This window comes from Micrasema longulum, unplaced genomic scaffold, assembly GCF_059751315.1.
Source record: "Micrasema longulum isolate JH-2025_06_02 unplaced genomic scaffold, ASM5975131v1 h1tg001627l, whole genome shotgun sequence".
Lineage (NCBI taxonomy): Eukaryota > Metazoa > Arthropoda > Insecta > Trichoptera > Brachycentridae > Micrasema > Micrasema longulum.
The window spans coordinates 199,204-271,292 of NW_028278808.1; the positions used below are offsets into that span (position 1 = coordinate 199,204).

The 72,089-nt window shown below is 31.4% G+C and overlaps 4 protein-coding genes across 7 annotated transcripts in view; 2 read left to right on the forward strand and 2 right to left on the reverse strand.

Moving 5' to 3' along the window:
• Window positions 1–16,147, reverse strand: part of LOC148274536 (zinc metalloproteinase nas-4-like) — a 29,071-nt gene extending 12,924 nt beyond the window's left edge. Inside the window, exons 1-4 of one of the 4 annotated variants that reach the window (XM_088236958.1) lie at window positions 16,056–16,147; window positions 15,928–15,984; window positions 14,829–14,991; window positions 418–591 (exon numbers count right to left, since the gene is read on the reverse strand). In XM_088236958.1, the coding sequence (XP_088093084.1) occupies window positions 418–591; window positions 14,829–14,925 (271 nt within the window). In that variant the 5' untranslated portion in view covers window positions 14,926–14,991; window positions 15,928–15,984; window positions 16,056–16,147. Of the gene's footprint in view, window positions 1–417; window positions 592–14,828; window positions 15,494–15,927 lie in introns of all 4 variants that reach the window. The other 3 variants (XM_088236957.1, XM_088236959.1, XM_088236956.1) reach the window with 3 other exon arrangements.
• Window positions 16,148–21,044: 4,897 nt separating this feature from the next.
• LOC148274537 (hatching enzyme 1.2-like) lies at window positions 21,045–34,770 on the forward strand. Its single transcript, XM_088236953.1, has 7 exons — window positions 21,045–21,122; window positions 23,159–23,299; window positions 25,561–25,755; window positions 27,004–27,110; window positions 30,405–30,594; window positions 31,758–31,894; window positions 33,645–34,770. Exons 2-7 carry the CDS (start codon window positions 23,167–23,169, stop codon window positions 33,735–33,737), a joined length of 855 nt encoding a protein of 284 aa, XP_088093079.1. The 5' UTR covers window positions 21,045–21,122; window positions 23,159–23,166; the 3' UTR covers window positions 33,738–34,770.
• Window positions 34,771–42,929: 8,159 nt separating this feature from the next.
• On the forward strand, window positions 42,930–52,410 carry LOC148274538 (hatching enzyme 1.2-like). The gene is made up of 7 exons (XM_088236952.1): window positions 42,930–42,967; window positions 44,450–44,589; window positions 46,373–46,567; window positions 48,509–48,615; window positions 50,479–50,668; window positions 50,940–51,076; window positions 51,395–52,410. Exons 1-7 carry the CDS (start codon window positions 42,930–42,932, stop codon window positions 51,485–51,487), a joined length of 900 nt encoding a protein of 299 aa, XP_088093078.1. The 3' UTR covers window positions 51,488–52,410.
• Window positions 52,411–63,593: 11,183 nt separating this feature from the next.
• Window positions 63,594–72,089, reverse strand: part of LOC148274539 (zinc metalloproteinase nas-13-like) — an 11,138-nt gene continuing 2,642 nt past the window's right edge. Inside the window, exons 2-6 of the mRNA XM_088236965.1 lie at window positions 71,761–71,955; window positions 69,815–69,924; window positions 68,851–69,040; window positions 67,230–67,366; window positions 63,594–64,663 (exon numbers count right to left, since the gene is read on the reverse strand). Coding sequence (XP_088093091.1) covers window positions 64,571–64,663; window positions 67,230–67,366; window positions 68,851–69,040; window positions 69,815–69,924; window positions 71,761–71,955 — 725 coding nt within the window. The 3' untranslated portion in view covers window positions 63,594–64,570. The remainder of the gene's footprint in view (window positions 64,664–67,229; window positions 67,367–68,850; window positions 69,041–69,814; window positions 69,925–71,760; window positions 71,956–72,089) is intronic.

A 72,089-nucleotide genomic window follows, 5' to 3' on the forward strand; every position in this document is an offset into this window, starting at 1 on the left:
AAAAATGACTTATCGAATTGTTTTAAATAAATTTGAGAAGTTTCAATCGATTTAACTGAGTATTTTCATAATTATGACACTTTTAAGAAACCCTTCACAAAGCATGAAATTTCACAAAAATGGGCCGGGCACTGGGTAAATTAGTTTTAATCACAGTATTTTACTGGTGCTCAAAGTGTTTATGATAAAGTAAGGGAAAACACAACAGCCTGAAAAGATTTGTGCTAATTAAAAAAAAAAGAAAATACCAAAATGCCGAACCAAGGAACCAATAGTCCAGTCAAAGGACAACTAGAAGAGTATGGTCAGAGTAAGAGCTGGTGATTAAGATCGCAGCTCTTATGAGAAAGAGATAATTGGGATAATAATTTTAAAAAATCTAATTAATAACAAAAAAATGAAGAAGAATCAACTCACGTGTATATTTTCCATTACCAGACGAAACTAGGAACGTTTTAAGCTCTGCGGTATCAACGCCCGTTAGAGGATTTTCAGTAGTTGCTTTGAACCAATTCAGTATTCCTGACTGAACATAGGAAACTCCGAAAAGCAATGCGAGGAAGTATTTTAGGAAGATCATCGTGCATAATTCTGAAATGCAAAAAGAAATTTGTTAATATTTTGGAATTTTTTTTAATGTGCAGATAAATACAAAGTAATAGAATAAAAAACATGAGTTATTGAATAGATGAACGATTGAAATAATGTATTTAAATGTGTAATTTAAATAATAAATAAACAATGTATTCGTTTATTATAATAGGTAATAGTCCTTCCTTACTCTTATGTCGGAGTTATCATTAAATGTCCATGGCTACAGCACCCGTCACACGTAGAGCTCTCTATTTTATATGCCAGCAGTTCGTACGAACTATGCACAGAACTCTCCACTTTAGCTCGTAAATATATTTTTAATTTCCCCTTATTGATCCGTTTGATTGTAATAAATTTAAATTTAAAATGCGTGTTTTAAAACACACTTTTTTGTCTTATACTTAGTTTCTATAATTGTATTTTATTTTATTTTTAATTCTTAACTTTTTATATATTTTTATATTTTTGACACTTGTGCAATAATATTTACACAAATTTCTACCCTCATTTCAATATAACACCCACTCAGCTACCTTCTCACACACTTACACTCACACAAACACACTAGCATGTATTGTACGAGTATTTGATGTATTTTTGTGGATATCTGTCATTGTTTTTTTTATCTATATATTTTAGTTGTTATGTTTTTTTTTTCATGTGTTACTGTTGATATCCCCAACAAATAAAATAAAAAAAATAAAAATCTTGTATAATAACAGTACTTAATATGGGTGCGAATCTTGAGACTTTACCAAAACTCAAAACACCAAATTTTTGAGTTTTGAGACTGAGAGAGGGGAATATTAGGCACAAAGTGGTTTGATTTTATGACTAATATTGAAGTCCAAGAACGGACGCAGCAGTTTTTTAAAACAAGCTTAGTTGCACGTGGGGTTCGTCACAATTTTTTTTGAAGTTTATTGATTAATGAACTTTGAACTTATAAATCAATCAGTTTTTGCTACTGTTTGTGTAATTGAAATTTCGGTCATGAGGATTTAGACAAGTAAAAAAAGTTTTTTAGTATGAACAAAATCGATAGGAAGCACGTCGGTCATGAAAATGGTTTTCGGCTATGTGGAGGGAGTGACACCACTGTAACATTTCGTTGTTTCTGAACTTGTACCCAAAGCGAAATACTTATCACCTTCACATTCATGTAACAGTGATTAAGATGATAAGTCTACAAAAATTTGGATAAACTGAAAATATTGTACATTTTTTTGTAAAACTGTATGTCTTTCTTACCTTTACACGGCACAGATTGTTGTGAATAATATCAAATATTTATTCCAATTTATACAAAATTTACGAGCAAAAATTTCCACCGCAAAATTAATCTTTACCAAAGCCTAAAGCAGGCGCAAGCAACATTTTCCTTGTCTGGGGCCGGATTGCCATTCTTACCCAAGGCTTATATGCTCTTGTATATGACCACATTTCTGATTATCGTAGGCAACTGAAACGGCTCAAAATTAGACAGCGGAGAGACCATCACTTCCTCTCAATTCTGTTCAATGTACTTCATAGTCCTAACGCTCCTATATACCTGTGTGAAAAATTTCAACGCTTATCAGTTCATGGTTTACCTCTTCGTTCTCATTCTCAAGGCACTCTCTAAATACCCATACACAATTCCTCTTTCTTCTCTAACTCGTATAGTGTCCATGCGGCTCGACTGTGGAATCATCTCCCATCCACCATCAAAGACGTTACTACATTATCTCTGTTTAAATCACGTCTGAAGAAACATCTCCTTTCTCTTCCTTAATCTCTCCTCCTTTCCTTTTTTCTCTTTCCGCTTTTTTCCTTTTCCCCATTGAGTAATAGTTTTGATTTAAGGTAATTTATAAACAAATACGTTTATTTCTATTTTTATATATTTTTAACTTATAAATCTTTTTTTTTTCTATTGAATATGTTCTGTAACTTGAATTATAAAAATAAAACTTTTATTTTATGGGTTGGTTGGAAGAAATTGCCATTTGGCAATAAGCCCGCCAACGTACAAATAACATTATGTACAAAAAGTTAAATAAATAAATAAATAAATTATATACCGTATTGCCATCAGAACTGGAAGAAATAGATTAAGGGTGACAGACACATTGACTTTATACAGTATACTGAAGTGCACTGACGGTGGATAAATAAAATTAGTAATTTGAAATTCCAATTAACACAAACTATTTATAAACAAATAGCTTAAATCCATAATTCAAATGGGTAGTAGGTTCGTAGAAGTAAGCTCCTGACAAACATAACTTCCAGAGGGGGTGTACCTAAAATACACAAAAAAGCCATGTTGCATATAACACTAGCACCCCAACTAACAAGTCTTACTCCCATGCACGCGCGTAAATTATGTCGACTTTTCATGGGTCCATAGTCAAGTTTTTTTGGATTTGGTTGTGGCTTGAGTTTTAAAATTATGTAAAAAAATATACGATCGAAATTCCTCACTTTTGCGGGCCGAATCCACACGTATCGCGAACCGAAGGTTGCGCACATGCGTTAAACAGTTATTGTAAAAACTTGTTTACTGTATTTAACCCTATATACAAGTTATGTTACTGATTTGAAAATATGAAAATTAGAAAGTCGGACAGTAAAGGTCGAACCGTACTACAGGGTCGCTGCACTTTGTTATTTAAAAAAAATATTATATATATTTATTTATAATCCCTTAATTTAATTAATTAAACCAACTATTTTTCCTTGTTTTGTCCCTATTTCAGTTTCAGTGCTGCAGAGCAGCGTTTATTTAATAATTAAAACATACATAAAAGAATTTGTTACCACTAAGTCTAAAGGCTTTTCGGTAGGACACATTTTTTTTTTATGACAGGTGTATATTACATTTATTTTATTCATATTTTACAAATTTATTTTTAAAAAGGCACTATATAGTATAAGAAGATATTTCGACACATATTTGTTTAATGAATTATTATTTAAAATATCTTATACCCAAGCTTAGTAATACATCATATTCAATTTTAATATAAAAATTCCAGCTGAACACAGATTTTTATATGAAAGCTAAAATATGTTCAACCCAATATAACAGAATTTTTATAGGATAATAAATAAATAAATGGCTTGCTATCTATTTTGTCTCTTCCTACTTCATAATCTACTTCGTTCTGAATTGAATTAAAAATGTTTTATTATCATTATTTTTTTATATTTTTCTTATAAGGTCTTAAAAAAGTACAAACATGGTACAAGAATATCTTATATTAACGTATATCTAATTATCATTATAATAAATACTATTTATTTTGTGTCAATAGGTTATTAGGCTTTGTTACTATTTTAAATAAAAAACAGTTTCAACTTATTAAAGCAATATTATATTTTAAAAATACAGGTGTACTGTTTTTTGTTTGCACGTCATAACATAAAAAAAATTAAAATATGATAAGTATGACAAATATTGATAAGAAATCGATTTGACTTATTTAGCTTTTCTGTATAAATTAACAAAACGGCACGTGAATTATTATCGAAATCATATCTTATTTACACCTAATTTATTTATTTTTATTTTTAAATCACATAATACAAAGTGTTTTACAAGTATAATACGTTGAATTATATTCCCCGGAGTTACAAAACTCAATTCGGAACATAAATAATATTAACATTAAAAAATTACACATATTGAGAACAACAAAGAAACAAAGCAAGTTTAGCACCTTTATAACTAAATACAGCACAACAATAAATCCGCCAAAAACCTTTTATTTATTTATTTATATATACGCCCAACGGGAATTTTTATGGACACATTTATGCACAGAAAATTTTTATAAAAAAATTAGAAAGACTCAATGGTTTATAGTCGACTTTGTGAGAGTGGGAGCGGGAGAGAGGTGTTTATAATTTAATTTGATTCAGTTATCGTTTGAAAGAAGACAATTTGTTATCAAAGAAATCAAGACTGGTATGTTTGTTGGCAGACCTAAGAATTCTGGGCATAGGGGAATGAAAACCATAGTTAGTTCTATGGTTATCGGTATGAAAGAGTATGTTTTGTATGAGGTTTCTAGTTGGGATATTTAATTTTATTGAATTCAGTAGTTCAGGCGCATCAAAGAGTGAGTTGGGAATTTTAAATAGGACTATTAGATCGGATTTATTTCGACGGTCTTGAAAAGAAGATATATTCAAGGTAGTTTCGAACTTATTATACGTATATAGGTGTCTGGATAAGCCCAACCTCCAGCCTATCTTTCTCAAAAATCGATGTTGAACTGATTCAATATTCTTGATGTGAACATCATAATATGGAGACCAGACAACAGAGGAATACTCTAGGTGCGGGCGAACTAGAGAACAGAAAAGAGTTTTCAGCGTGTTTTCTTACTCAAGCAGAATAAATATATAAAAAAACGCTTTTCAGAATAAAAAAAGTGGTGAATCTACTAAGGGAGATAAGGTTATTAACATCACATGCCATTCAGATGATGGAATTAATTACTCATAGCGCATTACGACGTTCCACCAAACCCTAAAGTAATAACCGAATAGGGTCGCCCATACGGAGATAAAGCATTATAGGATTAATTACTACGAAGTTAGCCACAGGTTACAGCAATACAACGGGCCGTAGGTACTAAGGCTGAGAATTGCGAGCGCTAACTGAAACCGCCCATTACACGTTTGTCGTTAAACTAAAAACCAAACAAAAATTTAGAACGAATTATTACTCTGAGCACCAAATGATGTATATTTTTATTTCATTTAAATTATTTATTGACAATTTTTGATGGAATTCCATTGTAATGATGTTATAACTTATAATTACATATAAGTTATTAATTTAAAAAAAAATTCTTGGTACACTTCCACTTATTTATTTTGACCAATTAGCGCTTTCACCCTCTAATGGCCATCTTCAGACTGGTGAATATTATACAGTGTATGGATAATTTATATAAAACTAAATATTATCTTTATTGTAGGTACATTTAAAAATGAGTTGAAAAAAATACAATATGCAATATTGCAATGGAACAGATTAAGACAAATGATCGAAACACGTGTTGGCGGTGTACTTTAAGAGGATATATTATGAAATGTATTTAGTGTTTTATTACAATGTACAGGGTCTAACTAAGGGGGCTAATAAGGGTGAGTTTTTAAATTCTATCTGCTGATTTATTGAAATTCCACCGCTATTATTTTTTATTCTATTTATTTCTAAAATTTCTAATCTATCTAACTTTTGACCTTTATGTTCTACATGTAAAATTTTTATGTTTTTTTGTGGAAGTGTACCAAGTATTTTTTAAATTAATAACTTATATGTAAATATAAGTTATTAATACCATCCATATTCATATATACGATATCCACACTGTAGTAAAAAGTAGTTATCACGCGCCATTGTTCTTGAACTTTGCAACAATGGTGATTGGACTCATAAAGGTAATAAACCAAAATCAGTGATCGAACATCCCATTTCCAAGACAAACAAAAACTTTTTTTTTCCGAGTACCTTAGCCTTGTACATGACACGTAAGGCTACTAAATACAGGGGTCCAAATATATTTTTTTTTAAATATATATATAAGTTATTACATCAGTATATTTTTATGTTTATTTATTGTCATATTATTTACATGAAATAATACCATTATTCAACAATTATTAATATTGTTTTTTTGCAACAGAGAGGAAGATTTTTTTTGAAAATGTGTATGAAAGTCTAGACATTTACAGGATTTACGACCTGTTATTGGCTGGTTTAAGTGGCCATTTTACACACTGTGTAATATTCACTATTCTGCCTCTGTCCATATTTCCGCAACTTATACATCTATTGGCTTTTGTGAAATGAACAGCTGAAACGTTTAATAATGTAGGAGAGATCCCGAGACTTGCACCTGGAACGTTGAAATCACCTAACCTTAATTTAACAGATTTAAAATCACTGAATTTAGTTTACAAATATAGAACTGGATGCGGAAGAGAAGGGGGCACGGTAGCGATGATCGTATTGATAATATTTCTTAGGCCAGTTGGTTTAATGAAAAAAATATTTGGAAAAAGTCCAAATGTCTGAAGTCACGGCACCGCCGATACTCGAAAATGAACGCAGCCCGTTACTCAAACGTCTTCAAATCCAGGGCCAAAAAAAAAGTGACAAAAATTATTAAAAAAAAAAAAAAAATATGCAAAACAAAAGATAATAATAATGATAAAAATTTAAAATTTATAAAAAAAAATGAAAAATGAAAAAAATGATAAAATTAAAAAAAAAAAAAAAAGATAAAATAAAACGAAATAAAATAAAATAATTATTAATTATTTATGTAAAATAAAGTAAAATGAACATTTAAATTAACCGTAATGTAAAAATATTTATACCGCGACATTTTACAGAAAAACATTTAAAGGGCTCCCGACCTGTTATAAGCTGGTAAATATAAATAGTAACTACTGAATAATTTAAATACGTTAAATTCTATTTTATTCAACCGATTCAGATGCTGGATAGATCCACCTTAACCAGAAAAAAGTATTTGAATGATGAAATAACATGTTCTTACCTTTTACTCAGAAGAGACAATAATATTATATTATTGCGTGTAGGTACATAGGTTCAACCTATTTTTCAATAATTATTTTCCTTATTCTGATGATTAAATCATAATTTTTAAAAGTAATTATCATTATTTTTTATTTTAGGTTTTTTTTCAATATTGTTATTTATTAATATGTAGTTTATGTTTTTCCTGTTTTTAACATTTGTACTTATTTATTACTTTTTACAATGTACCTTTATATTATATGCATGTGTGGTTTATTTATTTTTTAGTATTACATGATCATCAATATTTTGAATGTTTGTGAACAGTTTTTAAATGCTTGTGACAGGTACCGATTTTATCCCTATAGATATAACTATGATTTTAAAATCATTGAAATTTAAAATTATTAATTTATTGAAACAGTACATGTCATATGAAACAAAAGAGTATTTATTCATGATGCCTTGGAAAAATATTTTTTAAATAGTAAATTCTCAGTTTGTGGGACCATTTTTAACGAGCTTTAAGTAACTCACGATTAGAAAATGGGAATCAAGTTGGGACAGAGTGGGGCTTGAACCACAATCCCACGAGATCACAACCCGATTCAAACCCAATAAAATTGCCAACGGCCAAGGATCTAATGCTGCGGTTTATCAAAAGAGAGGTTAGGTGAATCAGGGTAAGTGTGGCATATGAATTTAAGAGATGAATTAAAAATATTATTAAAAATGATTTTGAAAATTTTTGACAAAAATAATAATCTATCGACTCCAATTGAACGTAGTTATGTAAAAAGCAGCCAGCCATAGAATAGTGAAACTGACATAACGGCACTTTTGTGAAAAGAGTGAGTTAACAAATCTACACAACAAATGGAATGTTTTTGACTTCAACAAATGATAAACAATGAATACTACTTTTCTATATCACTTTTCTTTTATATCACAAACAAGAATTAAATTATGTATTTGACCAGTTTTCATGATTTTTAAAGCACCATAAGATTTTTCTAGTGCTTTTCTAGTGATTTTTAATTCAGCCTTATTTCAAAACAAAAAATAAAATTTTTCAAGATTGCTTCATTTAGAATATAAATTAATTCTTATGATTATTGGAGTCAGTGATAAAAAATATTTTTTTCTATAAGTTACACTAAAGCTAGGGTTTCCTAGGACAGCGGTGCCCGTATCTTAACGGCCGTATTGAACGGTGATGCGGGGGACAGCCGTCGTAACAGTAACTAGAGAGTGGTTTCCTAGGAAAACGGTTTTGATAACATTTATTAACGCAGTTTTCCTAGGAAACTACTCTCTAGTCACTGTTACGACGGCTGTCCCCCGCATCACCGTTCACTTTGTTATTTTAACTTTGTTAAATAGCTAATCTAATTCATGTTTTACATTTTGTAAAATGTTTCCCTCGGCACGCGACACCCCATTGAAGGAACATTTTTCTGTATAAAAAAAAGAATACAAACAATGTAAAAGTATAAATATAAATTAATGTGGAAGTGAACTCCCATATTCCCTTCTCAAAAATGTTTTTTCTCTCTTTTGCAACAAATTTAAATATGAACAACTCCTTAGGGAAAAAAATCCGCTAGTCTGCAAGCATTTGGACATACTCAAAACTTTGTCAAACATTATTTTTTGAGCTGCAGGTCAGCTCGCTGCTCAAGAACTTGAGGTAGAGTTTTGTCCCGGCTCAAAGATAAGCTAATATATTATTTCACGTGAATGTCGCGGGCTCAGCCGCGTAACGGTTATGGTAGTGAGCCTACAATACGGATCACACCGTTCGGCTCAAATAAATGTATGGTTCACCAAATCACCGCGAACGCGCTGAGTCAGCTGACCTGTCGCTCAATCTCAAATAACTATCGACGTGCTTATGAGCGATCACAATGAACATATTAATGAACATGCTTAAGTTATTGCAGTCATAGGTCAACGCGTGTGTAATCTCTAAGTCAACGTTCGCGTCGGTTTGTTTTTTGTTTTCCTCGTAAATTAACGAAGTTCCCTGGCTAAAAATCGGCGTTTACTATAAAAAATAATAAAATATAATGCATTTGCAAAATAACAAGGAGTATCTCATACTAAAACCCGGTCACGCTGACATTTTTCATCTCTGCTATATGAAACATAGAAGATTCCTTATAGACAGTACACCCGCTTAATTATACGATGTCAGTAATTATGTATGTACTCGTATGTTCATTATTATATTTTGTACCTTTTTAATTATTTTTTAATTAATTTTTTAATATAAATTTATCTTGTTTCTTTTTTATTTGCAATTTCTAAGTGCCTAACATTTCTTAATTATTAAATTGCTTTTATTTTGTCACCGATAATATATTTAATTAATAACTTGAAAAAAATTTCGTTTGTATTTATTTTTATTTTCTTTTGACAATATATGTATAAACTGTTGTTTTTTTTCCCAAATTAAAAAATAAATAAAAAGCGAAAATAAAATGATATTACTATGGCGACTGCTTCTCTGCCTGGGTTTTCTGACTTGGCTTGCCAACCGCCGCGCCGGCTAAATGCAATAAATTGCATAGTAAATAATAAATAAAAAAAGGAAAATAGCAATTTTCAAATATTTCCATATTAACACTTGAAAAATTCAAATATGTTAATGACCTTCGCGATATCATTTATGAAGATGTTAAAGAGGAGTGGACCGAGGTTTGACCCTTGTATTACTTCAGAATAAACTAAGTCATCGGCAAATGAAAGAAATTGGGAGAAGATGATGATTTTCGCGATATCATTTATAAAGATGGTAAAGAGTAGTGGACCGAGGTTTGATCCTTGTATTACTCCAGAATAAACTTAGTTCTAATTGAAATATTCCGTATGCAGTAAACTGTTTTCTAATCTCTTAAGTAATTTATGAAAAACATCAAGATACGCTACGTGTGATCAAATGCCCTATGCACCATGGGATGCAAATGGAAGTAATTGAATTATTTTATTAATTAAATCAATAAAATATAACAAATAGTAATTTTCTGAGCCATTTTATTAATTGAATTTGTAAAATAATCGATGTCATTTTTAATATGCCCTCATAAATTTTATTGTCATGAAATACGTCATTCATGTGTTTTATAACATGTATCAATAATTTTAAAAATACTAACGTAACACAATTTTTCTTCAGTTATCGTAAATCATGAGTTAAATATAAATAAAACTTTAAAAAAATTACTTACCTATTAACCCAATGGGATCTTCATATTATTTTCTGTTTTTTTTTTAAATTAAATTTTTATTCAATGATGTTGTTAAGTAATTTAAATTTTTGAAGAAATGTTAGTCTAATAATGAAAGCACCAATGTATTAAAATACTGAACGTACAAATTAATGTTCTGAATGATTAGAAATCACACAGAGAAAATATATTATTTTGGCTATTGTTGAACATTTGACGTTTTGATTTGTATCCGTCTGCCTCTGAGGTTCAAATTTGTTTGCCGAACTCTGCTCTTCTGTTTTCTTTTCGTCGCATTGTTAGAAGTTTTCTTTTTGTTACTTTTTTAAATATTATTAATTTTAAGCAAGCAGCTCAAATCTATTATAACGAAAATTAGTTGTTGGCGTGCTTTAACTTTTTCGAAACAAATCTAGTCCATTTTTGAACCTATTGAGACTATTTATTGAGATCAGCTCTTGTGGCAGCTTATTTCAACCTAGGACAACTTTTATGAAATGGATCTAGGATAAATGATTGTATTTTCAAAATCGTATGCGTATATGTTCATGTGTATATGTATGTGTATATATATATGCATGTTCATGTGTGTATATGTTTATATGTATGTGTATGTATGTGTAAATATTTATATGCATGTTCATGTGTGTATATGTATGTGTGTATATGTATGTGTATGTATGTATGCATATGTATGTGTGTATGTGTACGTATGTATGTATATATATGTATATGTGTTTGTTTGTATATGTATGTATGTTGTAAGTGTACATTTTTATTTCTTTTTTCATTATTTTATATTTACTTACTATTTCTTCTTCTTCTCTTCCTTCCCTATTTTCCCATCCCACTTCCTTTCGCCCCTAGCGAACTGTACGTTTTGTTTTTTTTAAACATATTTTATTTTTGTTCTTATATGAAATCCATAATTGAACATAGTTATGCAAAAAGCAGCCATCGATAGAAACGTGAAACCAAGATAATAAAACCCTAGTGAAAAGAGTGAATTTTTCAAAACTACTCACTAGTTGGAATGTTTTTGTCTTTGACAAATGATAAACAATGAATACATTAGTTTTTTTTAAAATTACAAACAAGAATTATATTACGTAATCGTCTAGTTTTAATGATTTTCAAATTACCGTGAGGTTTTTCTAGTGCTGTGGGTGTTTTTCGCAAATTAAGAAATTCCGTTTTTGTGACACCATTTTAAGGTGGTAATTTATACAGTTTTTTGTATGAAAGCGGTCTGGCTGTTTTTAACAGAACTGACCTTACTGCACTCGATAACATCATAGTATCATTTTTTTTCAAATTGTAGACTGGCTGCTTTCTGCATAACTACGTTCAATTGGTCTTGTTATTTGTTGTTATTCTTTATGTATTGTTTATTATTGATATTGTGAAGAAATATTTTCATACATAAATTTAAAAAAGAATTTAAAAAAAAATACGTCGTATGTTTGGCCTTGACAGTTGTGACGTCAAGATTTGTGACAATGTTCTTAAAAAATTAGAATAGTCAGGAACAAATTGACGTATTTGGGGCGTGGTCAATGATATAGCAAAAATAAAATAATTAGCAAAAAATATTATTTTTACTGGACAGTATTTCATGGACCTTTATTACTTTAAAACTGTAAAAAAAGATATTTTTCTCTTCCAAACGCACCAGAGGGTAATGTTTGGGGTCGTATTTCTCGGAATCTATGAAAGATAGATTAAAACATTTATAATATTGTATTTTTAGTAAAATAATTATCGACAATGATAACATTCACTTAACCGTAGATTTTTCCGAATAAATTGGTATTTACGTAATTTTCTATAAAAAAATATAAGGCTTAGATATTTTTTTTCAATACTCTATGTTATTTTTAGTTGTTTTTGCTTTTGATTCTTCAAAGAATTCAATTACAAATTAACGTGATTTTCTTAATTTTCAGGATTTTCTTAGATTTCTCAAAAAGCGTAAGAGCTTTTACTTATTATTTAATGTGAGCAAGGTTATGTATACAATCGCTTACCGACTTTTAATGTCTACCGGTTTCAAAACGTACCCTACTCTTCGTCAGGACACTTACCATTTCAACATGCAAATACTGAGACGCAAAAAGTCGGTGAGTAGTTAAATACCAATATTTACTAACACGAAATAAAATTATCATGTTGCAGCAGAGATGAAGAACATTTTAGAGAAGGGAATAAAGAAGTCTAGACATCTACAGGGCTTCATATCTTTAACTTAACAAACATCAACAGATGGAAGAAATTAAGAAATATAGATGTTCAAACATAGGCAGAATGGTGAATGTTACACAGTGTGTAAAGTGGCAACCTAAACCAGCCAACGACAGGTCATAAACTCTGTATAATCCTAGACTTCTATATTCCCTTCTATAAAATGTTCTTCATCTCTGTTGTAATATGTTAATATTAACAGCTCCCTAGGGGATTGAATCCAGTTTTTGTCTACAAAAGTTTGGATAAACTAAAAAAATAAATAAAACAACTTTGTTTTTAACCACTAATTTTTTATTAATTTTTTTTCCAACGACCGGTTTTAAAGCAAACAAGCTTCTTCGTAAATGTTTACGTAACAAATGAATTAATTCCTTTTTACTATTATCATGTTCACTAAATTCTACACGTGGACCCAATAAATCAAGTCGTTTTTTCCTTACACGGGTGGTAATTTGAAATCACTTTTTTCGAAATAAGACAGGAGAGGACTAAAAGAAATATAGTTTTTTTTGGTTATCAATTATTGTTTTCTTATTATGAATCGCTTTTTTAATTTCTAAGATTTCTAAGTTGTCTAATTTTAATATTTTATCTTCAATATGAAGTACTTTTAATCCAGTGTCTTTATTAAAGTTATGATTATATTCTGAATTCGCAAATCATCCGATAGAAATTGCCCAAATTTAGAGTTAGGGGTAAACCTTATGACCCATCCTCTAGTTTGACTTCTGGTTGTGTTCCTTTTGGGATTTGATAGAATTATTTGCTTTCACAAACATTTATATTCTAGATATATACTTATAATGATATTTTTTTAATTTAGTAGGTGTCTTCATTTTCACGAGATATTCCTGCGTATCTGCATGTCCGACTTTATTGAGATTCTCGGGGCACCATAAAGTCGCGTAGACATTAAAGTGAAAGGAGTCTAAAAAGTTGCGTTTTGGATCACATTGAAAGTAAAAATTATTTAACAAAATATTCCATACTACTCTTGGCCCTCAACCGAGGTTTGAAGTTTATCACTGTATGAACGTTTTGTTAATTACCTATATTGATAAAATTATTTTTTGTTAGTAAAAATATAACTTAATTACATTACAAATTCGAACACGTTTTAAAACTACCGAAATGCAAAAGTTTTACACTCCGCGGAACTGATTCCGTTGAGCGCCTGGCTTATATTGACGAAAAAAATAGATCATTAAAGCAATGCTACCCATTTATTTCAAAATAAAGTACAACGTACCGCGTAGATGCTTATTTAATAAGGTTTAATTCAAATTATAAAATTTAATTGAACTGTTTTTCTTACTTAAATACGAAATGACAGCCGGTTTAGCGCAAAAAATGACTTTTTCGAAAACTTCAAGCTCTGGTTGAGGGCCAAAAGCAATATCGAATATTTTTAAAATATTTTAAAGCATTTTGAGTAATCTAAAAGGCAACTTTTTAGACACCTTTCATTTCAAAATTCGGAAAAAAAAATATTGGCCAATCTTAATGTATATTAACTGCCTACTTCATACAAAATACATTCTCCTTTTTGATACGTATCGGATATTTTGATGTTTAGTTAAAATTACAATATTTTAAAACCCTAAAATAAGGATTTCAAAGCAGACAACCATTTTTTCAAATGAATTTTATTTGAAACATAACAACAAATGAAGAACTTTTTAGAGCAAGGAATATATTCACATCCAAAGGGCTTATGACCTGTCATTGGCTGGTTTAAGTGGCCACTTTACACGCTGTGTTATATTCACAATTCTGTTTATATTAGAACATCAGTATTCTTTCGATTCTTCCATCTGTCGGCGTTTGTGAAGAGCTGAAACTTTTATCGTTGCGGGTGAGATTCATATGATTTAATTATTTCACCTACATACGCCTGAAAATATTTTTCAATTTTTATACTTCTTCTTGGACCAGGTGGATTTATCAACAGTCTTTTGAGTTTGTCTAAATTTTTGTAGATAAATGCTTAAACCAGCCAATGACAAGTCATAAGCCCTTTGGATGCCTAGATTTCTATATTCCCTTCTGTAAAATGTTCTTCACCTCTGTTGTAATATGTTAATATAGCTACGTTAAAGAAGACCGCCCCTGATTTTCAGCCCAAAACGGATAGTAAAAAGCACGACCCTTCAAATCTGGAACGATCGTTATTTGAGTAAGACTACCCGAAGTATAACTAAAATGTTTTTACCTACCATTTTCCATGCCTATGATTTCAGGAGAATGCAGAATGCTAGCTACGAGCTCACTCAGATGCTTACGGGTCATGGTGGGTTCATGAGCTACCTGCATCGCTTCAAACTCTCCGAGATTGACAGCTGCCCATGCGACGGTGAAACTTTTCAAGATGTCCCTCACCTGTTGATAAATTGTCCCCTTTTCAGCTTTCAAAGACAACAGCTAGGGGCGCAATGCAGAAGCCTGGGTGAAGATCTATGCATCACCCCATCGGTGATAGGTAATAAAGAACTCATACGAGAGGTAGTATCATACATGATCAATATAGTGCAGGCAATTGGTAAAATAATCCAAAGAAGGGAACAAAATGCCAAACACTTCTTTAGTAGAACGGAAGGCCTGTTGACTACTGCCAACAGGCAGGCTTCTTCTGAAGAGTTTTAAGTAGTTTCTTCTCCACACGAGCAATTGCTGAGAAGTTTCTGATTGGCCCACATAAGTATATCCCTCTGATCCCAACCGTTTAGTGAAATTTAAAGAAATTTGATTGCAGAAAAAGCCACTTTTTTGAATTTAAACCTTGTACATTGTAAGCAAAGTAAAAAATAAAGCAACTCCTATATTTGAAATTAAAAAAAAATATATATAAACAGCTCCCTGGAGGATGTAATCCAGTCCTTTCCTACAAAAAATTGGACAAATTAAAAATATTGTTGAATTTTATTTAATAACTTGAGTTTTTCTACTGACGTTTCTCGATGGAACTGAATTTTAATTATAATTTACTTATTTATTTATATATACGCTCAATGGGCATTTTAATGGATACATTTATACATGGAAATTTATTATAAAAAAATAGAAAGACTCAATGGTTTATTGTAGACTTTGTGGGAGTGGAAGCGGGAGAGAGGTGTTTATAATTGAATTTGATTCAGTGATCGATTGAAAGAAGACAATTTGTTATCAAAGAAATCAAGACTGGTATGTTTGTTGGCAGACCTAAAAGTTTTGGGCATAGAGGAATGAAAACCATAGTTAGTTCTATGGATATCGGTATGAAAGAGTAAGTTTTGTCTGTGGTTTCTAGTTGGGTATAATAATTAAAATACGTACATAGTATAGAGCCCAGTCTGACGATGTTAGTCACGACGAAACCCGGTCACTGAAAAACTATATAAATTTAAGTAGAAGAAAACTATAAATGTATTTTAATTATTAAGAATTTTATTTAATTTAATTACAACTGAAAATGTTTGGTTAGCTTATTATCTATCAGGCTTTGTACACTGATAAGCTCTTTACTCTTACTATTGCACGTATGCCAGTACCGTATTGTTTAAAGAACACTATTTACACTTTGTCAGAAGTATGCAGATGCACGTATCAAATAAATACTTATTGAAGTAACACTTTACACACGTGACCCATCATCCGAATGAATAGAGTCCGGTTGAAATTCGTCTATCGAATAGTTTTTATTTTATATTTTATTTTCATTTATTAAGGAAAGACAACAATGGCTATATAAGAGTATAAATGATAGTACAGGTAAACGTCGTTTTGTGGCGGTTCGATTAAGGCCGATTTAGAATTACGCCGGTTGGTGCCGGCGTGGGATTCCCCGGTTCGGCCGACACCAGACAACAGTAGGCGCCGCGATTCTAATAGCAGACACACTTTTACTCGTTGTTTTATTCTATTACCGTGTACGGGAGCAGCCTATTGCGTATGTAAAATTGTTTTCGAGTAAGTTTTCGTTTTGTTTTTAAGAAAAATAAAAAGGTACAATGTTATATATTTTTAATTATTATAAAAATTAAAAGAATATTCAAATGTTTGTAGTTTATCTTATGATTCTGCAAAAAAGGAAGCAACAATCAAAGCAAATAAAATTGGATGCTTTTTTCAAAAAAGTGTGACAATTAAATTTAGTACCGATGAACTGGTGAGTTAGTATTTATTATAAGAAAATCATTATTTATATCAAGAGATTATTTTTACGCCGATGTCTCTCGGAACGGAACCCCAGCGTAAAACGACGTTTACCTGTACATACATCCGGTAAAAGTTTTTTATTTTACAAATAAAATGAGAAGACATGTTATATGGTAAAGATAAAAAAAAAAGTAATATATAAGACAAGAGAAAAAAAGAGCACTTAAGGTTAAGGGAGTGTATCTGGGAAGCATGTTTTCAAGAGATGGAAGAGTAGAAAAAGATGCTGAAAGGAGAGTGAATGCGGGCAACAAAATGAACGGCGCACTTAGTACAAAAAATGTTAGTCAAAGCTAAACAGGCAGTGCACAACGGAGTTTTAATCCCAACACTTACGTATGGAAGTGAAACATGGAACTGGCAGAGGAAGGATGAAAGCCGAGTAAACGCGATTGACATGGGATCATTTAAACGAATGTGTGGAAAATCAATATTTGACCGGGTTACAAATGATGAAATCAGGCGAGAGTGTAAATCTGAGCCAAGTATGATTGATAAGATTAAGAAAAGGTCTCTGAAATGGTTTGGTCATGTAGATCAAATGGTAAAACGAGTATATATGGCGAAAATGAACGGCAACGTGAGACGAGGACAACGAAGGAAGACGTGGCATGATCAGATAAATCAAAATCTTAAATCTGGTCATGTCAAAAGCGAAGGGAAGAGAACCGAAGGGAATGTATGACAAGATGTATGAATGTGAAAGAAGCTAGGAATGTATGCCAGGATAGACGTGTGTGGCGGTCCATTCTCTTTGCCTACCCCTACGGGGAAATGGTGTGATGGTAGAAGTAGTAGTAGTAGAAAGGAGAAAGAAAGAGAGTGAAGGAGTGGAGGAGAGGGATTTTCATAATATAGTTTACCCATTTAAAATTTTGATCATAATAAAATAAACATATTTAAAGGAACATAATATTACACACTGACAAGTGTTTCATTTTCAAGCGTTTCAAAGAGAAATTGAGAATTTAAAAAAAATCAATTGAGAAGACATAATATATGTTTTTTCTACAAATTACCAAAATAAATTTTAATTGGTTTATACCACATGTTATATTGTGTAGGGAAAACGTGTCCTAAATTGACATTTAATACATAAAAATGTCCATTTTTTAATAATTTGACTAGTTTTGAAAAGTGTCATTATTTTTCTATCTACCACAATTCAATAAATTGTGTTATTATTCAGCATGTTATTTCCATACCAATTTTAGCAAAACCCTACCAAAGGATCATTTTGCCCTACCACGTGTGCAAAATGATCCCTTGAGGATTATTTGACAGGATTATTCAGGACAAGACATACAATAAAACAACGAAAATATTAATTAACTGACATATAAATAACGAACGAGATATGTATAATTTTATAATATATTTTTTGTGCAGTATAAAGAATGTGTCTTATTACTCGTACAACTTTACATGATGTTTAAAGATGACTTACCTTAGATCAGACAGGTGAAAATTTTTTTTTTTTACTCACTCTCGTTCTTACTGCACGCGTCTCTTCGCCATTACTGTCAAATGTTTAAAACGTTGTAATGTATATGTTTATAGAATTAAACAATAGATAGCAAAAAAATATAAGTGCTGGATATTCATCAACAGTATATATTGTGGTCAGTAGCGGTCACGCATCTCAACAGGGAAAAATATGCAATGGTTGGCTATGCTCATAATACTACACTCCAATAAGAATCTGATTTACAGAGAGGAGTTAATAATTTTTTGGCTCAAAGGCAGCAACACTATATAGGCCCGAGGATATATAACCTTATCCCAGATTCATGGAAATGTGGTGGGATTGCCAGGCTGAGGAAGGTGTTGACTGCAATTTTAATCTGATTGGTCGGAGGAAGTCAGAGAAATTGTTGTCCGATGGAGAAAAACGTAAGCTGATTTCAAGTTTTACTGGTGATGATTTAGGATTTCGAGATTTAGGTATTATTTAGGTGTTCATGGTTTATTTATTATTTAGTTTTAAATCTGTAAGTGGGGCTTACATAATAATAAAATTGTTATTGATAAAAAAATAAAATATTACAAGATACATTATTTATTTACTGCCTTAGAACTGGGAAGCTATCCCTAGTTAGGTAGTTTAGATGAACCGCCAGCAAAAAAAAAAAGTAAATATACTAACATATTACAACAGAGATGAAGAACATTTAAGAGAAGGTGATATAGAAGTCTAGGCATCTACAGGGATTATGACCTGTCAATGGCTGGTTTATGTGGCCACTTTACACACTGTGTAACATTCACCATTCTGCTCATATTTAAACATCAATATTCCTTCAATTCTTTCATCTGTTGATATTTGTAAAGTTAAAGAGCTGAAACCTTAAATTATGCGGGTGAGATTTATTTTATTGAATTATTTCACCTACATACTAGGCAACGCCTGAAAATGTTATTTTTTCAATTTCTATTTATATTCTTCATAGACCAGGTAGATTAATAAACAATATTTTGAGTTTGTCCAAATTTTTGTAGGCCAGGACTGGATTCAACTCCCAGGGGAGCTGTTTATATTAACATATATAACAGCTTCCCAGTTGAATCCAGTCAATAACAGTTGAATCAGTTCAACAGCTCCCCAGTTGAATCCAGTCTATAACAGTTGAATCCAGTATATAACAGTTGAATCCAGTCCTTGCCTACAAACATTTGGACAAACTCAAAATATTGTTGATGTATTTATACTTTTCGTTCTATCTCGATCGTTTTACCTCGAGGGATAATTTTGTACACTTTTCCCCAAACATTACAAATTATATTTATTTCAAGGCATAAATAAAACAAAGAATAATCAAAACATAATTTTTATGATAAAACGGTAAAATAAAAATACTTATAGTAATTAGAGTAATTAGAGTAAAAGGAAGCTACCCTCTCTGAATTTTCTTTCAGTACCACGAAATACGTCGATATCTGAAGAGATACGTTTGAGTAAAGACACTGCTTTTCCTACTGGCATTACCATCGGCAGACTGATTCTGCAAACAGGAAGATAAAACAGCCGCCGATGTCTAAGTAAGTCATTATGAACATTCAGAAAAAACAATACTCTCATAGCACTCGTTGGCGATGTGCTCAAATATTATAATTTTGTGGGTCATTTCAACGAGTTACAAGTAATTTACTATTAGAAAATGACCATTCAGTTGCGGTGAAGTGGTTTTCGAACCCGGGCCCTCTGATCTGTGAGCCCGCAACATTACCCACGGGACCTCGGTCCGGCCTATTATTTATGCACCTTCTTTTCTTTGCAGTCTCAATCCTGGGGATTGGTTTGCAGCGAAGTCCCGCATCTCGTCCTCCATTGGTCTTTATTTTCTGCAGCCCTCGTTAGCTCGACATAAAAGGCCCAGTTAAAATCTTCGCACACTTGCTCCAAATATTCCCGTCGGGGGCGCCCTCTATAATTTGTCCCCTGAGCCATTCCCTCTATGATGTCGTGCAGGACACCCCAATGGCGCATAATGTGGCCGATCCATCGGGCTCGCCTCTCTGAGATGATTTTGATTAGGTGCGTGCCTTCTTCGATTCTGTTGAGAACCTCGTCATTAGTGATGTGGTCTCTCCAGCAAATTCCCAATATTTTTCTGTAGCACCACATCTCGAAGGCCTCTAGTCTATTTTATCTCTTTCGGTAAGGCACCATGTCTCACAACCGTACATCAATATGCTCCATACATATGTCTTGGCACCTTATAATAGTACAAAAACGAACACACTATCACAGTACGAGTATGCTTGTCCCTTAACGAGTTTTTCCAAAAAACCCAAGGAATATTATTTAAAACTATGTATAATATGTTCTAAATAACAACAACAAACCATCACGCCGATTCCCCGTTAAGGTAGAGAGGATAGAACGCCACATCACTCTATATTTGCATATATATCTCGCTTCCTTTACATTCATACATCTTCTCATGCACGCGCGCTGATTATTCCGACTTTTGACAACGTAATATAAATATGTTTGTAAATTATATTAATACATTAATTGTATTATTTTATTGTTGCATATTTGAAATAAAATAAATGCCCTATTTGCGTTTAATTAATAATTACGGCAGTGACAGTAGTGATTGTTGTTTAATTTAATTTTAAATCTGCTATTGTTATTAGTTAAAATAATTAATTAATTAAAATAAGTTAATATTTTGTGAAATTATTTTCAGAAAAAATTAGTCATGAACACGTTAAAACTTTGAAACCATTTTTTAAAGATTAATTTTTGTATATAAATATGATAGAATGGCTTTAAGCGAATCATAGCCATTTCTTCAGATAAAAAGGTAAGTTAATTCTTATATTGCAACATTTTTAAATAGGTAAATTATGGTCAATTTGTTCAAATATATATTTTTATTTTGAATCTTGAAATAGGGCAAACATAATGTATTCTTGTGTGCTTAATAATAAAAATGTACATTTATTTCATATTTACTTAAATCGTTTAACATATATTTTTTTACCTTCTGTTAGAATTTTGATTTTTTTTCTTCTTTATAAATGTTTTTTCCCATATCATATTTTTTTTTTACTGCCATTCATAAAATCAAATTTCGTGACTTCCCCGTTTTTCTACAAGGTGAGAATCTTTTCTCTGGTATTGTGATTATGTTCATGTTTGCTTTGAAAAAAATTGTTTCCAAAATTCTGTGTTTTTTTTGAAAATTAATATAATTTTACCCAAATATCATCGTATTGTAAAATATTATTTGCTTATATGTGGTACTTTAAATTTATTTTACGTCAAATTCATTTTTGTGTTGATTTTAGATTTTTTTTAAATTAAAGTTTCGTTTTATCGTTGGGAATTTATAATTTTTTTCTTCTTTAAAGTTAAAATTTTCTTCGTTTGCTTATCATAATATGCTGCTACAGTAGTTAATGTGTGATTCAATAATTGTTTTATAAATAGTTTTGCATCAATTCTTATCAATAAATCTTCTGATTATTTCCAGAATCGTAATTTAGCAATCTTTTTCAATACCATCTTAGTATTTCGATGAAATATAAGTTTGGAATCCATCATTACACCCAAATATTTCATTTCATTATATTTCATTAGTTTTGTTCATTATCTACTACAATTGACGGCGTTTCTTCTATTTTTTTTTCCTGTAAAAATATGTTTTGTTTTCTTATATTTAACTTTAATTAATATTTTTTTAACCATTCCCTTTCCGCACCTAATAGTGCATATGACACTGCATTTGGTGTATCTTGATCATTTTTTGTTACAAAAAGATAAGATAATCAGTCTTAAGCTTCAGGTACCAGTCCAGGGACTATGTCAGCTTCGTAGTGTAATAGTCAGCGCATTTACCTACCTAGGAAGAGGTCTCGGGTTTGATTTCCGACATGGTTGGTATGAAATATTTATTTAAAGGGGTGTTTTCACACCAGAATATTTCATAGTCCCTGGACTGGGTACTTGAATTATTTTTTAGCCATAGGGATACAATACAGTGATGCTTTAGATTTATTTTATACCACGCCGCTGATGATCAAGTCCTGTGTTTTAAAAAAGGGTTAACAATTAAAAATTCAAATAATGATTGGTTCTTTACTTTGTTTTAGCTCTTGACTCTTGTGGGTAAAATTGTACTTTAATTTTATTATTGTTTAGTATTAATATTCATATAAACCATGAAGTAAACTTTTTAACTTTCCCTTTAAAGCACTTTCTATTACTTTTTTTTCTCTTTTTTTTCTTTTCTTCCTCTTTTTAAAAACTGCTATTATCTTAACACAGATTATGATTACGTTACAGATGTAATATTTCTTTATTTACATAAAAATACTGTTTACCATTGTATACTTTTCTCGATGTTTTTGTTATTTTTTAATAATATGCTATTTTTTTCACTAGTATTATTGTAATTATGAAAAAAGTTCATGGAACCGTAAATAAATAAATAAAAAAATATATTTAAAAAATTCGGAAGAGTTACAATACATGATATTTCAATAAAACAGAGTTGGTTAAAGTTATTGAAAACATGTGTACTCTTTCGATGTATTTTTAAAATGTACCTACACTTAAGATAATGGGACCACAGAGCTCTTGGCCTCTTAGAGTTAGGAATACGTTATTATTGTTTGTAAAATATATGTATTCGTATGAAGAATAAAAAAAAATAATTATGCATTTAGTTTTATATTAATGATTTAACACTGTGTAATTTTTACCAGCCTAAAGATGCCTATTAGAGGGTGAAAGCGCTAATTGGTCAAACAAATAAGTAAAATTGTACCAAGTATTTTTAATTTATGGTTTATATTTAAATATGAGTTTACATCAATTTTTCTGTTTTTTTTTCAGAATCTAAGATGTTGTTTGTTAATATTTTTGTCTTCTTGATGATTGGGGTGTTCTGTGTATATCCGGAAGAACTGAACATTGCAGGAGATCCAGATAGTTATGAAAGTTTTTTGATTAATTCCGTAAATGGAAAAGCCACACGTAAGTCAACTCTATCTATTTTTAATTTATTAACATTTTTTTTGGAAATACAAATTTTCAAACCAAATATTTGGGACACTATTTTTTTTTTTCATAATGATATAAATGAATATTATATTTGTATAGAATCACTACAAAAATATATTCTGCTACCGGTTTCAAAATATGACTGTTCATTTGCAACCCTTATTAATAAATGTTTAATATCAGGAATACATGCACAATAGATTGGGCCGATGATGTGTGGAGTTTTTTTTATTTTTTTATACATCAAATTGAAAGAGGTGAAAAAGTTGCATTTTGGGTCATATTGAACGGAAAAATTATTTAAAAAAATATTCCATAATAATTTTGGACCTCAACCGAGGTTTGAAGTTTATCACTGTCTCAACATTTTGTTAATTATCTGTATTGATAAAACTATTTTTTGTTAGTAAAGATTAACCACATTACAAATTCGAACACGGTTTAAATCTACCGAAATGCAAAAAATATGCACTCCGCGGAACTGATTTCGTTGAGCGCCTGGCTAATATTGACGAAAACAATGGCTCGTGAATACAATGCTACCCATTTATATCAAAACAAAGTACATTGTACCGTTAGATGCTTATTTAATAAGATTTGATGCACATTATGAAATTAAATTGGATTGATTTGATTACATAAATGAGAAATGACAGCCGGTTTAGCGCAAAAAATCGACTTTTTTGAAAACTTCAAGTTTTCGTTGAGGGTCAAAAGTAATATCGAATATTTTTTGCATTCCAAGTAATCCAAAAGGCAACATTTTTGACCCCTTTCATTTTAAAATTCGGAGAAAAAAAATACTGGTCCACCCTAATGCACAATAAATACAATAAAACTAGGCAGATTGAATTTGTGTTTTGATTTTAAAAAGTAAATATTTAGTTTTATTATTTAAGAACAATTTACCCCTGATATTTAAAGACGAAAACATAAATTTCAACTAAATCCAGTAAATTAGAAAAATTTATAAAGAATTCTAAATTATTTTAAAATAAAAATAAAATAAATATCTTACCCCTTACGGATTACATTAATTTGACGGAATAATTATTTTTTTAAATGCACATTCTACCGTTAATGATAATGTTTTTAACATGTTTTGTAAAGGTTATCTGAGCCTTTTGTTTAGTTTTATTTGGTAGTTTATTCTAAATTTTAGTCCCTGGCATAGAATTTAGAATAGTCCAGAAACCGCATACGCACATCAAACAGAAGGCGACTAAACTACTCATAAATGAGTAGGTTTACGTTTTGACCCATTAGTTTCTTTGTAGACGTCGCTTAGTACGCAACTCCAGATTTAAATTCAATTAAATCGTGTTGTGTCCCTTTAAAGTGTAAAAATACTGCTAGGATCTTGAAGAAACAGGATGGTATCACATTTCATGTGTAATTAGCAAACGAATGTTTAAGTAGCAAATGCATTACATAAAATTGAATTATTTTTCCTTCTGTCAGATTGTCGAAGAAACAAAATGGAAATTTCGTGTATCTAGAGTAGTAAATTTTTTTACCCTACTGTGCTCGTCTAATGAAAGAACTAATGAAAATTAGACCTCAGATTAAACAACGCCGTGAGGGACATTTGAACGACATTATCTTCAAAACACCAAATATTATTTAACATGATATAAACATATCCGTTTTATGTAAAATAAAATTTGTTTTATATTTTAATTCAATTACTCTTATAAAATGACCCTTTACTTATCTACTATGTTGTGTCAATCAATGTTTCCGCGTGCACAATAAAATTTTAGAGACATCAACAGATTTTTTTTTCCATCAACCAACATTACGCGGCGACATCACAAATGCGCGCGGCGAAAGTAGGGCATAGTGGGGGGATTATTGGACATAGTCCAATGTATTCAAATATGATTCTACGCTCCTTCTGGACTATTCTTAATTCTATGGTTTATTAGTCTCGACCAGCCTTGTCTCGTTTTAGAATGTTGTATGTGATATTGTTCTGATTTTCTCATATTGTGTCTGTGTTAACATTTTTTTTTCAAGTTTTAGTTCTACGTCTACAATAACATCAGTGGCTAATTAATGTTGATAAAATATTAAGAATTCTAGTTGAAAAAGTTCAGTTATATTTCATTTTTAAGTTGGTATAGAGAATTCTTATAATTTATACAGCGCCTTTGAGGTGATTTTCAAAAAATGGCGCTATATAAATTATCCAAACATTATTATTATTAATACGATTTTTTGTTTGGTTTTAGCACCGCTAAACGCATTATTGGCTGAGAAACAGAACATTTGGGAAAGAAGTGGAAAGTTTGAAGGAGACATTGTCCTAACTAAAGAGCAGATACAATCCCGAGTGAACGTTATTTTCGGAATGGAAAATGCCATTCTTAACACTGCAAAACTTTGGACTGGTAAAGTGGTACGATACGTGATAAGTTCAAATTTCAGTAAGTAAAAATAAATATTATTTACTTCCTCTTGTGCGTTTATATTGAGACTATTTAAAATTTGATGTAAATACGGTAGAACTCCGTTAATCCATACTCCAGCTATCCGGGTTGCCAAATACCCAGGTTATTTTCAGGAAGTGGTGTTATAGTAACGTCATAAGTGCCTCTGGCCAGATTCGAATTTCGAGCCCCCAAGACTAATTTTCTAGGAAGAGAAAAAGAACAGAAGGTTGTAGGTCTGCAAAAATGCGCTCCGTCTGGCTACCCCCTAGCTACGACACTATATAAAAACAAATGAAAAAAGGGCTTTTAACTGTGCTGGACACGTTTTATTTCAGTAGATGGATCCAGCTTGTCTACAAATATTATGACATACTCAAAACATTGTTGATTATATTAACTGGTGTGAGAAGAAGTATACAAATTAGTTTAAGGCGTTGCCTTGTATGTGAATTGGTTCAACCGGATGAATCTCACCCACATTAGCTCAGCTTCTTTATTTTATTATTTTAATTTTTATTTATTAAGGAAAAACAACAGTTGTTTTATAAGAATACAAAATATAAAAAATAGTACACACATCCAGTTAAAGTTTTTCACAAATATAATGAGAGAACATGTTACACAGTAAAGAGAAAAATAATATATTATATAAGACATGAGAAAAAAGAGCTCTTAAGAAGGTTAAGCGATGAGAAAAGTCAACAAATTGAAGATTTGAGGAAATGAGGATGTTTTGACATGGTCAGAATGGTGAATGTTACACGGTGTGTAAAGTGGCCACTTAAACCAGCCAATGACAGGTCATAAGCCGTATAAATGCCTTGACTTCCATATTCCTTTCTCAAAAATGTTTTCCCATTTCGCTGATCGTAGAGTAAATTTGGCGTTTTCTTTCAAAACGTTTCCTTAATTCAATGGCTTATTCAATTATACAAATTTCTGCGTATCCGGATAACGTTTGGAACTCATTAATCCGGACAACTGCACAATTTTGTAAATGAAAATTCTTAGATCATGAAAAATTACATGTATTTTTATTGAAATTAAAGACAGCTAATACGAATTTGAGTTCATTTTAAAAATAACTAGTGATCGGTTTTTTTGCGTCCACCATTTTATTAAGACCGATTTTTATGACACGCCAATGGCGTTGGTTAATTGGAATATTATAAACGCTACTAGTAAAAGTTTTAAATTATTTTTTCTAGAAAAAGCATAAAAGATTTTTAATTATTTTTTTAGCTACTGCACAAAAAAAAATGATCACTGCAGCAATGAGCGATATCGCCAATAATTCCTGTGTGAGATTCCTTGCAAGGGGATTGCAAGCAAATTACATTAATATCGTTGTAAGTATAATGCATGATTTTTTAACCTACTTAAACATAAAAGACTTAAAAAGGAAAACATTTACCTCCATAATCTAACATTTCATAGTTTTAATTTCAGAGCTACAGATCAGCGTTTATTTGATATTTTTTAAATACATATTAAAAATTGGTACCCACTGTATATTTTTTTTTTCAAGAATTAACGGTACAAGTACCTTTTACATTACATACGTACATAAGTATAGAAGTAGAAAAAGTAGAAAAATTAGAAAAAAAGAAAGTAGAAATAGTAGAAAAATTTCAACGCTTATCAGTTCATGGTTTACCTCTTCGTTCTCATTCTCAAGGCACTCTCTTAATACCCATACACAATTCCTCTTTCTTCTCTAACTCATATAGTGTCCATGCGGCTCGACTGTGGAATCATCTCCCATCCACCATCAAAGATGTTACTACATTATCTCTGTTTAAATCACGTCTGAAGAAATATCTCCTTTCTCTTCCTTAATCTCTCCTCCTTTCCTTTTTCCTCTTTCCTCTTTCCTCTTTTTTCCTTTTTCCCATTGAGTAATAGTTTCGATTTAAGGTAATTTATAAACAAATACGTTTATTTCTATTTTCATATATCTTTAAATTTTTAATCTTTTTTTCTATTGAATATGTTCTGTAACTTGAATTATAAAAATAAAACTTTTATTTTATTGGTTGGTTGGAAGAAATTGCCATTTGGCAATAAGCCCGCCAATGTACAAATAATCATTATGTACAAAAAGTTAAATAAATAAAAAAAAAGTATTTACAGTGGAGTATATACAGTAACAACTTTTTCAATGCTTACTTAGAAAGAACATAATTAAAATATTGATTCCACACTAAAATGTTTTACAAGTAATTGTTTATAAGCTGGAAATTTCAATAAAAATATGTCACCTAAATCCGAATGTTTATTAGCCAGCGCATGTAGACGATTCAGTACTGAATTGCTAGAATATATTGAGATATGATTGTTGCAGTGATAAAGTTGAACTAGCCTAGTCACTCTAACTGGTACTTCAAAACCAATGAGGGCCAAAATTTTAGGGCTGTCCAATACTGAATTAACGATTTAAAGACTTTGCGGTGGGACATATTTTTTTTACATTATTTCATTTATATTATACATATTTATTTATTCACATAAATAAGTTTATTGCACATAAGGTATTTGAGACATAAGTCCCAACTCCATGAGACTAAAAGTCCTGTGTTAAGATGGGACGAGCAATTAGTTGACACAGACACATTTAACAGACATTATTTAAAAGATATTTCTTCAGTTCTTTTTAATTTTCAATTGAAGATCTTTTATCTAAATTATGGTTTGGGGGAGATCATCGAATAACCTTGGAATAACGCAATTGAATATTCGTTCCCCGAAGTAATTTGTAATTCAGGGAATGGCCAGGGAATCTTTAGTTTTTAATCTAGTATTGTGAGTGTGGGAAACTCTTTTTTTTGAATTCCGGATCAACGAATCTACAATCCGGATCTACAATCAATTTTGAGTCACAAAGTTGTTTTACCGGCAGGACATTACAGAATTCATAATATGGATCTTTGCCCATACGTTTCGCCTCACGGATTATACTATTTGGTACTTTACCCTTTAGCAGTCTCACCTGAATATCATAAATTTTATCCAGATGAGACTTCACTTTATTTATTACTCAGATGAGTTTTACAATCTGTTTAGTAAGTTAACTCAACACAATATAATGTTTTAATTTTTACATTATCTTTAACATACGAAAATCAACAAATTACATCTAGGAACACACTAGGACAATACTGTTTTGTCCCAGCTCCGTGAATAGCCTCGACCGCGCAGGACCAGACACTTGGACAGTACGGAAATTCGGCCATAGACGAAGCCACGCGTGAACGCTATAAAAATGAACACGCGACGACTCGTTACGAGCGAATCCGCAAAAATATCATCAAAAATAATGCAAAAATAATTTTTTTGTACGTTTCCTTCCAGTTTTAGTTTTCACCTTCTGATTCAGGTGCATTTATTTCTTCGTAATTTGTCGCCGTTAAGCTGAGAGATGATAATGTAAAACAACAAGTCGAAAAGTTGAAATGTCGTCAATTTTTTTGCTCTATGTGTTGAGTCTTTTTACTACGCACACAGGTATTCACTACTCGAAAATAACATTCTTTCTACAAAATTGATTATTTTCTGACAAAATTTAAAAATGAGTCTTGGGAGTATTTTTAAATCCTTTGAATTTCGTATTTACATTTTCGATCAGTTATTATAATTTATTTTTACTACATATTTTTTTTTTATTTACTGTATAAAAAAATAAATAAGGTTACGAATTTGTGATTTTATCAACATTGTTGTGACATTTTATTTTGATCCTGCTAGTTTACCAACACTGATCCTAGATAATCCTCGTTGCATATTATTAATTCATTATATACCAATTAAATTTCAAATTTAAATGTTTTATTCAGAATATGATTTTGACACTTACTTTAATTTTAATTTTTAAAAATACAATCGAAACATAACATTACAAAGAAAAACTATTTTCTAAACGGTTTCGAAAATAGGTCAAACAACTTGCCTAGTTCTCTCCTATACACGTTTTAAATAACTTTTTTTATTTACGCACCATTTCAAACACATCCTCACACATTCATTCACACACATTCATATTGACATACATGAATACAAACGTCGCACTAAAGAAACACACAATCGATAATGATATAAAAACATTTAAAAAAAATACAGTTTAAAGACAGACCAGCAACGTTTCTAAATAAAAATCATACATATTATTAAATAGTGTGCGTTTATGTGTATTTGTATGAGAGTAAGTGTAGATGTGTGTTTATGCGTATAAGTGTGGGAGTAAGTGTTCAGGAGTGTGCATCAGTGGCCTCTGTGGTGTAGTGGTCAAGATGCTTGACTCTTACACGGAAGGTTCCGGGTTCGATTCCCGGAGAGAACACAAAAAAATAATTGTGATTTTTCTCAAGCCTGGGTGTTCTGTGATGTAATTCATCACTGGAATTGGGCTTCTCGGCCTGTTGTGGTACAAAAAAAATGTGTATCATCAAATAGTATGTATTATTAGATTAAAATTGGTTTTTTAAATTGGCGTATTGTTAATATATTTCTACTTATTTTTTTAAATGTAAAAAGCTGTAAAAATCCCAAATAAATAAAACAAATTCGTAAATGTCGGCCTCGTGGTATAGTGGTCAGCGCGTTTGCCAACCATGCAAGAGGTCTCTCTTAAAACATATTATTTGCAGGGAAATAATCCAGGATGTTACTCAAGCGTTGGGATGGTCAAAGGAGCTCAGATCGTTAATTTAGAAGCTGGTTGCTTCGTCCATGGAACAATCGTCCACGAGTTATTGCATTCTCTTGGTTTCTACCACATGCAAAGCACCCACAATAGAGACAGCTGGGTTAAAATCAATTGGGCCAAAATTATACCAGGTATCCATAGCACAAATTAATCTTCATCATCATCATTATCGTCGTCGTCATCATCATCAGGAATTGAACATAAGACCTCGAGAATGAGAAGGTGCATGCGTCAATCACTACGCACTCCCATCGATGTCCTTGTTAAGGACTTTTACCTTAGAGCAGACATCAAGTAAAAAATACTTGTCCAGGGTTCTGGTTTTATTTCTTATACATACATGTTTTCTTCATCCGCACGGACAGAGATTATTTTTCCCGAGGTGGAGCATATTGTCATGATCGTAGAATAACGACGCATGTGATTTTTTTCAACTTTATCTGAGAGCGGTTTAATTATTATTTTTAAACATTGTCACAAGTTTAAAGATACAAAACTATATCATTTGATACTTGGGTTAAAAATATGTATTTAATTGTTTTAACATGGAAAATAAAGCCTTCATGTAACCTTTTCAAGATCGAATATAAAGAAAGTCAGAGTCACATTTTTCGCAAATCCGTCGTTGTTCTACGATCATACGATCAACGAAATGTAGGCAATAAAATCACTACAAAATGTCTGTCTGCGACCAACTCCAGTGTGTCCTCTTAAGTCAGATCCACGTTCCGTGATTTAGACGTGAACTGCCGAGGAACCGCCAGCCGTTGACGTCCAGGACCGTAAGAACCTGATTCCTTGAAAAGCAGGCAAGCGTGCTTGAGGATCTCGGGCGGCTTCGGTAATACCCAACGTGTCTCCACTTTTAAAGTTTTTTATACATATTTTCAAATGATATCAGCTGGTCACTTGAGCCCGGGACAGATTGTATAGCTGCGCTCAAATCACTCTCGAAGAAACATCTTTTGGCTTATCCTTAATCTCTCCACTTTTATCACCTCTTTAATCCTTTTTTTCCGATTGAAGACTTGCATCAGTATCAATTCATTTGATGATTCATTCATTGTTTTTCTTGCAAACGTTTTGAAACTAAAATGATATTAATAAACAATATAGATTAGTTTATTAGTTGGTTGGAAAAATGTCATTTGGCAATAAGCCTGTCAATGTACAAATATGTATTTTAACATTCCATGTTCAACATATTTCTACGCCATCATCGATTGATTCATCATTAAGATGTTATTGAAATCAATTACAAATATGTAGGATAATGAAGTGATTATGTTTTTAGGCAAGGAAGGTAATTTCGTCAAATATTCAGTGAATGAAGTCACAAACTTTAATGTCACTTACGACTATGGAAGCGTTCTTCATTATTCGCAATATGCTTTCAGCATTGATGGAAACAAAACAATCACTCCTCTTCAGGTAAAGTTTATTTGATTTATTTTTATACAGAACTGTACATGAGGATCTTCTGTCTACTCAATGTTTACATGAGTTTAAAATGCTCTAATATAATAATTTAAAAAAAAACTTAAAACACTGAGACTCTTTGTCATTTAGCCCTTTCACCTAAATGTTATTATGGGAGAGGTCGGATGGGAACTCAGGATAACAATCATTTATGAGGCACCCAAAAAACATGGTTAAATCTTCTTCCTTAAGCTGAGATTTGAACATGGCAGAATACCGGACATGGTTTCTAAACAGGTGCGAACCATTACAGCAGTGCCTAATGCGTGCATATGGAGGATGTCATAAACTTGTTCAAAATGACTTTGGAAAACCAAGGGTTTTCTGTTACATTTGGTTTTAGTTGGATGTCTACCTTTGGCTTAAAAAGAGGCTACTCCATATTCTTGGCGTGGGCGAAGTAGCTTCTCCTTCACCTTCACCAGTGGTAATAAATACTTTGGACAGGATCTCCAGAATGGACAAGTCTCCTTTGCTAACGCGTCTTTTTTGTTACTTGGAATGCCACAGAGGGATCCAAAATAAAACAATACATTTATTGGATGTCGCTGATAATGAAAAAAGGAATCGAGTTTCCACGCCGAGTCCATCCTCAGGATAAGAGGATGGAGGATATTTGACCTTTTGTAGAGCACTCTGGAAATCCAACAGATTAATAAACTTGCTATATTACGAACTAAAAGTACACTTGACAGACCTCCAAATTGCGATACGTTCCGCATTGTAAATACGCCCGCATTATTATGTAATTTGTACAAAATTTGGAAGTTACTGTCTTTACAATATACGGCTGCACCTGTAAATGTTGGCGAATTTGACCGAAATTCATCAGTGAAAATAATTTTTTAACCTATCCATTTAAATGACCAAATTTGGTTGAATTTACACCGTGGCTGAAAGTGGCTTTTGACTCAGAATGAAAGTTGAAAATTTGAGGCATAAATAGAAATATTAAGAAATGGGAAACAATAAAGGGAAAGAGTCTTATTTGGGTTATTATTTTATATTATTAATATTAGTTTCAAAAGATTTGTAAATACGAAAACTGTTGACAAGTAAAGGAGGGTGTTTATTGTTCCAAAAAGATGAAAATGTCAGAAAGAAATTATACTTTTATAAGGAGTAAATAATTTCTATGAACGGAGCATTTTAGCGAAAACCTATTCATCAAATATTATCTATATGGTGACTCAAATCAGTGTTCGGAGAAATAGTAAGACCCTTAATGAAGAAGTTAAGTGGTTTTACAATTCAGTATATTTGTGGCTAAGCCAAAAAAAAAAAAAAAACAAAAGTGATATCATTGCTATGGTTTTTAAAAGTTTTCATCGAGGGATCATTTTACACAAGAATCTGAAGGGACGATGTCAGTACCGATTTTCGTGCAGACCAGTTTTTTATGTTTCACAACCCCACCCCGCCTAATTGTAAATGTTACTATTTATGTTTTTTTTAAAAATATTTTTTCCTTGGTCAATATTCTTTGCTATCAAATTAAATAGTTTTGGGACCACGCCTGCCATTGTTCTGTCCCCGTTATAGTTTTGCTGTCGAGGTATCTTCAGCTTCTGAGACGAAACTGGCAGAGTCACCATTTGGTGCATTACCACTTGCTTTTAGCTGTAATCTGGGAACTGATCACCTGATTTTACCCTGATTTGTTTGCATTTAGCAGAAACTAATGTCTTGTTATTTTTTCCAGACAACAACTGCGACCATCGGTCAACGCGTAAAAATGAGCGCAGGGGACAAAATGAAACTGAACAAGCTGTACTCTTGTCCAGGCTATGTGTAAAGCAGTTCACGCTGCACGAAAATGTTTCATTGAACAAGTACTGGAAAATTAGTCAAAGAAGAGTCCATTGATCTACATACAAGAGATAACACAAAACATCACAAATTTCTAAAAATAGAGTTTCATCACGTCACGTGAACTGAAACATAACGTCGAATAGACCAAGAATATGCGAGTAGGTGCACACTACTATCATGAACAAGTGTACGTGAACAAAAACATACAATAATTTTTCGAATTAATTGAAACGTCTTTATCATAATTCCCTTTTCCGCATCCAGTGGTGCATAGGGCCTTGCATTGGTAACCCAAAAGCAGCTTAGTTCGATCACCTGCTACACTAAAGTAAGGCGATCAGTCTCACGCGTCAAACTCCAGTCAGGAACGTTTAAAACCGATATTTCACTCCACCCTGCCAGAACGTCAAATGGTAACTACTACACACCGCGGCTCGATCTGCACTCGATAACTATTTTAAGGATTTTTATCTGAGAGCATCCGGCGAGCGGAAAACACTTCTTGTCACAGGGTTCTTGTTCTATTTTACATAGATCTGTATTCTTCATCAGCCTAGATACAGAGAATGAGTTGAATAGTTCTTTAAAATGATTTTATTTTAAACCACAAGATGCAACGTTCCAAATATACTTTTACTTTCAGTTGGTAAACTTCGTTTCAAATACAATAAATAAATATCTAATTTTCAATACCATTGTTAACAAGCGAACATCAACAAAGAATTGTAGTCGATTGATATCTACGTTTGTATTTTTGTTAAATTATTTCTTAAAAACGCAAGTCATCGCGATCCTTCGAAAATGTTGGTACATAATTAATGGACAATATTTTAATGAACAATATTTTAATGAACAAGTATACGAGAACAAAAATAAGTAGTACTTATTTTAATGAATGTAATTGTTACCTTTGTATTTTTCTGTACGTGTTGTATTTGTGTTGAAATATTTCTTTTGTAAAATAACATGTAAATTTCACCAGTATTGTTGGATAATAAACATATTTGAAATTTTTATTCAACGTTTTTTAAATAACGGTGAAAGAGAGGTGGAAGATAATCATTTTGCGATGTATGAGTGAGTATTATTATTGTTATGGATAAATTATATAGCGCCATTTCCGTTATGTAATACTTCAAGGGTGCTTTAAAAAATAGTTCTACCAATAATTATTTTTATTTGACATAAAATTTAAGTAAAACTGATTAGAAAAGCAATTCATTTTTTCATTGCATGCTTTAGATTTATTCAAACGTTTTAAGTTTTTTTCCGAAACACCACTTCCTTCTAATAGTTTGTTGCGTACAAATATAACTTTTCCCGTGGGCTTGTTGCGTACAAATAGACTTTGTACTCATTGTACAAAGGATTGTGTGATAGTAAGTACTGTACAATTAGTAATCTGAAGAAATAAAAGAAATATAAAGTATTGAAATATTAAAAATTAATTTGAAAAATATGTTCTTGAGAAATTTTGATAAAAAATTCGTTTCTAAGATGAACTAACTTAATAAACCACAAATAAAAAATAACTCTTAAGCATAGAAGAGTCCCGACTTAACATGGAATTTTTCGACAAGTCAGGACACAAAAAAAAAAATTGTGCCATAATAAAATTGTGTATTGTATTTATTGAATAAATAAATAAATTACATCAAGGCTGAAAATATAATTATTACACATTTCGAATTGTACATTTTTGCATAACATCATTTTTTACAATGCTTGAATATCGTAAAATTTTATGGATGATGCCGTGCTTCTTGCTAGCAGCAAAGAAGACCTGCAATTCTTGGTAACAAAAGCCTACGATGTATGCAAGAAAAGCGGTTTGCTTATGAATGTTGATAAGTCGAAAGTGATGGTTTTTGAAAGGGATGAAAATATAACTAAATGTGAGATCAGTGTGAACGGAGATTTTCTGAATCAGGTAGAAGAATTTGTGTATCTGGGAAGTATGTTTACTAGGGTTGGAAAGACCGGGAAACCGAGAAGTCCATCAAATACTTGAAGGTGGACGTGTCAAAAGTAGGAATAATCGGCGTACGTGCATGAGAAGATGTACGAATGTAGAGGAAGCCAGGTCTGTATGCAAAGATAGAGTGATATGGCGTTCTATCCTCTCTGCCCACCCCTACGGGGAAACGGCGTGATGTTTTATTTGTCATTTTACAATGCTTTGATATCGTAATTTTATGTTTTTACCCGGAATGTTTTATTTGTTTTATTTTGATTATAAAATAACAGAACGGGTTGTGGTCCTGTGGTTATGTTTCGACTCGCAGATCAAAAGTTTGAGGTTTAATCCCTCCACTCGTTGATATTTGTGATTTCAAAGAGTTATAAATTTTATTGCTATGCGCGAGATTTATCCCAATTATTGCACATACGCCTATGGCGCCGGCGGGAGCCCGCAGGTGTTTAGAAGAGGTAACTTGGGTTTACGCTCTCATAAACTTTTAAGGTATCCGCAACATGTGTCCAAGCCACGTCCACCGCCGCACCCTCAAATCGCTCAATATAGGAGGCTGCTTCGTTCCTTCTCGAACTTAAATATTAGTTACGAATGCTTTAGAAGAGCCTTAACCCAAGTTGCGTGAATGCAGAATGTTGGCTTTGAGCAAACCCAAATTCTCATGGGTCACGGTGGGTTCATGAGTTACTTGCATCCGATGCAGGAGTCTGGGTGAAGACCTATGTGATTTCGGAACGGTGATACTTCACAAAGAACTCGCACGAAAGGTAGTACCTTACTTTGTCAAGTTAGTGTAGAAAATCTGTAAAATAAACCGAAGTGGGGCACATAACTTATTCATTTTTATCAGCGCATTAACTTTCAATCTCTTTCACTTCTTTGTAATATTCTTTACTACGCTTGCGCTCCAAAATATCTTGCTGCGAATTTAATTTACCTTTCTGATCATTGTCTTTAGCTTCGCTCTTCTCAGGAGTGAACACTTTCCATTCCTTGACATAGCACATCATTTTTCCGCTATTTTTTTTCCACCCCAGCTGCTAGACTTTAGAATGAGCTACCTCTTCATATAAAAAATGCATCTTCTATATATGCCCAGAATCCTGAACTTCCTGAGTTATTACTGCTTTTTTTTTCTCAAATACAATTTTTTATCCCTTTTTTCTTTTCATTGGTTCCTCTTTCTCTCTCCTTCCAAACTGATAATCCGATCCCTCATTCCTAATTATTTAATATGTGTAACATAATTTTATTTATTTTTGTTTATTTATTTACAATTTTAGAAAACCCGTTAGGGTTACATTAGAAATTTAATATTGTCTAGTCATTTTATGTCTCGTCTAGTCTAGTTAGTTCAGTCATCATGTGCTTTTCCAGATTGATTTTAAATTTGTCTCCAGTAAAAGTTTTCAAGTAGTAAGGTAGGTCGTTGTGGTGTTTAAGTCCATTATGTAGTATTTTTGACTGTCCTGTGTTTGTCTTTGCTTTTTCAATATGATAGTGTTGTTGTTGTCTGGTGTTATATTTGTGTATGTCAGCATTTTTGACTAATATTATGTCGTCGTCTTGTATGTTTCCCAGTGTTATTTTGTGCACAATTTTAAAGGTCTCAATTTTAGTCAAATAGTTTATGTCAAACTGGTGTGTACTTTAATTTTTTTTATTCATGCTAATATGTGAGAGTTTTAGCTCCCAATTAAAAAAATGCTGTAATTTTTAATTAATCAGTTTTTTTTTTTTTTTTTAACACATGGATGCATCTTTTGATATATATTTATGGTTTTTTAGTACGAAATTTTGACCAATCTCTTCTTTCAACCAATCTGTTTTTTGGTTGGCTGGAAGATATTGCTTTTAGCAATAAGTCCGCGAAAGTACTTATTATTTGTTCTCGAAGTTTTAAATAAATAAATAAACTGCCGAACACTCTTCTAGTGGAACGGAAAGCCTTTTGATGACTGTCAAAAGGCCGGCTTCTGCTGAAGAGTTTTAAGTGATTTCCTCTTCACTGGACCAAATACTGAGAAGTTCCTGATTCGCCTACCATAGAATAAAAAAAATTGATGGTAGGCAAACGCGCTGACTATAAAAAAAACGTGACCGATAAAGGGTGTGCAGAAATATAATAAAAATCTGTGAATTTTCGTACCCTAAAACCTTTATTGATGATGGTGAGATTCTGCGAAATTATGACACCCAACTTTTAGAGTGTTGTTTGCACAATGAGTTTTTCTGGGTTATTATGCCGTGTGTCGTTCGTATATTCTTTTCAAACGTTTTTTATCGCATTGCAGCTTTAATTATTAGGGTTGATTTATTTGAACAGGCCAGTGTTTTACAACATGTGGGTCGCGGGCTAACTGGCATCCGGGGGAGAGTTTTTTCCCAGATTTTTAAAAATCTTATGCTACCCCATTCCCCTCCAAGGACTTTTAAGTTGTTTGTCTTTCTGTGATCTTTACGAACTTAGATTTTTTTTTATTTCAGTCTGCCTGATGTATACCTTAGAAAAGGGTACGAATGACATACGACATGATAACCCAGAAAAAATATTGTGTTATTATTAATTTATTTTAAAAAATATGTTTTTTTGCTGTAACACTTCATAAATCCATTTTCTTAGGCATCGTATGCTATGCAGCTAGCTGTTGGTCACACCGATGTGAATTATTTAAAGGCAACCTCTTCTGGCTCTTGCTAGACCATATAGGACATGCTCGACGGATGCACTCCTGGTTCTAACGGGCTTGTTCCCTTTGGATCTGGAGGTTCAGCGACGATCTGCAAATTTTCACCTAAAAAGAAAGCGTTCCTCTATTATTTGTGGCGTCCGCCGACTCCTAACTGAAGGAATGACTCAATCAAATATTAAAAAATGTCTTTAAATACTATTCTTGATGCTTGGCAATTGCGATGGAAATCTTCCCTTCGGGGAGGGCTACTTTTATTTTTTTTCCTCCAATCTGTCAGTTCTTAAAATCTTTTTGGGTTATTTCCGATCACTGGACTACCCAGTTTTTGTCAGGTCATGCTAAATTTAATGACAAATTATTTGTTTTCAATATTGTTGATTCCCCTTTGTGCTGCTGCGGATATCCTAATCAATCTTCTAAACACATCCTGTGGTCTTGTCCCTTTTCCCCTGTTTATGATAACTGAAAAGAGCTTCTCGCTACTATCCGTGGCCCTGTTATGGATCTTGTCGGATACACAGATCTGGGGGCTTCCAAAAATAATTTCAATGTATAAAAAAAGTTTTGTAATCATTATGGCGAATTGATTATGTCCAATCAATTTAATCAAAGATAGTAAATAATTCACTTCCCCCTTTTCTCCATCCAATGAAGTACATATAATGTACTTCTGGATTAATTTCTTTCAGCGCAAAGATGCAAAGGTTTACAAATTACAGAGAGCTCCTTCGGGCAGCTTTTCTCGTTCGACAACGAGTACATTTTCCGTGTTTGTGGGCACTGCCAAGGAGACTTATGTCCTTAGATACGGTATGTGGTTGGCAAGCTGTAACACTTCATAGTTGCGTAAGATAATCTCACCTTTATGAAATTGATGATAAAGATTAGCGTAGTTTGGTGTTGCAGTGCCCTATGCACTATTGGGTGTAGATAGAAGTACAATAATAATAACATTAATAAGAAATAGATACAATGTATTCGTTTTCATCATTTTTCACGTCATTAAATCAGATTAAAAAATAAACTTTTCTATTTTGATCTAAATTTGTTGTAACAAACAAGTAATTTTTTATTTAGGTGGGAATACGGAAGTCTAGACATTTACGTCATTCGCTAGTATGTAGGTGATATAATTCAATCAAAAGAATCTCAACAATAAAGGTTTCAGCTCTTTAACTTCACAAACGTCGTAACTTCAAAACAGAATCAAAGGAATGTAGCTGTTCAAATATAAGCAGAATGGTGAATGTTACACAGTGTGTAAAGTGGCCACTTAAACCAGCCAATGTTTCTTATATGTTTCTTGCGCTGCTCATTACTTTGCTCCTCGCGCTGCCGTCCTCTTGCCCGCTGTTGCTCTCTCTGCCCACACTCTCTACTCTCTCTCTCCCACTGCTCTACTCGCGCAATCAATCGCCGCTCTGCACTTGTCATTGGTCTTTCTTTACAATGAACGATGAAACTGTGGCAGCGTGCGCGCCATGGATTTAAGTATAGCTAATTATATCAATGTCATACAAAAAAATATACATTTTTCAAAAATGACGCGTGCGTCTCTTGTAAGCATTCGATGCGTACTGCGACCGCGCGATTATGTGGCTGGCCACTCGCGCTCATATTGCCGGTCCTTTGACTCGCGCTCAAACGACTGACAAAATAGGTAGCGGTGGGCACGACGACGAGAATGACGTGCGGCATGTTGAGTAATGTTGCCACACTACGTCTCTGCCTCCTTTCCTCGCTACTTCCCATGCCACTCGTCGAGTGTGTGGCAGGCCCAATAAGCACTGTAAATGCCTAGACTTCTATATTCCCTTCTCAAAAATGTTCTTCCTCTCTGTTGCAACAAATATTTATTTCTTTTTTAAAAGATGTCAACAGTATGTTATAACACAGGTCCAAAAAAATATTTTAAAAATTCATTTTATACGACCCATATAAACTTTTTCATGTTTTTTTAGTAAAAGACGTCAACAATAAATTAAACAATTTTGAATGGTAAAAAATGTCCCTAAATAATACAATATTGCTCCAATAGTCATAAATCATGAGTTTGGAAAAATATTTTTTTAATTACTTACCTTTTAACCCTCTGGGATCTAAATTTACAAAAAAAAATAATTATATAATATTAACAAACACTATCATCGTTTCCATATCCACATCTAGTGGCGCATAAGGAACTGCATTTACACTCTTATTGCAGCAAATTTTGTTTTATTTTTTGCAAAGAAGGTAAGTTGATCACTCTAGAAAAAAAATACTGCGTTTTACTACTAATACTAATATTTTACGTGCAGCCTACCCCAAAATCGAACGCCACAGTATTATGATTTTTTATTTCATTTTTAATTTATCTTATATTACAATAAGTATATAAACCTCAGAATAATTCTTTAAGTCCTTAAGCTCTATTTCATAGAACAAAAGCGTTTAATTTTATTATTGTTTTATTTTGGTTATAAGTTTAACAGCAAACGTGTGACGGACGGTTTCGCTTGCAATTTTCAACCCAAGTACCTAAGGTCCATTGTATTGCTGTAATCTGTAGCTGACTTCGTAGCCAATGATCATTGGCTGAAGGGTTAAAAGTAAATAATATGGAAATATTTTAAATTAGGAAAACTTTGAAATATAATGTTCCTTTGATCAACAATCAAACATACCTTCAATATAGTCATTTATAGGATGTTCCACTGTAATGATCACCCTAAACCTATTAAGTTCACCCCCTCCCTCCATCCCCTCTACCTTTTTTCATTTATGTCTCAAACAACATATTAAACATATATAAATTTCTCAAACAATATTTTCATAATTTAATCAGTGCATGTTTATCTTATCAGTGCATGTGCTTATTAAAATGCATGTCGTGTTGGTTTTATATTTTTTGTGTAACAAATATGGAGAAGGTGTTAAGAGGGTTTGCATGTTGGTTTAATTGGTGTCCTGATAAAGAGACGGGTACGTCTCGAAACTGGTAGACATAGAAAATTCGGCAAGTAGTTAAATACAAATATTTAATAACATTAAGTAAAATGTTTGACCACAAAGTTAATGTTTAAAATATTAACAATATCAAACTTATCTAATGAATTTTTCGTGAAATTATTTTCAATAAACAAATTATGAACGAAAAGGTTAAATATTTTGAAAGCATTTTTTATTTTTATATAACATGTGTTTTTGTATATAAATAAGATGAAACGGCTTTACAAAAATCATAGATATTTCATCAGTTCTAAAGGTAAGTCGATAATTTTAATACTTGAAAAATAAATTATATTTGGTCAATAATTTTTAAACAGTTTAATTTTATTATTCGTTAAATTTGGAAAAAATATTTGTAAAATTACCTTTTTAAAATAATTTTTAAGTTTGTATATAATATTAGCAATTCCTACTAAACTGACTTTTTATATTGAATCACTGAACACTGAACTGGGCTACATGTTGGAACTCACTGAATGAACTGACTATTCTGTCCAAACTTTATTTTGTAATTGCATCGTATGAACTGCATATTGTAACTGACAATGTTTTCATTTATTGTCGAGTGTTCATTTTATTTCTTGACAAGATTTTGAGGCTGTGTACAAATTCCGTGTTACTTAGCGATTTTACATCCGCTCGTATCAGCAGTTTTTCATAAGTCGATTGAATGATTTGATAATAAATTGTTTACATACAAGGAATGTGTGATTTCTTTTCTGCGTGTCCTTAATACGATGGTAAGTTAGTTGAGACTAAGAATTGATTGACTCCTACATATTTGTTGCATTTCAAATAAAAATAAATATTATGTTTTAATGGTAGTGTAATATTCTAAAAGATGAATATCATGTTTTAATTGTATTCGTTTATCTAACTTTTTATTTTTAAAAATTTATTTTAACAGAGAGGGAAAACATTTTTGAGAAGGGTATATGGAAGTCTAGACAGGGCTTATGACCTGTCGTGGGCTGGTTTAAGTGGCCACTTTACACTCTGTGTAACATTCACCATTCTGTCCATGTTTAAACATCCACATTTCCTCAACTCTTCCATTTGTTGACTTTTGTGATTTAAAAGAGCTGGAACCTTTATCACGCGGGTGTGACTCATCCGGCTGAACCAAATCACCTACTAGGCAACGCCTGAAAACCATTTTCCAATTTTTAAACTTCTTCTTTTACCAGGTAGTTAATTGAACAATGTTTGTAAAGTGGTCACTTAAACCAATCAATGACAAGTCATAAGCTCTGTAAATGCCTAGACTTCCATATACCCTTCTCAAAAATGTTTTCCCTCTCTGTTGAAATAAATGTAAATATGAGTAACTCCCTAGGGAAGAAATATAGCCAGTTATTGTTTTAGTAAAATTTTAGAAGGGTAGGCACTGTTTATGAGCTTATATGGAACGCACGCCACTGGATAGAGTTTATGAGTATAACGTTTATTGCAACATAATAATATTTATGCTAAGTGTTTGAGTAGTGTATCAGTGATATTATAGTTCATGTTAGAGATGAATGTATACAGGTGTGCGTTTATGTGTATGTGGGGGTGAGTATAAGTATGTATGTGACAATGTGTAGTGAATATAATAATAGGTTAATTTCACTTTTTTTTACAATTAAAATTTTTTATTTAGGATCCATGAAATACTGTCGAGTAGATTTTTTTTTTTATTACTTATTAGAAGCATTTTTAAAATAATATTTAATTTTTAAAACTCGCAAAAAAGGGCGTCACGATACATGTAAATTTTGCAAATCTTTTAAAACCATTAATTTTTTTATAGATCATCGTCACGAATCTTGACGTCTCAATTATCAATGCCGCACAACATGTGTTTTTCTGAGGACACATTTTTTTATAATTTATTTTTTGAAGTTATTTATGAAAACATTTATTCACAATATCCATGTTTGTTTAGAAACTAAAACTAATTTTTGCAAATCCATTTCACATATATTTATCTGTAATCGTAGTATGCGAACTTTCTCTATCAGGAAAACTATCAACCATCTTATCGATCGATGTGAAATTATCAAGAACGCTCTGGCCTAAACTCTTATATTTTTTAAATATTTTTTTTATTATTTTTATTATTTTTTTTTTTTTTATTTATTTTTTTTTTTCTTTTATTTAGGAAACATACAGTACAGTTACTAAGTTTTATATTTTACACAGTTTGACTTAAATCTAATGGACCAGCGAAGTTTCCATATTATAGAGTAATTAAATGTAAGGTTATTAATTAAAAAGAGGGGAAAAAAACATAAATAGAATTTATTTCAAAATTAAAATTAAGGTAAAAAAAATTAAGAAAATTTGTAAAAGTAATTAAAAGTTATGAATTAAAATAAAGAATGAAAAACATGCTCAGATGTAAAAATAAAATAAGAATAACATTTTTTTAATAAGGAAAAACATAAATATACACAAAAATATATTAAGGGATTCAAAGAAACGATGAGACGAATCTTTAAGGAATGTTTAAATAAGAAAATAAATTTAAGTCAATTTAAAAACATCTTCAAAATTAATGACACATAGTAAGAGCAGAAATATATTGATTTTATATACAAATACAATATAAGTCATTAAAAGTAGTTTAAAAGTATTAAAACATTGACATGTTACAGCAGAAAAAAAAGAAAGAATAACAGGTATAGGTAGTATTTTAAATTTGAAAAAGCAATATAAGGACAAGATTTTAAACCAAAGTAATATAATTGAGAACCAAGTATTGACAGAATTATTCCTAAAAATCAATTGCACCCTTCTGACTATTAAAATAATAACCACCTTTTGACATATGTTGATTAAAAAAAAATTGCTACTTTCACTATGATTTCTTTTATGCATATTGATAAGGTAAATTTCCCTTTGAAGGCATTTTTATTTGGTGTACCGTGGAACAAATTCCAATTATCAAATCCAAATCCGAATAAATTAGTTAAGCTGATATTGCTACCCGGACTAGTTTTATTAAGTGGTTTTATTTACATATCCTAATTGTTCTGTTTGTTTTATTTTCAGATTAAAGATGTCTTGCCTTAGTGTTTTTGTCTTCCTGCTGTTTGGGGTATCTTGCGTATACCCTGTAGAACTTAATATAGCAAAGAATCCGGAAAGCTATCGAAATTTCTTGATTGCGTCTGTAAATGGAAAAGCCACACGTAAGTTAACCCTTTGAAGTAATAACGTAACTTATATGACGTTGTTTGAGATTTTAAAAAACATTGAATTTATAGATGTAATTAAAAGCCGGGAAGATCAGTAATACACTTGTAGTTAAATGAAAAACCGCCACTGTCCATGATCACTGTTTTTCGGAAGACCAACTTAACCAGCAAAAATACAATTTCTTTTATGTTCAATATGTACCTTGTGCGTGGTATAACAGGACGCAAAAATACTAATAATTTTAAGTTGAATGTGCACATTGAACTTAAAAGAAAAATTCATTTCTTTAGTGATTTTGTTGATCTTAAATAGTGATCATGCATAGTAGCGGTTTCGAATTAAACCCCTACAAGTGTATTACTGATCGTTACGGCTTTAAATCATATCTGTAAATTTGTTATTGTTTTTTTATCAATTTAAATAACCATATATTTTATTTTTATTTTATTTTATTTTATTTTATTAATTTTTCAAAAATGCAAGTGATAAATAATAAACAAATAAATACAAATAGCAGTTTTGGAATATTTTCCATAATTACACCGGTAAATTGAAATATGTAGAAGAAAAATTATAGACGTTTTAAATTTATTTAAAATTGTAAATTCAATATGTGATTGCCCTGAACTTTTATCTCTCATCAACTTTAGGGTGCCTGGAAGAATGACTAGACAGGTGCCACCGTTTTGTAGCAACAATTCATGGACAGTGTATGCTTGTAATGCCGTATTAAATATGCTTCATGAACTCGGCAATAGTTATTCCCACGTATCTGATATATTTAGTGTAGGGTATTGTTCCCATAGAACAAACCTTTTGAACTTTTTCAAAGATGGTATATTAATTTATTCATGCATTTCATTTACAGTTTTTGTTCACTTTGCCTAGCTGTGTGAAATAGTACTTATGATTTTCTTGTTGTTTAACTGTATAATGTTTTATTATTTAAACTTTCTACCGAATATGCTGTATAATTTTTAGGTTATTTTTTAAAAAATATACATCTTTTACAATTTTTGTTTTTTTTTTTTTTTAATCTTGTTTTTAAAATTCATGTTTTAAAAAATAAATACTAAGCCAAATATGTTAATATTATAAATGTTTGTAAAAGGCAGATTTGCCATTCATGTTAATTAAATAAAATAAAATATGTGATTGCGCAGCAGGATTATACGTCGCGAAACGTAAATATTTTGACACTTAATATTAGGTGTTCACGGATGTTGCATTGTGTTCCATTGTGAATACGATAAACAACCATGGTGAGAAATTGTTATCGCGTCGCTTATTAGCACGTCGATAATTATTTGTGATTGAGCGACAGGTGGATTTAGTTGAATCCAGTCCTTGTCTACAAAAATTTGGACAAACTCAAAATATATTTATTTTTTGCACCACAACAAGCCAGGAGGCCTAATTACAGTGGTGAATTACATCACAGAAACTCAGGCTTGAGAAAAATCACATTTTATTTTTTTTGTGTTCTCACCGGGAATCGAACCTGGAACCTTCCGTGTGTGAGTCAAGCGTCTTGACCGCTACACTACAGAGGCCGAACTATTGTTCAACGCATAATTGATTGGCTATCCTAAACAACTATTTGATAGAACCTATGACGTTTTTAAGCAATGAATTTTTATGAAAACTTCGGCATTCAATTAAATGCTTTAATTTTTATCGCATGTCAGAAATCTTTTTTTCATACAATTTATCGTAGCATTGAATTTCTTCATTGACATAATACTTTAATTTAGATCGTTTTTTGTATGTTTCCAGCGCCGCTAAACAAAGTATTGGCTGAGAAGCAAAATCTTTGGGAAAGAAGTGGAAAGTTTGAAGGAGACATTGTTCTGACTCCAGAGCAGATAGAATCCCGAGTGAACGATGTTTCAGGAATGAATAATGCCATTCTTAATACTGCCCGACTTTGGACTAACAAGGTGGTTCGATACGTGATAAGTTCAAGTTTTAGTAAGTCAAAAATTTTATAACCTTCTCTCATTTTATTGCTTCACTATTTTTAATTTAAAAAAATCAAAATCACAATCTTGTGTGGCTGTGATGTCACACTGGTCGACATAGGATACAAGACTTGACATATCTCTTTTATTTTTAAAATTATGAATTCGTATTATTTAATTTCTCTTGAAAGTAAAATTTGTATAACTCTGCGAAATGTTAATCCAAAAAAAATATTTATCCAAGAATTAAGAATAGTCCTGAAGGAGCGTAGAATCATATTTGAATACATCGAACTGTGTCCAATAATTCCCCCACTTAGACACACTTTCGCTGCGCGCATACGTTAAGTCGCCGGGTAATGTAATAATAATTTTTCTTTTTTCTTTTTAATACTAGTATTTTACACGTATCTTAATTTTTTAATATTATAAATGGTTTATTCTGTAATTTATTTTTGTTCTTCAATTTTTAATTACTAACGATATATTTTCAAATTTGTATTTAAGCTTAAATTTTTATTATTATCGGTATGTTTTCCAATTTATATTTTTGATTAATTTCTTTATTACTAAATTTATATTTTATAAAAAATTGTATTTGTGGTTCAATTTTTATTATTATCGGTATGTTTTATAATTTATATTTTTATTGATTTTTTCTAATGTTATCATTATTCTTTGAATTTATTAAGCATCATTTAATGATATTAAAAATAAAAAAAAACACATAAAAAAAGGTCCTTCCTAAACACAGGAATTTCCTAGCTAGTTGAGACCTGAAACAAATAAACTCTGTACATTTTAAAACTGTGAAATACATAAATAAATAAATAAATAAATGTTGCTTGATGGGGAAAAAAATTAATCATAACACAAATGTAAGGTAAAAAAAAACAATCTGTTAATTTCTCTTAAATTTTATTGTGCATGCGGAAACATTCATTGACACAACATATTAGATAAATAAAGGGTCATTTAATAAGAGCAATTGAATTTATGAAAATTAAACTTAAAATATAAAACAAATTTTATTTGACACAAAACGGATATTTTTAGATAATGTTAAATAATATTTGATGTAACAAAGATAATGTCGTTCAAATGTCCCCCACGGCGTTGTTTAATACGAGGTCTAATTTCCATTAGGTTTTTTATTAAATGAGCAAAGTAGGGTAAAAAAAATTCTACCCTGACAATACTAACGAAATTTCCATTTTGTTTCTTCGACAATCTGACAGATGGAAAAATAATTCGATTTTTAAGTAATTCATTTGCTACTTAAACATTCGTTTGTTAATTACACATGAAATGTAATGCCATCCTGTTTCTTTAAGATCCTAGCAGTATTTCTACATTTTAAAAAGACACAACACGGCATAGTTAAATTCAAATCAGGTGTTGCGTACTGAGCGACGTCTACAAAGAAACTAATGGGGCAAAACGAAAACCTACTCATTTATGAGTAGTTGAGTCGCCTTCTGTTTGATGTGCGTATGCGGTTTCTGGACTATTCTTAATTCTATGTAATTATCCTTGCTACGCAAAGAATGAATGTCCGCTAATTCAGCAACACATCTATACATATACCTTATACAAGAGAGAGCATGAAGATATAAGTCATAATAAAGAAGACAGAGACGCTGTTCTGCGGTGGGTGTTGTCTAAAACAGATTCAGTCTTCAGTTGGTGGATGACAGTCACATGAGCGGCGTAGTTGTGATTTTTAATTTATTTTGCTATAACAGGGCTAAATAGCATGTTTATTCGCACAAATTATGTAAAAATAATTATTTAACAGATTGTCTCGGTGTTTTTTTTTTCTAAATGTCTGAACTATAGAATAATCTTTCTTTTACTAGTGGAAACACGATGTTACAAGAGAATATTTACCACAGTCTTTGAAGATATAATAACAGCATTATAAACGTTACTTCTAAACACTTTTTTTTAGCTGCAGCACAAAAAACAATGATCAAAGCAGCAATGAACGATATCTCCAATAGCTCTTGTGTCAAATTTCGTCAAAGGTTATTTTCTAAAAATTACATCAGTATTGTTGTGAGTATAATGCTTTTATTATATATTTTTTTATATTAAGAATACTATTTCAGAAGCTAGTCTAGCAAGACAAATTGCAGTAAGAGCGCAAGACACAATTTTCTCCGCCATATCAAGTCTCTGTGGGTAGTTCCATATACGAACTTATCTAATACAACTTAACCCATACACAGAAAAACACTAAATCTAAACAATATCTCAACAAATTTCGAGACATTTTTGAAAAGAAAAGCATTTAACAACATTTAATTATCTGTCGTTGTTTGGTTATTTATTTATTCATTTATATAAACGCTCAATTGGCATTTTAAAAACTTAACTTTACTTTATAGATAAAATTGAAGATAAACGTTAACTTATCATTGTAATCAGGGCCCAGGTTAATCAAAATATGCACATTTTAAACCATTGCATTGTAAGATATATAATATATTACATCTTTTATTTATTTATACGCCCAATGGACATTTTAAGGACGTATGTTTACTTAATAAATTATTATAAAGCAAAGTAGAAAGACACAATGGTATTTAAATTTATTTATATTATATTACATAAAAATATTATACCTGTTTTTTTATTATAGGAGCAAAAATTCATAAACTTTTTTAGTATACCCACGAACAGAGGCCATGCCTTTGTGGATTTTTGTTTACTTTTTTTACTGTTAACATGTATTTCGTTTCAATATTATTATCCTTTATTTTTTAATACTCTGATTTACCTCTTATGTATATGGTAAAAAAAAAAAGTCATACAAAGAAATACACATCGATTAAAAATGACACTTGCGTCTTGTGTGAGCGCTCGATGCGCACTGCAACCACGCAATTATGTGGCCAGCCACTTGCGCTCATATTGCCGGTCCTTTGTTTTGCGCTCAAAAACCGACAAAATAGGGGGCGGTGGGCACGACGAGGAGCATGACGTGCGGCATGACGAGTAATGTTGCCACACTACGTCTCTGCCTCCTTTTCTCGCCACTTCCCATGCCATTCGTCGAGTGGATGGCAGGCCCATTAGGCCTAATGAAACTTAACAAATTACAACAGGGATGGAGAATACCTTAAATAAGGGAAAATGGAAGTCTAGGCATTTACAGGGCTTATGACCTGTCATTGGCTGGTTTAAGTGGCCACTTTACACACTGTGCAACATTCACCATTTTTCCTATGTTTAAACATCCATATTTCTTCAATTATTCCATTTGTTGATTTTAGTGAAGTTAAAGAGCTGAAACCTTTACTGTTGTGAATAGATTCTGACCGAATTATTTCACATACTAGGCAACGCCTAAAAACATTCTTAAATTCAATTTTTAAACTTCTTGGACCAGTTGGTTTCATTAAAATATTTGAGTTTGTCCAAATGTTCGTAGACAAAAGACTGGATTTTATCCCCTCGGGAGTCATTAAGATCAACAAATTACAACAGGGAGAGAAAGAGAGAAGAGGGGGTGAAATCCAGTCTTTTGTCAACGAAAATTTGGACAAACTCAAATATTTTAATATATATATGTTTGAGTATGTTTTATATGTGCGTTCATGTGTGTGTGCGTGAATGGTTCGGAGTGTGCATTCGGTATTTTTATGTATTTTTATTTATTACCTCCACGGAAAACGCAAATGTACACAATTATTCTTTTCTCACTTAAAATTCTTTTTTTTTTTTTGTCACATTTAATGTTTATATCTTTTGCATAATTTATAAAAACTAAATTGATCTTTTCATGTTATTTTTTTTTGTTTTTAATACTTATTATGTATGACTGTATGTTTTCTGAACAAAATTAAATAAAAAAAAAAAAAATAGGTATGCAATAAGTTTATTTATCAACGAATTTATTTTTTAAAATGTTCGCAGGGAAACAATACAGGATGTTATTCATCCATTGGAATGGTCCAAGGAGCTCAGATTCTTAATTTAGAAGCTGGTTGCTTTGTTCATGGGATAATCGTCCACGAGCTCTTGCACTCTCTCGGCTTTTACCACATGCAGAGCACCCATAATCGAGACGACTGGGTTTCGATCAATTGGGCAAAAATTTTAGCAGGTACCATATTGAGTTTAATTTCAGTCCGTCGTTTTTGTTTATGTTATTTAGGTGTTTTTGTCTGCTGCCGATTGCGACACGGCACAAATTATACACTTAACCCAGAAGATGGCTCCTGCAATGGCAGCCGAAATGTCGGAATGAATTCAACTTAAATGGAATCACCTAAAAACGACACATATTGATAACAGTAAAAGTAAAATAAAAAAAACAGTCACTGTGAAAATCTACGCTCCTACTTACAAAGATATTAAAATTATTGTGTTTTTAGGCAAGGAAAATAATTTCATCAAATACTCGGTGAACGAAGTTACAAACTTTAATGTCACATATGACTATGGTAGCGTCCTTCATTATTCTCAATACGCCTTCAGCATCGATGGAAACAAAACAATCACCCCTCTCCAGGTAAAATTTATTTCGTTTGCTTTACACTAGAGATTCGCCGAATATTCGGTAATTATTCACATTTGGCATATTTGGTTCGGTTTTATATGTATTTTCGAAAGCTACATAAATCTTTTAAGAATGATTTTTAATTGCACGATTTTTAAAAGGCGGGGTTTTAAATAGCAGAATCATTTGATTTCCATTCTTTAATCAAACTACAGCCTTAATATACACAACTTAAATTTGACTAATAAACTGAATGATCGACGCGACGTACTAACTTGACTTTTCACCACGGATTTGCTTGCATTGAACTGTAATATTTGTTTTTTTTAGGCAACAAATGCAACTATTGGTCAGCGCGTAGCAATGAGCGCAGGGGACAAAATGAAACTCAACAAGCTGTATTCTTGTAAAGGCTATGTGTAAAGAGGTTTCTACCATTTGAAAATATTATATTGAACAAATACTGGAAAACTAAATTACTTAGAAGTCATGGATCTACAAACAAGAGATAACAGAAAACATCACGATCTTAAAATGGAGTTTATCTAATCACAAAAATAAACAAAGTAGACGAAAAAATCACATCAAATTGATGATCAAGGCAGTAAATACTATCATGAAGAAGTGTACATGAACAAAAACATGTAACATTTTTACAATTTGTAATAACAACAATTTTTCCTGTCCGCACTCAGTGTTGCATAGCGCACAGCATTAACACTCTAACTATAGAGTATTCTGATTATTTTAATTACACGGAAGATAAGATAATCAGTATAACGCTTTAAGTGCCAGTCCAAGGACAGCAACAGTGAAAAATTACTTTTAAACCCGGTATTTCTTATCGACCCTGCAAAGAATCGAACCTGGGACCTTACCTGGGAATGTACCAACCACTAAACTACCAGGCAGACTTAACTTTACTCTATTTTCTTCTCAGGATTTTTATTGTATTCGTTAGCCGCCTGGATACATGATGTTTTTTACAAGATGTTGCGATGTTACGAAAATTCTAAAATATAATATTTTTCAGCAACTGAGATAAACTTCACTTTAAAAAAGAAAAATAAAATGCGTTTGTTTAATACCACCGTGAACAAGTGTACACGAACAAAAAAACGTAATATATCGTTACATACGTATGTATTTTGTTTGTATGTATGTTGCATTATTTCTTAATAATACATCTCACAGCGATGTTTAAAAAAATGCTATTGAGACCAACGTTAGTGAGCAATATCGTTATGAACAAGTACAGACGAACAAAAATGGGTATTACCTATTTTGTTACTTGCGTATTTTTTGTACGTTTTTAAATATGTCTTTTGTAATCAAATGTAATTTTTTTGCCAGTATTGTTAAAAGTATGATAAATATATTTGAAATATTAATTCATTGTTTTTTAAATGACGGAAAAGAAGGAGATTATCATCATCATTTCCTTTCCACACCTAATGGTGCAAAAAAGCACAGCAGTGGTGCAATAATTGCAGCGTATCTTGATAATTTTTGTTACATGAAGGTAAGATGATCAGTTTTACCACTTACGCTTCAGGTGCCAGTCCAGGGACTATGAAATATTCTAGTGTAAAAACACCTTTTAAATAAATACTTTATATCAACCATGTCGGGAATCGAACCCGAGACCTCTTGCATGGTAGGCAAACGCGCTGACCATTAGACCACGAGGCCAATAGGGAAATACAATTGGATTTTTTTACAATTATAAATTAATAAGAAATACCATCGAGTATTTTTTTGTTCTTAGTAGCAAAATAAACATTTTAAAATTTATGATTTTCAATTCCCGCGAAAACGATTCATGGCATTAGCCTCAAGTACGTCACGATTCAGTTGAATTTTGACTTTTTTCGTGACCATTATAATTTAACCAGAACGTCGTCACAAAGCTTGACGTCACAATTGTCAAGTTCAAATATATTGCGTTTTCACAACAATTTAATTTTTAAATTACTAATGAAAAAAAAAATTTTCAATGTCCATGTTGACATTATGAATATACAATTAATTTTTGAAATTTACCTTTTTTGGAAACCTGTTATTTGTGCGATCTACCATGATAAATATCTGATATTTACTGTTTGTATAAATGGACAATGTCTGTAAATAAATAAATAAATATGTATTAGGAGCGTGCGATAAAGTTTCCGATTAGGAAAGCAGTTATTTAGCACTAGGTACATACATACGTAGTTTCTACTTCTAACAGAGAAATTAAAATAAATATTATTAATTAAAAAATAAAATAATTAAAACAATAGCCATATTTCATACTTTTATATTATAATGCCATCGTGTCAACCATTTCAAATGCTAAATTTGTTATTAAACCGTCACATTACATAGAAAATATACTTGGATGTGTTTGTTAGAATTGGTTCCACAGATATTAAAAAACTCTATTTGCTCATGCGCGGACTTGTAAAATTCCCGCCTTAAAGAAACTAAAACACTTAAGCAGTTCCATAATCCAGAATCAGACAGAGCGCGGTGTATTTTATACAAGTTCGCTCAGTCGAAAGGTTGTGGGATGGGGTTGTCGCAATTTTTTGGAAGTTATTGATGAATGAGCATCAAATCCATCTCAGATGGCTTCGATCAAAACAACAAACCAATATAAACATATTTATATAGTTATTTATTTTATTAAATAAAAAAAAATAGATATTGATTGTTTAGGAGTTTTTTTTTACTAATTTTCAGCGATTCATTGGTTCCATCTATTATATGGACGGACCGCGCATGATATGTATGCGGAACTGTTGGTTTCCTAAATAAAATAAACATAAAAAAGAATCATTCAAATTGATTGAATTTGGAAAAGGCAAAAATGCATTTAAAGGATTTTACCAGGATTTTGCCTAAAAACAGATTGGTGAACAATAATTACAGTTCACAGGTTTTCGCGAATGGTAAAAAATAAGTCGAAATTCGTGGTTAATTTAAATTTTAAAAAATTCAACAATGTTTGATTTTTTTATTTTTATTTTTATTTATTTTATTCAGAAAACATACAATCATACAAAATAAGTACTAAAAACAACAATTTTTTAACATAAAAAGACCAATTAAGTTTTCATAAATTAAAAAGATATAAACATTAAATGTGACAAAAAATAAAACATAAATAAGAATTTTAAGTGAGAAAAGAATAATTGTTGACATTTGCGTTTCCCATGGAGGTAATAAATTAAAATAAATAAAAATACCGAATGTACACTCCGAGCCATCCACGCACACACATGAACGCACATATAAAACATACACAAACATATACATTACATGCGGCACACATACATAGCATAAACCACTCAAGATGCACATTCAGCAACTATCCCAAATAATCGACCCCATGAAGAAATTTTCTGTACAAATGCAACGTGCAGTTAAAAATGTCTACATCAATACTGAGTCCGTTATAATTTCTACTAAAATTATGTCCAAATGCTTGCAGACTGGCTGGATTTCCTCCTTAGGGAGTTATTCATATTTAAATTTATTTCGACATAGAGGGAAAACATTTTAGAGAAGGGAATATGGAAGCCTAGGATCGTCTAGGCCATGAAAGTCGAGCTCTTTTACTTCAAAAGTCAACATTGAGGGGAGACCCTTAAGCCCACCATCCACCCGCAGCTGTTATAGAGTCCTGGGGGACTCTCTGTCAGCTGCGATTAGAGGAAAGTTATTATAAATATTCCTAAGGAATACAAACTCTATGCAGATTAAGGAGGGGGAGGAGGACGTATGGACAGAGGCCAACACGTCGTCCCCACCCTTCAGGATCCCCTCAATGCCTCTGTTTTTTTTTATTCAAAAAAAATATTTTCACAAACAATTCACATAAATACACGTATCCAAATATACAAAAACATTCAAAAGTCAACAGATGGAGGGGTTGAGGAAATGTGGATGTTCAAACATGGGCAAAGTGGTAAATGTTACACAGTGTGTAAAAGTGGCCACTTGAACCAGCCAATGACAGGTCTTAAGCCCTGTAAATGCCTAGATTCCATATTCCCTTCTCACAAATGTTTTCCCTCTCTGTTGAAATAAATTTCAGTTGTTTCTTATTATGCAGATAGAGCTGGTACAAATGTTTAAATTTGGTCGTAAAAAAAAATAAAAATCCTAAAAGAAAAAAATTGAAAATATTACGATAACATTATACACGTTTTCATTAGCTTTTATTGCGTATAATATATTTTGATTTGCATTTCATTAGTTTATTGACAATTTTATTGGTTTAAATATTAATATTTTTATTTACGTTGTAAATGTTTTTTTATGTCTTAAACGTATGAAATATGTTTTTATATTATTTTTACATATTAAAAAAAATATTCGCGTCCTCGTGATTCACCCAAATAATTCAATTCTAAGGCCATTTGAGTTGTAAATAACTCACTATTAGAAAATGGAAATTAAGTTGGGGTTCGAATTTTGGACCTATGATCCGCGAGTCCGCAGAACTAGCCACGGGACCACAACTCGATTCTGATTTAACCTATTTATGATTTTATCCTTGTCCGGGCGGATATATAACGCAGTTCTGTGTTTGAAATCTAACCAGAATCCTTGACGAGAATTTTGAAAACGTTTTGTTACATCATATAAAAGTAAGTATGTCAGCATACAAAAAATATATAAAATAGTCGGTTTATTTGAATATAAAATGAGTTAACACCAGATAGTTGGCATAAGAAACTTTTGTAATAATTCGTTAATCGTTACTATAGAACATCATAAAATATTTATGAAGGGATGGTTTGAATTCACAGAGACTCAGTTAAAAATGTCGATATGAGAGATACGTTCATTTCCTAGTCTGTGTATATGCGTTATATATATATAGTTAGAAAATTTATATAGCGCCATTTTTGTGAAAATCACCTCAAGGGCGCTGTACAATTAATAAATATCCCAGTACGTCTTGCAGCTACAGAGCGCATGGACGGTTGGGATTCTAGTTCCTCGTCTTCAATTAAGATCAATAAAAATTATAACAGATAGGAGCTAGATTACAGGACGTCTTGCAGCTACAGAGCGCATAGACAGTTAGAAATTTAGCCCCTATTTACACATTTTAAAAATTGACAAATAAATTTAGTGTATTAATGATAATAAAAAAAAATAAAATAATGTGAATAATAAAAAAGAGTAAGATTACAACACGTCTTGCAGCTACTAAGCGCATAGACGATTGGAATTCTAGACCCCATTTATAAAATTTAGGTATTTTTAACTTGGTATATGAAATCATCGTGCAGCTACAAAGCGCATGGACGAGTGGAATTCTAGCAAAGTTAGAATGATATCAATAAATTTATAAAAAATAGAGCATAGTAGTAAGTTTGTCAAGTGTTCGTGCCAAGAACTAAGCAATAAAAAACTAAATAAACAAAGTACTGTATCAACTCCATGGTTAACAAAGGGAGATAGATGTCCGAAGAGAATCTTTTGTAGACAGTAGGTAGATATCGTCACCATGTGGTCCACTAGGCTGCTGGAGAATTTCTGGAAAGGTTATAGGTGAAGTGACAAAGATAGTTGGTTTGAGAAGAGTGACCATAATATATAGTATTTTGTCTAGCTCTACGTGTTGGTATATTCATATTTATTACATCCAGGAGTTTGCAACAATCGAATTTAGAATTTATGATTTTATACAAAAATATTAGGTCAGTTATTGTCCTGTGATCCTCCAGAGTAGGTATATTTAAAAAAAATACGAAAACATGTAGTTAATGTGTTCCATAGAAATATTCAGTGATTGTATCTTAAAATTTTTCGTTGGACTCTTTCAACATTATTTATATGAATTTTGTAAAAAGGGGACCATATAGTAGAGTTAACTAATAACTAACTAAGACCTAACCTAACCTTCTAACCTTCTAAGACCACGAAACCTTAGAGGAAAATTCCTCATGGTGAGCATTAAAAAAAATCCTCATAAAATTTTTCCAAAAAGTCATTTTATTTTTTTTTATTTATGATTTCAAAATGGAGTAAATCTACAATTTCTCGGACAAGCATCCCTTCCGCAAACTCTTACCCCTCCTTGACAAAAAAGGCGATATAAACGTATTTGACCAACGAAACGATACGCGTCAGACGCGGACAAGGGAAGCGGCTGGGTAGGAGATGGGTAAGGGTTTGTGGAGGGACTGCTTGTCCGAAAAATTAAGGATTTACTACATTTTGAGATCACAATTTTTATTTTATTCTTTTCTAAATGACTTTTAACAAAAATTTTATATGAATTTTTTTTAAAGCTTACCATGAAATTACGCTTGAAATTTTGCAATCTTTCCATGAAAAACCGCGTATACAAGAGTTTCATTATTTCAACTGATTCAAAATCCTTAGTAAGAATGAAACTCGAAGTTTTCATACTTTTAGAAGTAATTTGGTTGATGTGGCTTTAGAAATCAACTTTTTCGTCAAACATGAGGCATTTATTTATTCCTGGACTGGCGCCTCAAGCGTAAGGCTTATTATTTTGCCTTAAGATAGGTATTTATGTATTTATAAACGCCCTTAGGGATTTTATATCATAATAAACACAATCCTCATAAAGTAAGTTTTTAAAAAACCAATTATTTTTCCAAAAATTTATTTTTTCAAAGATTTAAAAAAAAAAAATTCAAATAAAAAAATCGAGTAAATTATTAATTTTTTGGACAAATATTATTTCCACAAACTCCTCTTCTACGAATTCGCTTCCCTTTTCCGAGGACGGTGCGCATCGGTTCGTTGGTCAAATACGGTTGTATCCTAATTTACGTATTTTATTTTTTCATTAAAATATGCGATCTATTTTAATAAACTTTTTAAGAAACAAATGTATCAAAGAAGGTAAATTTCCAGATAATCTAAAACTAGGATCAAATTTACCAGTATTCAAAGCGGGTTATAAGATTTAAATAATAAATTATAGACCAATAACCTTATTAAACACCCTATCCAAAATAGTGTAAAAAGTTATAAAAAAACAATCAATTACCAATCTTGAAAAAAATTCCATACTATCTACTAAACAATTTGGCTTCAGAGAAAACACAACATCAGATGCAATAGCTAAAATAACGAGCTACATAAATGATAAACTTGACCAAGGAGAAAAATGTATGAGTATTTTCCTCGATTTATGCAAGGCCTTTGATACTATTAAACACGACATACTTTTTGAAAAACTTAGGAATATAGGAAAATTTAATAAGGAGTTGGAACTGTTCCAAAGTAACATAAAAACCGAAAGCAAATAGTAAAGATTATTAGCAAATCTAGTGACGTAACTGAAATATCATGTGTCGTAAAAAAAGCATACTTGGACCAATTTTGTTTCTTATCTATATAAATGATCTTTGCAATTTATTTATAAATAGGCTCTATAATTAGCTTCGCTGACAATACTGTGCTCAAATCTCAAGGAAACTCATGGGAAATTGTATTTGGAAATGCTGAAAATGACTTAAACTTTGTCAAAAAATGGTTAGACTCAAATTATCTAACACTAAATCAGTCGAAAACAAAATACATAATATTTAAAATTAATAATAAAACTTTCTATAATCCAAACTATTTGAAGCTGTGATTACAATAACCAAATTCCAAATATTAAATGTATTTGTAAGTCTAACGAATTACAACAAGGATGGAGAATATCTTAAATAAGGAATATGGAAGTCTAGGCATTTACAGGGTTTATGACCTGTCATTGGCTGGTTTAAGTGGCCACTTTACACACTGTGTAACATTCATCATTTCGCCTATGTTTAAATATCCATATTTCTTCAATTCTTCCATTTGTTGATTTTAGTGAAGTTAAAGAGCTGAAACCTTTATTGTTGTGTAGAGATTCATCTGACTGAATTATTTCACATACTAGGCAACGCCTGAAAATAATTTTTCAATTTTTAAACTTCTTCTTGGACCAGTTGGTTGGACATTTGTAAGTCGTTGGACAGAGTAGATTCAATGAAATATTAAGGCATTTATATAGATGGGAATTTAAGATGGACTTATCAAATCGAACATATTCAAAATAAATTGAAAAAGCAAATTTACTTTTTACGCAATAACTTAATCAGTTTTGGAATATGGAATAATTGGATGGGGATGTGCAAATGATACACTAATTAAACAAATAATAATTGCCCAAAAGCTTTGATAAAATGTATCTTAAGAGTCCCTATCAGAACTAGCTCCCTCGGTATATTCGAAAATCTTAATGTAAAATCTATATTACAACTTTATGAAAAAGCTATGTTACTATACGCACATAAACATTATTTTCTACCTTCCGCTACAAATAAAAGAGTTACTAAATATTCCACCCTGATGCTGCAAAAAAAGTAATTAATACAACCGTCGGTCAAGGAGGAAATTGAAAAAAAATATTTGAGAGGATATTTTGAAAAGAACGTCTTAAAAAATGTTCCTCTGAAGTTTACAACTTCAACATAAAAAGAATTTAACATTTTCCGAAAACGGACTTACGCGGATATCATCATTGATAATTCGTCCAATTACCCTATTCCCCAAAAACACTGTGTGCAATAACTGCATACCTACATTTTTGATCATTAAAAAAAAACAATATTTAATAATACCTACGAATACATATTATTAAAAATAAGGCGCTTACAACAAATAAAGGATATTCCCATCATACTGTTTCTACGAAAGAGTAGGCAGAGGATAGAACGCCACACCGCTTAATTTTTTTTGTGTATTCATGCAGCATTCGCTCGTTCAAGATACGCTGCGATTAGTGTACAAATGCAAAGCCCTATGTACCATTAGGTGCGGAAAAGGAATAATCATTATGATGATTCGTGCATCTTTTCTACATATAATTTCAAATTTCTTCATGGGGTCGATTATTTGGGATAGTTGCTGAATGTACATCTTGAGTGGTTTATGCTATGCATATGTGCCGCATGTAATGTATATGTTTGTGTATGTTTTATATGTGCGTTCATGTGTGTGCGTGGATGGCTCGGAGTGTACATTCGGTATTTTTATTTATTTTAATTTATTACCTCCATGGAAAACGCAAATGTCAACAATTATCTTTTTTTCACTTAAAATTCTTATTTATTTTTTGTCACATTTAATGTTTATATCTTTTTAATTTATGAAAACTTAATTGGTCTTTTTGTGTTAAAAAATTGTTGTTTTTAATACTGATTTTGTATGACTGTATGTTTTCTAAATAAAATAAAATAAAATAAAATAAAAAAAATATACTTAATTAATTGAAATTAAAAATCAGCGGCAAACTGTTGATTTTGAACGTATTTTTTTATTAAAATTATCATATTCAAAGCCTTATCCGCATCTGGGCTGATTATTATAATATGAACGGATTTCTTTATCGGTATATACTGAGACGGTATAAACTTATATAACCGGTAATTGAACATGGCTGATCTATTTACTATAAAGTAAGGCGATCGAACTCACGCTTCAGGTGCTAGTTTAGGAATGGTTAAATATTACCGTGTGATACGACCCATTAAACAATTGTTTCATGTTGACCATCCCAGGAACTCAACCCGGGGCTTCTATCCAATGGCGAATGGTCCATATGAGCGATTATGCTCAGCTTACCATTATATTTTATTCTTGATATTAATGTTTTATTCTAATAGTATTTATAGAAAGATAAATCACTCACTTATATCACTTCCTTATTAATTCACCCATAACTAAACATTCCAATTCAAAATGAGAATTATGACTATTTTTTATTTATTTTTTTATTAATTTGGATAACCAACAGCTATAATTATATCATATTTATAAAACAAAACAAATAACAAATAAGCCAATTACAGGTTTTCACAAGTAGCATCACAGTAAGTTAAAAAAGATTCTCGAACATAAAATGAATTGTAATTAAATATAAATTTAAAAGAAAAGAAAAAAATACTACGAGTTATTTTGAAAGCAAACGCCGCACGTTATTAAGATTATTTTCAAATAAATCTATGTTAAATGATTTATTTAGTACATTAAAATTATTAAAAGTTCGCCATAAATATGAATTTTGCCTATAATTAGATGAAACAAGAGGTATGTGAAGAAGAGGGTTATTTCTTAAAACTTTGGAAGGAACATTGATAGAAAGTTTGCAAAGTAGTTCAGGACAGTCAATTGAACCAGAGGCAATTTTAAGTAAATAAATTATATCCGCTATTTCACGACGTTTTTGCAGAGGCAGTAGGTGATGTTTTTTACATATATGAATATACTGGTCAGATTTAAACTCAAGTTTCAACCGGAAACACATGAACTTTACGAATTTTTTTTGAATATTTTCAATGCGTGATATCTGCACATTGTACATAGGATTCCATATTTATGATGCATATTCTAAGTTATTTATTAACACTGCTCAACCTAACAACACTTTCTGAAAGAAGAACTATTAATGATCTCATCGTACTGTATAAAATTGTAAACTCTCTTTTTGACGCACCAAAAATACTTGAATTGATTAATTTTAGAGTACCTGCTGTCAGCACTAGGAGTACTTTATTGTTTCATGGCTCCAGTACTTCTTCCAACCAACAAAACAATTCATTGATACCGAGACTGCATAGGTTAGGTAACACTTATGGAACGACTGCAGACATTCTGTCCAATTCTTTACCATCTTATAAGTCCACAATATCAAGTTTATTTGTAGCTGCTCGTCCAACCATTATTGATAATTCAATTTCATAAATTAAAAAAAAATACTTGTTTATTTTTATTACTTTATACTTGTTTTTTATTTTTTACCATTATATCAAATTGCACTGTAGTATTGGCAAATACGCATTTCATAGATACATATTTTTATTTCTTATTTTTTCGTGATAATATATGCTTGCTTGTTTATTAATTTAACTTAAAAATGTCTTTCTTGCTTACCGTAACACTTTATTTATTAATTGCCTTACAGAATTTATTTCATAAGCTTATATCTTTGCATTTTTTGTTTATATTCTTACTGTTTTTTCTTGCATACCTTTGTAATTATTGTTTTTTTTTTTTTTTTTACTTTGTAAAACTTTTTATCATATTCTTTCTAACTAATTTCCTATATTTTTTCTATATATTCTGTTTATTATTTAGTATGTTAGCATGTAATTCATTTTTATTTTTTGTAAATGCCTTTTGGGCGTTAATGAACAAAATAAATAAATAAATAAATAAGGATTTATCATCACTAGGCATCACTTTTGTGAGTTCCCTGACATTTCATGATCAGATCGAAACAGTTTGTAGTAGTTCGTTGAAGATTCGTCTTGCGTACTGACAGGGTTTTTGGTAGTACACGAGTACTGAGAATTCTTCATAACTCGTTGGTACGATGAGTGGCTCGATGATTTGGGAGCCGTGTGAGTTGAAGTACCTTCTTATGATGGAGAAGGTTCAGAAGAAATTTCTTCGGTTTCTCTACATGAGGGAGTGCGGATATTATCCATGGCTTTATCCCACTGAGTTCCTCCAGGGTATGCTTGGTTATAGCAGTTTGAAAACTAGAAGGAACGTGTGTTTAACTACGCACTTCTTCCGATTGTTGCGCGGTATTATTGACAACCATGAAATTATGGTGAGCATTAGCTTTTATGTTCCAGATAATTACCTTAGACAGCGTCAGCATAGATTGTTTCACATTCCAATATATAGGATCAGCCTGCCAATGGGTTTGCTTGTTGGAAGGGCTATCTCTGTGTTGAACAATATTACTTTGGACATTGTCATTTTTCACGTCTCTGAGGGAGTTTTTCGTTACTAGATTCTCTTACTTTTTTAACACATTATTCTCTGGATATTATGTATGCGTATGTGTTTTTTTTTTATATATACCCAATTTCAATTATTTATTTCAATAATTTCTAAATGTATGAATCAAGATATTCTATTTTGTAATGAACATATACTTGTATATGAATAAATAAAATTGAAATTGAAATTATATTGAATCTCTGTTTTGGTATAGTATATTTAATTATCTAAAACATTACGCATTGTACGTGAATCTACTCACTAACTTAAATCAATACGTAATTTAATATTCTCGCATCTTTTACATTGTTTTTGTATTTGTAGCCGGTTTCGCGGTTTAGTGGGTTTCATTATTTTTCCTTTTATATTTTCTGTTCATGTTTACTTTCTGAGATTATTGGGATTGAAAAACTGGCTCCTAATGATCACGCGAAGGTCACGCATTTAGTTTGTTTATTTGGAGGATCTTTTGAAAATGTTTTCACTATAGTGATATATTTTACTTAATTTAACGAAAGTTTGTAACTAAATGTCTTTTTTTGAATTCTTTGCCATACTTTATAATATTACCTATTGTATGCACAGGTAAGGCAGTGTCGCGCCGATTTGATTTCAGTCCAACCTTTTGCAACCCTGAACAAATTTTTCTATGCGCAAAAATATATCGAAAGTAAATAAATAAGCAAGTTCTTTTTTTTTTAACAATCAGTTATATTTCAAAATTTCAAAACATACATGCAAACAAAAAATAACAAAGACAATAAATCGTGTAAAAAACATCATATCAATGCATTGTTTCATCAGATTTTTGTATTCATTCGAAATTTATAACCATCATTCATATTTGTTATTTTTTTTTCACACACAATTTTACTTTGTCCGTTGGAATCTTTATGTATATCACGAAAAAAAGACAGAATACAAATAAATTTATTTTTAAGATATTAAATTTATTTGGAATTTATTGTATAAATATTAATACTTTAATTTACAAATTTGGAATATCCAGTGACCGGTTTCATCGCTTTCGCGACATCTTCGAGACTGGTATCTTTATTGAGGAGTTCGATGTATTTATACAATACAGAGGTAAGGATAGATAATTTAAAATTTAATGAAAGTAAATTAAATAAAGTTATTTTTATCTTAAGGATTACTATCGAAAATATTTAATTTTTTGTAACTAATGAGTTGATATAATGCTATTTTAATGAGTTTAAGTATTTTATTTTTAGTGCCCTTTAGCAGTAATTTTTAGTGAAGTAGATTAAAGTATCACTTGTCTTTTATTTATATATTAAATTACAATGAACTTCCATCAAGAATTTTCACTTACAAACTTAAATTTTTTTGGAAAGTAATAAAAACGTCGTGAATTTTTGCAACAGGTAGAATGTATAATTTTTCTATTGAAAATTTGTACATTTAATTTATTCGTTTCGTAGTCAAAATTTCGGCAACCAGTACACTTTTGACAATCAGTTCAATGTATTATTTTTTCTAGTTCAAACAAAGATATTTACGATCATGTGTTTTTTTCTAGTTTGAATTTTGATAATCAGTATGATGTTTGAATTTTAACAGTGTCGTGTACAATGCATTCTTATTTTTTTGTTGGATTTGGCGAACTTGTTTTTTTGTTTATCCTTTATATATGTGTATATTATGTATTTTGATATAACTTTGATAATAATATCTTCTTTAGACGAACCCCGGGCAGGAGTACAGCATGTTGAGTTTCATAATGTCTCCTGCACTCATTGCAACACGTTGACCCAATGTCAAAGTGGTGGGCTGAAAAATAAAGATTATTATTTTTCTAAAATCCAACTCAACTCATCTCATTTCCAATTTCATGCCACGACCAATTTCAAATGTTTCAACGAAAGTGCCGGGCTTAAAATTGAATGTAGTGGAGTCACAACGCAGTAAAGTTAAAACAAGTGAATTGAAAAAATACTTCTTAATTCAGCGTTGCCAGCCCTACCAATTTTTCGGTAGATCTACACATTTTGAAGAAATCTACCGATCTACCGAATTCGATTGAAATTCTACAGATTTTTAAACATTGACATGTAGGTATGCATATTCCGATATTTATTTATTTTTATTTATTTATTTTGTTCATTAACGCCCAAAAGGCATTTACAAAAAATAAAAATGAATTACATGCTAACTTACTAAATAATAAACAGAATATACAGAACAAATATGTGAAATTAGTTAGAAAGAATATGATAAAAAGTTTTACAAAGTAAAAAAAAAAAAAACAATAATAACAAAGGTATGCAAGAAAAAACAGTAAGCATATAAACAAAAAATGCAAAGATATAAGCTTATGAAATAAATTCTGTAAGGCAAACAATAAATAAAGTGTTACGGTAAGCAAGAAAGACATTTTTAAGTTAAATTATATATATATAGAACTAGTAAAAATTTTATCAGTTAAAAAATCGAGTTTGTATCGAGAAGGGTCTTGCTTGGCTTGCGGTTGATGGCAATAGTGCGATTGATCTATAAATTGCATTTTACATTTATGTTCTAAATTTATTAGAGATGAGTCTTAACTCACCGTCTATAAGGTGAGTTAAGCGAGGACGGCCGGGTAAATTAAGTATCGAAAATAGTATTGTCAATCTATAAATAGCATTTCAAGTGCTGTTTCTAAATTTCACGTCGCTACGACTGACCGTTAAAAAGTAAGAATTTCAAATAAAAATAAATAATAGGGAGGACGGCCAATACAAACTTGATTCAAAAACAGCAAGGTTGACCTGAAAATGGTATTTACATTTTCGTTCTAAATTTTACGTCTCTGTAACTTACAGTTAAAAAAATTGAGTCGTAATCGACTCAAAATCAAGTCAATTTTGACTAGAAAATATTTCAGTTGATCTACAAATTTGATCTTAATAAGGTGCCCAAATTTCACGTTATTACGACTTGCCGTTTTGGAGGAGATGCTGGAACGAACAAACGGACAAACGAACACTTACATCTACATATTTGGTGTTTTATAATGTAAACTCTCCCTACCAAAATCTACGGATTTTTCAGAATCTACTGATTTTTCCTTAATGAGGGTTGGCAACGCAGGGTTAATAAGTTAGATTCGAAAATTGGTATTGCTAGTTCTTTATATTTTTTCCAATGATGCGTATCTCGTTAAATCTGCATTTTTTTCAGAAATAATGTTTCATTTATTGTATTCATGTATTTAAAACTTCAAGAATAAAGAATAAGTAATTCGGCGGATTTATTACTAAAAGTAATATCTCCCAGCCAACCAAAAATCAGACTGGTCAAAAAAAGAGATTGGTCAAAATTTTGTGCTAAAAAACCATAAATATATATCAAAAGATACATACACATTGACGAGATGAATTGTAAAGTCAAACAGTAATTGATGATGTAAGTAATAACGGGTAGAATAGAGTCAATGATCAAGGTAATCATAGAAATACTAATTTTGTAACAGCCACAAGAATTGGAATTGGAAGATTTTTGTTTATTTCTGTTTCCGTGACACAAATGAAAGAAAATGGTTGACAATCAGGTAGCGAGAGAGGTTTTATTTGAGCTAAAGTGGTCGACTTTAAAAGGCTATCGAGCTGGATAGAAGGTTTGGAAAACTGACTATTTAAGACATTTAAATAAATAGAAGTATCTGAAGAATCTTTAGATTTAAAAAATCCTAGTATCTTTAAAAACTTCCAGGATTCGTGAGGACCAGCGTTATTCAGGATTCATGAAATAATCTACGTTTGCAACTACGACACATCTGATTTCATCTATTTCTCAGGGTCCTGTAGGTTTCCCAATGTGAGCCCTATTTTGTTTCTACATGAAAAAATACTGGCGTAAACCAAGGGGTTGGAGGGTGTTTAGTATACACTTTTTTGATCGGTGCATGCAGATCGTATAACGATAGCAATTTCCGACTTAGAAATTTAACCTAAGAAACTACGTCAATCATATTGAAAAGTAGACGTGGGTAAAACCCTGTCACTGAGAGGATACGTATCACTTAATCTGCATCACCAAAGTGATCAAATCTTTTAATTAGTTTGAGCGAATGTATATTTTGCTTGCTAAGGTGAAAATGAAGACTATTTAGGGCATTGAAATCAATAGAAGTGGCTAAAAAATCTGTAGATTTTAAAAAATCCGATCTTTTAAAATCTCTTAGCGGACTTTTGGACATTAAAAAAAATATAAATTGATTTTTTTTGTCATATATTTTAAAATTAACATGACATATTCATATAGAAAATAATATTTATCATCAAAACTAAAAAAAACCCATTTAAATCCTATCTGTGAGAGTAATAATAATAAATTAAATAAATAAATCAATTACCTTCAATGGGGTTATTGTTGGAGACCCATCAACGCTAAAAGCGTATTGTGAATAGTGAAGAACACTCCCGTAGTCGTATGTAACATTGAAGTTTGTAACTTGATCAGTTGTGTATTTTACGAAGTTATTTTCCCTGCCTGTAAAAACAAGATTAAATAAACACGATTTTAATTTTTAAACAAGTACCATCATAATAACGTTTACAATAGATCAAAACATTCATACTTTAAACTTGGCGGGTTTATTAAAAATTACATGCTTTACACATTGACATATTATTGTCCTGAGCCCTTAAAAATAATGACACTTAATTCATGCGCTTAGTCATGTCTAACGCGTATAAAATGCAAAACCGCCACTGTCCATGATCACTGTTTTTGGAAAGAACAACAAAACCAGCAGCAAAAGTAATATTTCTATTGAGTTAAATTCGCATCTTGTCCGTAGTATAACATGAGGCAGTGGGATTATTCATTTTAAGTTAAATGTGCAAATCGAACTTTAAAAAAAGGCATTTGGCTACTGGTTTTGTTGGTCTTCTTAAAAACAGTGATCAACATAAAGTTATGTAGCAAAGACAAAAAAGAGCAATCGGTTTCGCCACATTTACTATATGTGTGTGTATCATATTTACCATGCTGAGGCGTTCAAATTTATTTGCTACCTACTGGACCCTGGTTAAGATGTTAACATTGTCTCACGACCCAATAATAACGACTGAACTTTAATGGTGTGTGCATGTGTTCTTAATATCCTCACTGCAATCACGAATAAGTAATTTTTGCGATCAGTAACTTATTTTCGGTTTCTGTTTCATGTAATCGCATATAATATTCAATATCATAATCAAGAAACCACGTCAAATGCCACTCTTTCTGACCACAAGATCTGATCCTGCCTGCCACCAGAGAAGTTCCGAACAAGGTACCAAAACTCCAACACAAGGTAGATAATTGCATTCATTGTATTAGGGTTCAGTGGCACAGTAAATAAAGATAACGTACTCCGCAAACTGGGCCAATTCGAGCGTTCATCTGCCAACTGGTAAGTGACGCAATCAGAAAAATAATTAAAGTTTACAATATATTAAAAAACGCAATCCATATATAAGACTTCGAGCCAACCCATGTCAATCTATATTTATCTCACACTATTTTAAAGGCAAAGAGATCTACGAAAATCCGGAAGATCTATCTCGAAGAATTCCAAGTTTTGTGACGAATTGACTAATCTACACATGTTGGAAAGAGCATAATTTTGTCAATCAGAGTAAGTAAAGTTCAGTGTTTTCCCTTTTTAAAATCGGAGTTGCTTATTGTTTTATCTTGATTGTGTACAATGCTTATTCAACAATGTTTTGACTATGTCCCAATGCTTGCAGACTGACTTGATTTCCTTGTTAGGGAGTTTTCCCTTCTTGAAAATGTTTTCCCTCTGTTTGCAGCAAATTAAAATACAAGACTAATAAATATATTTACTGCAATATGTTAACCAATTCCAAATTCCATTTTTGAAGCGCGGTGGGAAAAGTGGCATGCATTGAGGATGTACTTCAACAGGAATTATTCACTTCACACTAATTTGTTTTTAAATTTAAATGTAAAAATATTAATAGTTGTACCTGGAATGATTTTAGGCCAGTTGATGGTAACCCAGTCGTCTCTGTTGTGGGTGCTCTGCATGTGGACGAAGCCGAGAGCATGCAAGAACTCGTGGACAATGATTCCATGGACGAAGCAACCAGCTTCCAAATTGAGGACCTGAGCTCCTTTGGTCATTCCAATATAAGAATAGCAACCTGAATTATTGCCCTAAAATCAAATTTGCTTTTGGTAAATCAAAGGTACTAATTTTTATTAATTTATTTTATTTAGAGGCTTGTCAGCTGGAGGCATAGAGGGGATATGGAAGGAGGTAATAAAAAATACACCGCAACACACAGACAAATTGAGAAAAAAATATTTCTTGGATTTTCTTCTTGCAACTGGCAGGAATCAAACTCGTGACGCCAGTTTCACAGTTGGCCGTCTAACCAACTGCGCTACGGTGCCTGTTCAGCGATAAATTCAATTTTCCAAAGTGAAAAAGTTTAGCGCTATGGGAAATTTGATTTTTTTTTTTCAGACGCGGTAAAAATTAAATCAATTAATTTTACAGCAAAGTTTCTTAAAAGATGAAAAATTGGTTTTATTGAAAATGAATAACTTTTAACGCCACAAGTTCACATGAACATAACTATTTAATTGTGTTGTAACGTAGTTAGTTTTAAGGGACTTTAAATAATTATAAACTCGGTTTGAAGTTGCGCCTAGACATAATAGTAGAATAAAGATGGGAATACCATAATTAGTAACTTTATACCAGGTTTAAAAGTAAGGCTCTTGATGCTTTAACACCTGTAAATGCTTCATCAGTTTGTCGTCGCCCGGGGTGTAAGCTAATGAAGCTTTTTGATACAGGCATACCGGTGCCGAGGACACTTTTAAAAGTATTTTTTTCAACGGTATATTTTTGATATAACCTTTATTATTTTTTGATGTTACTATAATTAAAAGAGTAAATTAAAAAAAAAAAACAAAACTTACGATGACGTTGATATAGTTGGGATTCCAGAACCACCTCTTATAGAATCTAACACAAGATACTTTAGAAATATCGTCCAAAGCTGCTTTGATGGCTGCTTTTTGTGCAGATGCTACAAGAACAAATAAAATTTGTAAAAATATAACTTAATCCTTATTATAGTCCGTTCAAATATTTCCAACTGCCTAAATATGTATTTCCTAACTAACATTTAATTGAACGTAGTTTTGCAGAAAGCAACACAAATCGTGGCATGAAAGTAAAAGTTGGAGAAAATTTTAGTAATGAAAGAGTTGTGTCTATGGGAACAGCTCAAGGATCAGCTTTCGGACCGATTCATTACTTAATATATTGTGGTTCAATGGAAAACCATGTAAAATTTTTGAATTGCTTCCAATTTGCAGACAATACTGCCCTTGTAATACGCCATTTAAATGTAAAACCTGCCCAAAAAATGCTTCAAGAAAATTTTTCAAATCTCATTAAATAGGCGCATGGCTACGGCATAGTAATAAATTTAAAAAAACTTAAATTGTACATGTCTCCTCACCATATATTACTAAATGTGAATTTTAAAGAGAAATACCAGCTCATATAAATTTTTTCCTTAATTCAAATTCAAATATAGAACCAGATAAACGTAATTGTCCTATTATAGATGTTGTAAATAATCATGAATATTAGGGATTAATTATTGATTCTAAATTTAGCTGGAGTGTTCATATTGATGGAATCTGCGACAGATTAAGATACTGGCTTAAGGTGATTTATGAAATCAAAAGCATGCTACCTTTCAAAACATTAAGATACGTATATACCTCGCTCATTGAATCCATTATATCTTACGGAGTGCGTGTCTGGGGTCTCCCTTTCCATTCTCAACTGGATAAAATTTATGATATTCAGGTGAGACTGTTGAGGGGGATTGTACCGGATTGCATAATCCGTGAGGCGAAACATATGGGCGAAGGTGTATATTTTTTTATTTTTTTTTTTTTTTTTTTTTAAATTCTTTAATGTCCTGCCGGTAAAACAACTTTGTGACTACAAATTGATTGTAGATCACTTTGTTGATCCGGAATATAAAAAAAGAGTGTCCCATACTCACAACACTAGATTAAAAACTAAGGGCTCCCTGTTTGTTCCCGAATTACAAATTACTTCGGAGAGCAAACATTAAATTGCGTTGTTCCAAGATTGTTCAATGATCTCCCACAAACCATCATTAACATGAAAGATCTTCAAATGAAAAAAAAAGAACTGAAGAAATATCTTCTAGATGCTTTATAGTGCCTGTTTATAAATAAATTTGTAAAATAAAAATAAAATAAATGTAATATCTACCTGTCATAAAAAAAATGTGTCCCACCGAAAAGTCTTTGGACTTAGTGGGTAGCAAATTCTTATATGTATTTTTTAATTATTAAATAAACGCTGCTCGAAAAATTCAAATAATTGAAATATTGGTGTTATCAAGTTCAAGCAGGTCAATTCTATGTTCTGCTTAAAATAGCCAAGCCGCTTTCTTACAAAAAACTGTAAAATCACCTAAAAATTCTATGTTTTCAAAATTTCATGAAAATGAATGTCACCTCATTCAATTAAAATTCTATCGCAATTATTTTTTATCCTACTAATTTCTTCATTTTCTAATTTATCTCACTTTGGACCTTTATGTCCTACATGTTAAATATTGTCTTTTGATTCGTCAAAATTATGTTTTAATTCATTTCATTGTAATGGATAGTTTGATATATCGTTATTTAATCCACGTGAAGCTGAATGTACATTCAGTTTATATTTAATTTCTCTCCCACTTTGTCTTAAATATGAACCGGGACCATAAATTACATGTCAACTCGTATATTCTGTTTTTTATATTTGTTTTCCTGATCTATACTATGCAAATATAATTAATTAAATGGTAACATTGAATTGTAAAACTTACTGAAAGTATTGCTAACGGTATAGTACACTTTTTTTTTTGGCCAAAGTCCAGCGGTGTTAAGTATGGCGTTTCTCATCCCAGAAAAACTATCCACTCTGGCCTGAATCTGCTCTGGGGTTAAGACGATGTCTCCCTCAAACTTCCCGCTCCTTTCCCAGACATTTTGATTTTCCGCTAAGAAATTGTTTAACGGTGCTAAAACAAAAAATCATTTATTTAGTTTTACGTTTAAATGCCCTCACTACTACTACTATTACTACCATCACGCCATTTCCCGTAGGGGTAGGCAGAGAGAATGGACCGCCACACACGTCTATGCTGGCATAAAA

Coding starts and splice junctions, on each gene's coding strand:
- LOC148274537 (XM_088236953.1), top strand. CDS start 23,167: ATGTTGTTTGTTAATATTTTTGTCTTCTTGATGATTGGGGTGTTCTGT. Junction 25,756..27,003: donor CGTGATAAGTTCAAATTTCA/GTAAGTAAAAAT, acceptor TTATTTTTTTAG/CTACTGCACAAAAAAAAATG. Junction 31,895..33,644: donor AAACAATCACTCCTCTTCAG/GTAAAGTTTATT, acceptor TATTTTTTCCAG/ACAACAACTGCGACCATCGG.
- LOC148274538 (XM_088236952.1), top strand. CDS start 42,930: ATGAATGTATACAGGTGTGCGTTTATGTGTATGTGGGG. Junction 48,616..50,478: donor AAAATTACATCAGTATTGTT/GTGAGTATAATG, acceptor AAATGTTCGCAG/GGAAACAATACAGGATGTTA. Junction 51,077..51,394: donor AAACAATCACCCCTCTCCAG/GTAAAATTTATT, acceptor TGTTTTTTTTAG/GCAACAAATGCAACTATTGG.